At 45.3% G+C, this 72,089-nt stretch overlaps 1 protein-coding gene across 2 annotated transcripts; it reads right to left on the minus strand.

The window, feature by feature from the left end:
• Window positions 1-5,156: 5,156 nt before the first annotated feature.
• ESRP1 (epithelial splicing regulatory protein 1) lies at window positions 5,157-59,697 on the minus strand. 2 transcript variants are annotated; one of them, XM_040432585.1, is made up of 16 exons: window positions 59,364-59,697; window positions 59,091-59,219; window positions 48,791-48,904; window positions 40,025-40,139; window positions 27,618-27,716; window positions 26,282-26,336; window positions 25,550-25,660; window positions 24,824-24,956; window positions 24,689-24,731; window positions 23,866-24,167; window positions 21,856-22,074; window positions 15,762-15,948; window positions 14,274-14,442; window positions 10,819-10,972; window positions 9,679-9,790; window positions 5,157-6,938 (listed from the first exon to the last, which is right to left on the minus strand). In XM_040432585.1, the coding sequence occupies exons 1-15, from the start codon at window positions 59,496-59,498 to the stop codon at window positions 9,707-9,709; spliced, it is 2,049 nt and encodes a 682-aa protein (XP_040288519.1). In that variant the 5' UTR covers window positions 59,499-59,697; the 3' UTR covers window positions 5,157-6,938; window positions 9,679-9,706. The 2 variants fall into 2 exon arrangements, with proteins under 2 accessions (XP_040288519.1, XP_040288518.1); XM_040432584.1 differs by having other exon boundaries at window positions 15,750-15,948.
• Window positions 59,698-72,089: the final 12,392 nt, after the last annotated feature.

The raw sequence follows: 72,089 nt of genomic DNA on the forward strand, positions 1-72,089 counted from the left end.
TTTCTGGAACACTTTGGTGCTTCTCATTGGGGTTAAATTTGACTAGTCTAGCTTGGTCCACTTTCCAGTGAACCATATTAGACCGCTCTAGTCACTATTTCTTATTCCGGAAGGGAAGAGCCTGCTAGATCTCACTGCATTTCGACATTGCCAGAACCTAAAGCGTCGCTGCCTGGCCCCATTAACTAAAAATTGGGACCAGCGGAGATCCACAAGAACAAATGCTGAGGAAACCTAGAGTGATACATAACAAATGTCTGGGTTACAAGATCCCATGTTGAAGTCAATGATCATGCTTTGCAGACAACAGATATTTTCCCTGCATAGAACGCAAACTATGACATGTGCCATTATGTGAATAATGGGGCATGAATATAGTAGAGCTTTAAAGGAACACTCTCCTCTCCCTCATATGTCTAATGCAGAATATGAGGGAGAGGAGCTTGACAGGGAATCTGGCTTTGGTGTTCTGTGAATCTCTGTGCCATGCTCTGCCCCCCTTAGGCATGCAAAAGGTGCAAGTACCCCAGTACAGGGTGTGTCTGGAAATATTTGCATTTTACCCCAGCAGATCAGGCCTGGCTGGCATTAGGACTAGAGGATAACCACTCCTTTCCTCCCCTCTTGGTGGGAGTGGGCAGGTCCTATTTCCTGCCAAGGGAGGGAGGGAGTGTTGGCCAAGACTGTGTGCCTTAGGGACCAGAGAACCAATGTATCTGAAAAAAAAGACCATAACTCCAGAGAGACTTCAAAGACAAAACTACAGATATTCTGCCAAGCTACAGCATTACAGCCAGCAGAGTGACCACCAACCATAGTTCCAGACTTTGCTACAGGTGAGGGACTACAGCTCAGACACCCATTACCTTAGATCATAGCCAGGCCAGGCCAGGCCAACTTAAAAATAAGGCCACCTGCTCATGGATTTGAACACGTACGTGTTAATGAGGCTTTACACAGTGGACACCTACAGGCACAAGTGCCAGCTTTCAGCTGTTAACCAGAAGTTCAGGAGAGAGGGGAAAAAAATTATTAAAAAAAAAATAAAAATCAAGATAACATACCAGAGGTGCCATCACTTTGCCAGCTTCTCATTACCTGGGAAGAAAAACTGCACTGTGTACAAACTACTGCTGCTGGATGTACTACAACTTCTATTTTGCACTTAAAAGGGGGTTATTATTCAATAATATATAAATGATGACCTATCCTCAGTCCCAGCACCCCCGCTGATCAGCTGTTACAGGGAGCCACTGCACTCACCAGCGCTCCAGTGAACGCAGCGAGCTCCCGGCATCTCCAAGCCCAGCACCATACATAGTAGTGGCTATGCTTGGTATCGCGCTCAGCCCTATTCACTTCAATAGAGGTGAGCTGCAGCTAGGCTATGTGACTGATGTACGGTGACGTCAGATGGCCTAGGAAGAGGCTGCAGCACTGACGGAGCGCCGGCCGCCTCTAACAGCTGATCAGTGGGGGTCCCAGGTGTCGAACTTTCGCAGATATGATATTGATGACCTTCCCCAAGAATAGGTCATCAATATTTATTACTGGCTAACCTCATTAAGGCCCCTTTACACTGCTCATCAGTGAAGGGGGAAAGCTGTATTTACATGTAACAATCTCCTCCACAGCATGGTGAGGAGCGATCACTAATGCCATCGTTCGTTCCCATACAGAATTGTTTGCCTGAGGAGAGGCTGTTTAGACCCCTGATGGGACATCATTCTACTCTATGGGATCCATTGGTTCTATTCAGTTATATGCCAAGCCAGGCACTTCTGTTATTCCTATTGCCCTAATGGAACAGAACAAGGGAAATTGCTAACACTTATATACTGACGGCAGTCCATCAGATGCTCTGTTACATGACCACCAGCAGCATATTGTACTTGCCTACTCTCCAGTAGTCTCCAGGGGAAATCAAAGTGGGCGAGTGTCCCTCGAAAGGTTGCTAGCAGTCACCACTAGGGACCCCAGCTGCATCCATACTTATAGCTCATTTACCTAGTTAAGGCTACTTTCACACTTGCGTTCGGGGTTCCGCTTGTGAGCTCCGTTTGAAGGCTCTCACAAACGGCCCCGAATGCATTCTGAGTGGATGCGGATCCGCTCAGAATGCATCAGGATGGCTCCACTTGGCCTCCGTTCCGCTCAGCAGGCGGACACCCGAATGCAGCTTGCAGCGTTCGGGTGTCCGTCTGGCCGTGCGGAGCCAAACGGATCCGTCCAGACTTACAATGTAAGTCAATGGGGACGGATCCATTTGAAGATGACACAATATGGTGCAATTTAAAACGAATCCGTCCCCCATTGACTTTTAATGCAAAGTCTGGACGGATCCGTCTGACTAACTTTCACACTTAGTTTTTTTTCTGAAAGATAATGCAGACGGATCCGTTCTGAACGGATACCATCGTCTGCATTATAGGAGCGGATCCGTCTGTGCAGACACCAGACGGATCCGCTCCGAATGCAAGTGTGAAAGTAGCCTTATTTGTATTCTTTGAACCATATACACTCACCTAAAGAATTATTAGGAACACCTGCTCTATTTCTCATTAATGCAATTATCTAGTCAACCAATCACATGGCAGTTTCTTCAATGCATTTAGGGGGGTGGTCCTGGTCAAGACAATCTCCTGAACTCCAAACTGAATGTCAGAATGGGAAAGAAAGGTGATTTAAGCAATTTTGAGCGTGGCATGGTTGTTGGTGCCAGACGGGCCGGTCTGAGTATTTCACAATCTGCTCAGTTACTGGGATTTTCACGCACAACCATTTCTAGGGTTTACAAAGAATGGTGTGAAAAGGGAAAAACATCCAGTATGCGGCAGTCCTGTAGGCAAAAATGCCTTGTGGATGCTAGAGGTCCGAGGAGAATGGGCCGACTGATTCAAGCTGATAGAAGAGCAACGTTGACTGAAATAACCACTCGTTCCAACCGAGGTATGCAGCAAAGCATTTGTGAAGCCACAACACGCACAACCTTGAGGCGGATGGGCTACAACAGCAGAAGACCCCACCGGGTACCACTCATCTCCACTACAAATAGGAAAAAGAGGCTACAATTTGTACGAGCTCACCAAAATTGGACTGTTGAAGACTGGAAAAATGTTGCCTGGTCTGATGAGTCTCGATTTCTGTTGAGACATTCAAATGGTAGAGTCCGAATTTGGCGTAAACAGAATGAGAACATGTGGGGGATTGAGTCAGCACAACCTGTATGTAGGTGCACATCACTATGGCGAAATACATATACAAACGGAAAATACAAATGTGATCGCACTCTGCATCCAGCATTCTGCCCTGCCTCCATGCTGGATGAGGCATTGGTGTACATTTTGGCCAAAGCGTAATAAGCCACTCACCACGTCAAGGTCGCCTCTATTGAGTGGTCCCTAACACTAGTTCCTACCTGTTTATGGGCCATGACAGCCACACAAAGTCCAGGGAATGCAGGTCAGCGTGCACGCCAAGCACACTGTGCTTTTAACCCCGTCCGGTGCCATTACAGCTTTCATCGGATCCAGGGATGCAAGTACCAACATGCACGCTGAGCCCACCATATACTTCTCCTGGAGCCAAATGGCTACTGGTAGGTGCTATATAAGCAGACTCAGTTTTATACTGACTTTGAAACCAGCCTCGAGGACAGATTGACAGGTCAGGTGTGCATGACTCCAAGGAGATCGCCACGCCTCCAATATATACTACAAAGAAAAAATGTGGGGGATTGAGTCAGCACAACCTGTATGTAGGTGCACATCACTATGGCGAAATACATATACAAACGGAAAATACAAATGTGATCGCACTCTGCATCCAGCATTCTGCCCTGCCTCCATGCTGGATGAGGCATTGGTGTACATTTTGGCCAAAGCGTAATAAGCCACTCACCACGTCAAGGTCGCCTCTATTGAGTGGTCCCTAACACTAGTTCCTACCTGTTTATGGGCCATGACAGCCACACAAAGTCCAGGGAATGCAGGTCAGCATGCAAGCCAAGCACACTCTGCTTTTAACCCCGTCCGGTGCCATTACAGCTTTCATCGGATCCAGGGATGCAAGTACCAACATGCACGCTGAGCCCACCATATACTTATTTACTTATTACGCTTTGGCCAAAATGTACACCAATGCCTCATCCAGCATGGAGGCAGGGCAGAATGCTGGATGCAGAGTGCGATCACATTTGTATTTTCCGTTTGTATATGTATTTCGCCATAGTGATGTGCACCTACATACAGGTTGTGCTGACTCAATCCCCCACATTTTTTCTTTGTAGTATATATTGGAGGCGTGGCGATCTCCTTGGAGTCATGCACACCTGACCAGTCAATCTGTCCTGGAGGCTGGTTTTAAAGTCAGTATAAAACTGAGTCTGCTTATATAGCACCTACCAGTAGCCATTTGGCTCCAGGAGAAGTATATGGTGGGCTCAGCGTGCATGTTGGTACTTGCATCCCTGGATCCGATGAAAGCTGTAATGGCACCGGACGGGGTTAAAAGCACAGTGTGCTTGGCGTGCACGCTGACCTGCATTCCCTGGACTTTGTGTAGCTGTCATGGCCCATAAACAGGTAGGAACTAGTGTTAGGGACCACTCAATAGAGGCGACCTTGACGTGGTGAGTGGCTTATTACGCTTTGGCCAAAATGTACACCAATGCCTCATCCAGCATGGAGGCAGGGCAGAATGCTGGATGCAGAGTGCGATCACATTTGTATTTTCCGTTTGTAGAATGAGAACATGTATCCATCCTCTGATGGCTACTTCTAGCAGGATAATGCACCATGTCACAAAGCTCGAATCATTTCAAATTGGTTTCTTGAACATGACAATCAGTTCACTGTACTAAAATGGCCCCCACAGTCACCAGATCTCAACCCAATAGAGCATCTTTGGGATGTGGTGGAACGGGAGCTTCGTGCCCTGGATGTGCATCCCTCAAATCTCCATCAACTGCAAGATGCTATCCTATCAATATGGGCCAACATTTCTAAAGAATGCTATCAGCACCTCGTGGAATCAATGCCACGTAGAATTAAGGCAGTTCTGAAGGCAAAAGGGGGTCCAACACCGTATTAGTATGGTGTTCCTAATAATTCTTTAGGTGAGTGTATCTACGAAGACTCATCGACAGTATTCAGACAAGCAGAGAAAAGCATTTTTATTATTATCTGCACATGTAAACAGTTTATTCACAGACATTTTTTTCAGATTTTTTTGCAGTTTGTTTGTGCAATGCAGCATTAATAAAACAGTCCTGTAATCGGTACACAGCTTAAACAGAAACAAACCACTTTTTTATAGCACAAACTATGATAAACCAGTGTTTAGACATGCAAAGACACACAAACAATATATATATATTTATATAGTGACTTACAATAGTTCACATTGTATGCTAAGAAACCATCCGATGGTGGAACACGATGTGTTCTCGCTGATAGTTCAGCAACGTGGTGTAAATGTGACAAGAACAGTGAAGAAGCCTCTTGGTCTACAAACCAGGAGTCGACACCATTAGGTTCCATAGGCTTCAGTTCACACCTATTAAAACAGGTTGCCATGCTTGGATCAGAGAGAAGTGGGGATACACCACAAAAGCCAGTTTCCTAGGTCTTGCGTTATATGGATATGAACAAACCAAATCTCAGCATCAACTAAATCATTGCTCCATGCAAACCCAAAGAGCTCAGGTAGTGTCCTGCTTAGGGAAACATCCGTACAACATTTTAATTTACAAAATTGTATATATACACACACATTAGCCGCTTACTAATATTGCTGGACTGAAAGTAGCTTTTCGCCGAGAACATGCACGGAGCACCGACCATGAAAATGTAGAACTGAATGGAAGCACAATGTTTGCTCCATGGACAGGGCTCCAAGCGTAGAAGGAACAAGACATCAATGCACATGGCCATTAATGGTTGGGGTGGGGAGGTTCTATTGACAGAACCCAGAAAAGATTAGTTTAGAAACAATTATATAAAAAAAAAATAATAAGTGTATAATTAAAGCGCTAATGCATACTCAAGCAACTTTACTATAATATAACGTTCATAAGAGGTTCTGAAAATATATACAAATATTTTATATATAAATGTAACAAATAGTGTTTGACTAGAGCAAAATAAAATAAAAATAAACGTTGGGAGTGCACCATGCGAGGGCATTTGCATTCACAGGTAGAAATCTGCTTCATGTTGCCAGCACACAAATCCTTAATTTTTCTTTGTATTTCTTGTTTTTTGTTTTTTTTACTTTTTTCCACCTTTATTTTTTATCATAAACTAAAAAGGGTTACATAGAATATCTGAAAGCTTTAGAAATTTTAAATGTTGATGTAAAAAAAAGAAAAAAAAGTTGCATCCTATACAACACAGATAACGTATGCATGTATGAAACAGCCAGCCAGTCTTCTCTGAGCGTGGCAAATGGTGTCATTCCGTAGAGAGCGAACCTCTGGTCTCAAAAATCTAACAAATAAAATATACATAAAAAAATATCACCCGCTGTATTAACACTTCTGGTGCAGCAGTGGGAAAGATAAACAGGAAGTTCAAAAAGAAAAAAAAAGTGTTTTTTTTTTTTCTAGGCGTGGAAATTCCTTATGTTTTGCCGGTTAGTGCTACTTCAACATGTCGAAAAAGGTCAGTAGAGAAGTCATTCCCCTTTAAATGGCCATCAATAACTGGCTGATCTCATTGCGGGGGTTTTACTAATTTAGCACATTGGTAGATTTATCTATCCACTTGGTCTATTCTCATGTTTTTGAAGTCTTGGGAGGGTAGACTGCAATTTCCACAGCTTCATTTTGCCCAAAATTCCTTCCTGGCCATGGTCAGAAATAAAAAATAAAAATAAAATGGCCAGGAGCTTCCTGTTTAGCAAAGTGACAATGTACAGTTTAACTGGTCGAGGAAAACCTGAAAGCAGAGAAATAAAGATGAAGACACACAGATATAGAGGTGTATGTATATACACAATATATAAATATTTGTATACATTTTTGTATATTTATTTTGCTCACTTATATAGTGGTGACATATTCCACAGCACTTTACAGACATTTGCTGTCTACAGTGGACCTCACAATGGTAGGAAACCGGAGAATCCAGAGGAAACCCAGGAAAACACTGGGAGAACATACAAACTCCGTGTGGATGTTGTCCTTGTTGGGATTCAAACCCAAGACCCCAGCGCTAACCACTGAGCCACTTCTAGTTCATGGAAAAAAAATAAAAAATAAAAATGTGCGGCTTCACCAAAGCCTGCATTACACAAGCCGATTGAGCAAGCGATTGTCGGGAAGGAAGCATTGCCTCCTGGCTATAGCCTGCTTGTTAGCTAAAATCAGCAGATGTAATACAGCCTTAATACATTGCTATATTTGCTGAACTGATCCCAAGTCGAGGCCCTGTTCCCTGAGTAGGGATGAGCGAACTTGATGTTTTCAAGTTCGGAGCGAATTCCGTTATCACAAAATATAATGGGATTCTATGACGGAATGCCAAATGGAAGCCTTTAAGAGGCATTCCTTTTCGCATGCAGTCATAATAGAAGTCTATGGGCAGCATAACCGATCCGGACAGGACTCCTGCATAACAGAAACCAGCTGGATCCGTTATGCTGCCTATAGACTTCTATTATGATGGCATGTAAAACGGAATGCCTCTTAACCCCTTCCCGACCAGAGCCATAATAGTACGGCACTGTGGGAAGTGACTACTTAGGGAAGTACTACGGCTGCGACCGCCTGATCAGCTCCAGGCGACCGGCTGTTCCTGTTCAGATGCCGGCGCATTAACGCTCACTATGCCGCAGTTAGCCCTGACCGCGGGGTGTGTGGAGGGAGGGAGCTACCTTCCCCATCGGGTTCCCGCGCTGCTGTGACAGGGAACCGATGGCAGGTAAGGCAGCCCGATGCCTTACTTGATCTCACAGGCAGGAAGGTTGTAAGTGTATTACAGTGTGTAATACACTTACAGCCAATGCATTACAATACTTCTGTATTGTAATGCATTGTACAGGGGATCAAACCCCCAAAAGTTTTGCATAATAAAATTTAAAAAAAAGTTTCAAGTGAAAAAGAAAAAGCGTTCTTTTCCCATAATTAAGTAATAAAAAAATTAGAAAAAAGGAAAAAAGTATACAAATTAGGGATTGCCGCATCCGTATCGACGGGCTCCATAAAAATATCACATGATCCACCCTATCAGGTGAATGTAGTAAAAAAAAAAATATAAAAAAATTCCATTTTTGGTCACCTTCCCTCACAAAAAGTGTAATACCAAGCGATCAAAAAGGCGTATTTAGCCCAAAATGCTACCAATAAAACAGTCATCTCATCCTGCAAGAAATGAGACCCTATCTAAGACAATCGGCCAAAAAATAAAAAATATATGGCTTTCAGAAAATGGCAACACAAAAACAAGAATTTAGGCTCCATTCACACATCCGCGGTGTGTTCAGGACCCGCAAATTGCGGATCCGCAACACACCCGCCCGGCACCCCTATAGAAATGCCTATTCTTGTCCGCAAGCTGCGGACAAGAATAGGACATGTTCTATCTTTTGCGGAGCTGCGGACCTGAAGATCGGGGCCGCGCTCCGCAAATGCGGATGCTGACAGCACACTGTGTGCTGTCCGCATCCATTCCGTCCCCATATAAATTATGGAACAAATGCGGACCCATTTGCGGACGTGTGAATGGAGCCTAAATCTGTATAAAAATGCATTTACTGTGCAAAACCTAAAAATAAAAATGAGACATATTACGTATCGTCCGTAACAAGCTGCTCTATAAAAAATATATGAGAAGCCCCCTCAGGTGAATGCTGTAAAAAAAAAAAAATTAAAAAAACTATGCCAAAACAGCAATTTTGTCACCTTGGCTCACAAAAAGTGTAATACCAAGTAATTAAAAAGTCTTATGCACCCCAAAATGGTACCAATCCAACTGACATCTCATCCCACAAAAAATGAGCCCCTACCTTGGACAATCGCCAGAAAAATACAAAAAAATAAGGCAGTCAGAAAATGGCAACACAAAAACAAGATTTTATTTTGCTCAAAGACACATTGGGTATCGCTGCGTCCGTAACAACCTGCTCTAGAAAAATATCACATTATATGCCCCCTCAGATGAATACTGTAAAAAAAAATTTTTTTTTTAAACTCCGCCAAAACAGCCTCTTTTAACCTTGCCTCACAAAAAGCGTAATACCAAACGATCAAAAAGTCTTATGTACCCTAAAATGGTACCAATGAAAAGGTCACCTCATCCCGGAAAAAAATGAGCCCCCACATAAGACAATCACTCAAAAAATAAAAACCAATGGCGCCCATAAACCAATCCATCAAAATCTGCGCTGCAAAAGCCATATGGCGCTCCTTCCGTTCTGAGTCCTGCCATGTGCCCCCACAGCAGTTTACCACCACATATGGGGTGTTGGCGTTTTCAGGAGAAAATGGGTAACAAATTATGGGGTGCTTTTTCTCCTGTGACCCCTTATGAAAATAAAAAATTTGGGGCTAAAGCAACATTTTATTGGAAGAAATGAAACTTTTTGGGGAAGTTTTTTTGGAAACCCCTTTATCGAAGCAATTGCACATATCTGCAATTCAGGGTAAGGGGAAAAAAAGAAATAAGATTTTATACATACCTCTTCTACATAAGTGCTGGGAAGACTTTTATATACACACCCATTCCTTTGGGTGGGTGAGCAAGGTCCTGCCCTGGTCAGTTACTGGGAGCATACCGTCTTCTGGGGCATACTAAGGTAAAGGAATAAACACAGAAGAACATACTGTATGATTAGCATCACTTCCCTTGTGTGTTCTATACAATACTATTATATTAAAAGGGAACCTGTCACGTTGAACATGATGCCTCAGCTGCAGGTTATAGAGCAGGAGGAGCTGAGCAGACTGATATATAGTTTTAGTTTTATGGGAAAATGCATTTCATTCATTTAAATTCCTGCTCATTCTGAGCCCTATCAGTGATTGTCTACATAGTCAGAATGAAGGCTGTCAATCACTGACAGGACCTCCTCCTCATAGAGGGAAGGCTGTCAATCACTGATAGGACCTCCTCCTCATAGAGGGAAGGCTGTCAGTCACTGATAGGACCTCCTCCTCATAGAGGGAAGGCTGTCAATCACTGATAGGACCATCTCCTCATAGAGGGAAGGCTGTCAGTCACTGATAGGACCTCCTCCTCATAGAGGGAAGGCTGTCAGTCACTGATAAGACCGCCTCCTCATAGAGGGAAGGCTGTCAGTCACTGATAGGACCTCCTCCTCATAGAGGGAAGGCTGTCAATCACTGATAGGACCTCCTCCTCATAGAGGGAAGGCTGTCGGTCACTGATAGGACCTCCTCCTCATAGAGGAAAGGCTGTCGGTCACTGATAGGACCTCCTCCTCATAGAGGGAAGGCTGTCAGTCACTGATAGGACCTCCTCCTCAGAGGGAAGGCTGTCAATCACTGATAGGACCTCCTCATAGAGGGAAGGCTGTCAGTCACTGACAGGACCTCCTCCTCATAGAGGGAAGGCTGTCAATCACTGATAGGACCGCCTCCTCATAGAGGGAAGGCTGTCAATCACTGATAGGACCGCCTCCTGGACTTCAAGGCCATTATGAGCAGGAATATAAATGTATAAATGCCATGATTTACAGAATCATTTCCCATAAATCTTTATATCAATCTGCTCTGTAACCTGCTGCCTGCAGATCAAACACCATGTTTAATGTGACAGGTTCTCTTTAAAAAGACCTGAGCTTTGAAAGATTGCCTACCTGGTAACCTTGGAAGAAATTCAGAATCTCTTTTACACCAGAGTTGTAGGCCAGTCCTTGCATGCGCAGCAATGTGGCTCCATTGTGAGGGGGGATACTGCTGGCAGCCGCTGTGGCTGGGAAGAACCCAAGATTGCTTGGAGAACCTGGGGGACTGTAGAAAAAAAAAAAAGAGAACATAGGACTCAGCTGAATGGAAAAGAAAAAAGCTCCCCCTAGTGGTGGATGTAGCCAGAGAGAATTGTATCATGTAATTATCTAGCAACCCCTATCTATTTTGTACCCTTTTCAATTCAATAGGATTGAAATAAAGGAATAATTTTCTTATCCTAAACTGTTAAGCCTTTCACCAAGCTCAGAAAACTATCAAGAATATTAAGCAGTGGTGTAACTAGAAATGACTAGGCCCCATAGCAAATTTTTGAACGCCTCATCCCCCCCCCCCAGCAACTTTTACGCAAACCCCGTCTGTGGCTAGTCAAGATCATTCGATCAGACCCGGCTTCATCCGTGTCCTATGCATATATACTGTATGCCGTGTCACTGTATATAATATTGTATAATATTGTTGAGTGGGCCCTGACAAAATCTTTCAGACTTCTTCCTGGGTGGGCCCCTTCAGAGTTCAGGCCCCGTAGCAGACGCTTTCCCCGCTTTCACTATAGCTACGCCCCTGATATTAAGTATTAGTAGTTGAAAAAGGTTCCGAACAGTCTGTATAAAGAGTGTGGCATTTTGCATGCTCTACTGTGGGCACTGATTAACTTGGTTGTGCCCACTGCTGTAATACAACATGCAACTCATTGGCATACCCATCATAAAGGCAGACCATACGACCACTGTGGAATCAGGGTGAACTGCTTCTCCAGTTCTTGACAGACCCTCTGCATTTTCCATCAGCTGCCATTAGGGGGAGCTCAATGCAAAGAAATTATTTGCAGCTTCCTTTAAAGGGCATCTGTCAGCAGGTTTGTCCCTATGACACTGGCTGACCTGTTACATGGGCGCTTGGCAGCTGAAGGCATCTGTGTTGGTTCCATGTTCATATGTGCCCGCATTACTGAGAAAAATGATGTTTCTTTATATGCAAATGAGCCTCTAGGAGCAACAGGGGCGTTGCCATTACACCTAGACGCTCTGCTCTCTCTGCAACTGCTGCAACCTCTCCACTTTGATTGACAGGATCAAGAGTCTTCAATGCCAAGCCCTGTCAAAGTGCAGAGGGCGCAGCTATTACAGAGAGAGCAGAGCCTCTAGGTATAATGGTAACGCCCCCGTTGCTCCTAGAGTCTCATTTGCATATATTAAAACATCATTTTTCTCAGCAATGCGGACACATATTAACATAGAACCAACACAGATGCCTTCAGCTGCCAAGTGCACATGTAACAGGTCAGCCAGTGTAATAGGGATCTGCTGACAGATGCCCGTTAAAACCAAGGATAATTGAATACATTCCTATGCACTGAGCTCCCCCTAGTGGAGACTTAAGGTATTTATGGCAGTTGTCTGGTGTACATATTTATGAAATTGGATAAAACGGGTGAGGTACAGGACAACCTTTTATTGCAAGTTTTTTCTTTTAAAATTTCTTCCACTTAATAAAAAGAATTTAAATTAATCAAAATGAGTGGAGTGCTTTGCATTCTGTGTTGCCTGGCATTGTGTGACGCATGTATACTGGGAAAGTAGGTGGGACGGGTGGCCCTTACTAACTTCTGCTATGGAGCCCTACGTACGCCCCTGACGTTACGTTCTTTTTATACGCTTTTACTCTCATGGGGCATACAGACGTAAAATAGGGCCTTAAAAACCTAAAACAAAAAAAAGCAAGCTTCACTAGGAAATACACATACAACTAATATGAACACACTAAAGAAAACCCCTTAGGACCACTTCAAAAACATCTACAACTATTCACAGACCCTTCCACAGCTTACAAAGCACGTAGTGACTGCAAGAAAAATATTCTGCCTCCAGTCGAAAGACAAAAGGTTCATAAAAAGAATAAAACGCTAACATGAAAATCTTAATCTATTGGTTATAGCAGACAGTGTAGAGCTGAACTTGTCATTTATAGTACGTGTCATTTATAGTACGTGTCATTTATAGTACGTGTCATCAGAAAGTGGCCTATTGTTTACGACACATTTTTATGCTAAACATTTTAATGGAGTTTTCTTTCATTATCTATAATTTTGCAAAAATGTATATAGTCCTGCAATTTTCACAGTGGCCACTAGGCCTATAACAGGTCAAGACTTGGGCCAGATGGGCCATAGACCCAATGGACCTTAATGACTACTATGGGAGAGTTTTCTAAGCATGCTCTGCCAAAGGTCAGGGATTTCTTTAAATATATATGGTGACATTGGGGGGGGACGCCGACTAACCAACAATTCTATTTAAAAAAAAAAAAAAAAAACACAATAGATTTAAACAATTGATCGTTTTCTGATGACTCAGATCGGATTAAAATAAAATAAATGAAGAAGGTAACCATCGCCTGCTACATCAGTGTTATCTATTTCCACCAATCTCCAACCTAAAACACCCACGGTTACATGCCTATGCCAAAAGAGACGACCCCAAACGTCCAAATTGTCAAACCGTGACCCATTATGTACTCAGATTGTGAAGTATGAAGTTAAAGCAAATAAAAGCTGTTGTATAAGGAAAAGTTGTACAACTTTCCAGTATGCTTTCTGTACCGATTCTTCACAGGTTTTCTAGATCTCTGCTTACAGTCATTCAGTGGGCGCCTCCATTGCTTACTTCTAGGGGAAAGAAAAGCCGTCCTGGTCGTCAGCACACAGGTGCAGGACTGGTTGTAGCACAGTTACCTGAACTGTGTCTTGAAAACCAGCCTGGAAGCAGAGATCTAGATTCTAGAAAACCGTAGTCTACCGAACACATATCGGTAAATTTTTGCTGAATTGTTACCTCCAGGGTGCATCAAACTCGAAGGTCTACCGTGCGCCAATAGCTTAGAAAAGCAGCAGAATTCAGGCCTTCTACACAGCTGGCATTCTTCAAGCTCTACAGAAGCTGCACCCAAGAAACAAAGCCTGACCTTGCACACAACTATTTTAACTCCAGGGCAACAATTTGGCAGGTTGAAAGATTTCTACTCATTACAGAAGCGTTTACTGCAAGAGATTTATTGCCGCCTGCTCATCCATTAACCGGACTCCCTGCCGCCTCATACCCTCGAATTTAAATCTACAGCGTTCCTCCCCTTATACATTCGCCGGGAGCCCTCAGCTACTGTAGGTTCATGCACTGCCACTCACTTGGCACAACAAAAATTGGACACCGAGACGGTGAAATGGATTAGCGCTCTCTACGACGCAGTGTTGTACACCGCAGCTTGTGCACAATGCGGTATCAGGACACCTGGACCGAGGCCAGTGGTTGAATCCCACAATTGGTCCATTGTTCCTGGTCATTCGTACCTTGGGTAGTATGCAGTGTAGTTCATGAAGAGCTGTGCGCCCGCTGGGTAATACGCAGCAGATGGCTGCATGGCACGGGGATTGAGGAGTAAGGAGGGCTGGTAGATGGCTGCTTCTGTGGGAATAACGGCCGTTGGTGCTGGGAAGGTGTATGACGGGGGAGACAAACCTGGAGAAAGACGTAAAGACAAATGAGAAAGGAATCTCTATAACATCTTAGGTTCTACGGAGGAGAAATCTGAGAAGTCCTAGTTCAACCTAATCGAGGGGTGAGAAAAATGTAAATTGTCCATGTCCTATTCCTATTCATTCCTTAGGGCTCATGTACACACCATTCTTAAAAAAAACTCCCATTTGGTAAATAAAGAGGACACTTTTCTGCAGAACAGACATGAAGAGGACACTTTTTTTTTGCCGGACGTGGAAAGGACATACGGATGCGGACAGCCCACGGTGCGCGGTCTGCATTTTTTGCGGTGAATGATTACACTGCGGCAGGAGGGGATCAGGCAATACCGTTCTCTATTATAATAGTACTGCACACTATCTGTCGAGTCGTCATTTACCTTCTGTTTTCTCTGGCTGATTTGCAAATCAGCAGCAATCATATAAATATCTATATTTTATTTTTTTAACTAGAGTCCTTTTAATGCTTTCAATCGCATTGTGCACGCAATTAAATGACAAATATAATTAAAATAAAATAAATGTGCTTATTTTGGTGGCGCAGCACAACTGTTCACTCCCAAGATCAGCAACGAAAACAGGTAGGAAAAAAGTAATTTAATAAAGGGGGAGGAAAAAATAAATAAAAAAATAAATAAAATCAGGGATGCAGTTTGACTCTGCTCCAGATAAAAGATTCTAGTCTAATAAAGTGACTTAAAGGGGAACTAAATCGAAGGGAATTAAAAGCTCGTTACAGTCCGGTTACCAGGGTTCTGTTTCGTCATGAGCCGTGCATTCGGGTGTCTACAGATTTTAAAACCAGACGTGAACAATGAAGGTTTCTACTGAATGACAGCAAGCAGAAATCTTAAATGCCAAAGCTCCGGTAATCAAAATCTCTTATAGGATCTACTACAGGTCAAGGCCTCAATAGTATGATTTGTACTTATTTAATGGACCTGACATCACACAGACGGAGTGGTAATAAGTGAAGGAGAGGTGACCAATAAAATGAGAGCATGCAGCAGGTTCTATAGGTTCCATTATTATATTATAGAAGCTTCCTACTTAGGTCGCTTTAGCTTTAGTTCCCCTTTAAAATAAAAAATAGAGGGCAGCATAAACATCCCACTAACGCCCCAAAATCTCATTCACCACCAAGGAATTGAAGCTGTTGATTTGATGTCTCCCCTTTCATGAACAGTTACACCCGACCAAACCCCAAATCTCCACAAAAAGAAGAAAGCAGTTCCAGCACCTACCAGCTCAAAGCGCAGAGAAGCGGCAAGACCCTCAGCCCAAACTTACATGGTAACTTACATGGCGGTGGGGACAAGCCATTGCGATTTAAAGTTCCCCCCATTAAGACAAAGTTCATCTCCTCTGCAGAACACTGAAACACCTCCACATATCTGTCCTTCATGGTCTTCTTGTGACACTTCTGAGCCGCCAGAAAAGCCCTCTCTGATGACTTCATCTGAATGAACGAGTCTCCCGATGGCCGACCCTGGAAGAGGAGGACATTTTGCAAAATGGTATCAAGTTTTATTAAAGTCCTTTATTTTTCGAACAAAAATATGCAAAGAATGAAGACTGGCTTTGGACGACTAGGATCATTTTTAAGTTCTGACTCAATGGTGGCAGCAACATCTGCAGAACCGTCTTCATTTGTCTTGGCTCTAATAACTGATTTGAGTCAGATGGTGAAGTGTTAAGTCTGAGAGTTTGTGGAGGCAATCACTAAAGCACTTGTCATTAAGTAAATGGGAGTTGCCCGCTGCTAACAGCCTGGGCACATATTTGCATGGTGACCTTGAATAAGGTGGCATCGTTACACAGTGGCTGCAGCATGTCCACACTCCCTATATAGCAGCACAGGCCGCCATTAGGGTGTGCAATATGCTAAAGGTACGACCACATGGCGCAGACATGAAAAAAGTGTTGTGATGCGGTCGAGTACTGCGAAGCTGGACATGACACTAAGGTTTAGTCAGTCTGCATTGTTAAAGGGGTTGTGTGCAGTGCAAAGATATTGATAACTTAACCTCAGGATAGGTCCCCGATATCAGATCGGTGGGCGTCCGACTCCCAGCACCACCATCGATCAGCTGTTTGAAGGGATAGCGGCACTTGTGCAAGCACGGCTTTTGTTACAAAATCACCTGTGTGCAGTTTCATTTGCTGCGGCCGTGGATTCATTACAATTCCTCGTCCCAGCGCAGGTAGTGCCGCTACCCTTTCAAACAGCTGATGGGTGGCGGTGCTGGGAGTCGGACCCTCGCCAATCTGATATTGATGACCTATCCTGCAATGTCGATGGCAGGTAGGTTAAAAAAAAGAGAAGAGACCACTGCCCTTGGACGAGCGCTGCCTTCTCTTCAAACAGCTGATCGGCGGGGGTGCCGGGTGTCGGACCCCTACTGATCAGATATTGATGACCTATCCTGAGCAGAGGTCATCAATATAAAAAAAGCGGAAAACTCTTTAATACCACCCATTGCCCATGAAAATGTGATGAAGTCCTAAAGTCAGCAGTGCTTAAAATTTTCGCCCAATAGTCGGACAAAAAGTTGTACTTTCAAAGAAATACAATTCATTTTTTGCCCGATATCACAGAACAAGCCTCAACGACTTTAACGACCATTACGGACTAAAATGTGCACGGCTGCGTCTGCTAAACCATCATTCAACAGAAAATTGTTCTCATTGATTGTGCGGCCAACAACCTTCTATCTAATATGTATATCCATCCAGTATATTCCCAAACCTCTCTCTGTACCAGTGCCACCAATCCGTTCTCCTCCGCAGATTATTTTTTTTTTTACTGCAGCAGTGACGCGCGGTGTATGAGCAATTATGGCTGCGGTGGCGGAGAGAAGCTGTGGAGGGGATCAGAATGTGGAAATATATATATATATTTTTTTTTTTTTTTTTTTATTATTAACTCTGGCAACCAAGAATGGTTTTGCTAATTTGGAGGGAAAGCAGTGTTAGGCTGGGTTCACACGGGCGTTGCGGGAACACCCGCGATTTTTCCACGCGAGTGCAAAACATTGTAATGCGTTTTGCACTCGCGTGAGAAAAATCGTGCATGTTTGGGCTTGGGATCGGTGTTCTGTAGATTGCTATTATTTTCCCTTATAACTATGTTATAAGGGGAAATAATACATTCTGAATACAGAATGCATAGTAAACTAGCACTGGAGGGGTTAAAAAAATAAATAAATAATAATTTAACTCACCTTAGTCCACTTGATCGCGTAGCCCGGCATCTCCTTCTGTCTCCTTTGTTGAACAGGACCTGTGGTGAGCATTAATTACAGGAACAGGACCTTTGATGACGTCACTCCGGTCATCACATGATCCATCACCATAGTAAAAGATCATGTGACGTACCATGTGAGGACCGGAGTGACGCCATCAAAGGTCCTGTTCCTGTAATTAATGCTCACCACAGGTCCTGTTCAACAAAGGAGACAGAAGGAGATGCCGGCTACGCGATCAAGTAGACTAAGGTGAGTTAAATAATAATTTTTTTTAACCCCTCCAGCGCTGTTTTACTATGCATTCTGTATTCAGAATGGTATTTTCCCTTATAACCATGTTATAAGGGAAAATAATAATGATCGGGTCTCCATCCCGATCGTCTCCTAGCAACCGTGCGTGAAAATCGCACCGCATCCGCACTTTCTTGCGATTTTCACTCAACCCCATTCACTTCTATGGGGACTGCGTTGCGTGAAAAATGCAGAATAAAGAGCATGCTGCGATTTTCACGCAACGCACAAGTGATGTGTGACAATCACCGCTCATGTGAACAGCCCCATAGAAATGAATGGGTCGGTATTCAGTGTGGGTGCAATGTGTTCACCTCACGCATCGCATCCGCGCGGAATACTCGCCCGTGTGAAAGGGGCCTTAAAGTGGTTGTCCTGCGAAAAATATTCTACAGTTTTCAAACCAGCACCTAGATCTGAATACTGTTGTAATTGCACGTAATAAAAAATTTGGCATAGTCACCAAGTTATCCAATAAACTGTATCTGTATAGCGCCACCTGCTGTTTTTTCTTATTATTATTTCTTTGACCTGAGAAAGCCGTACATGGACACGTCTCCTGAGCTGTGATATGGAGAGTAAGGACACGCCACCTGAGCTGCAGCAGAAAGGACGCTCCCCTTGAGCTGCCAGCTTGATATAAATCTAGCAGAGAAGTTAATGGGGAGATCTCTGGATCCATGTGAGGTGCAGGGCTGGTTCTAGCTTTGTTAGAAAGGGATCGTCATGGACTATATGTCGTCTGATTTTCATTATTTTACATTAGTTATAGGATAACCCCTTTAAAAGTAGTAGAACCACGCCCGTCACTCACTGCAGATAATCTATAGATAATGCCTATAGCTGGCTACGATACAAAAACTAGATATTACAAGTTTTAGCATTTAGACCACGTGAGCGGATTTCCACTGGTTAGGACCACTCGGCATTAGTACCGTAGATTTCATTTAAAAAACACTTTTTCCCTTTTATCTTTTTAGATCTCTGACCAGCTGTACCCAGTCTTCCTCTGTACGCCTACACTTCCGGCTTCTTTATATCCAAGCACTGCATGCTACTGCCACATATTCAGTGCTGACCCCTCATGCAGATCTGCCCGTCTCAAAGCTCTGTTGGCTACTCACTGGTGCCCCCTATAGCACCCATTGCACATGCCCCGCCAGCCCGCACCTGAACATTCACATTCTTGACCTGCCACAGACATTACTACAACTATACAGGAACGGATGCATCCACGTGGATTCTTCCTTACAAGTTGGTGACGGGTACAATGCGAGGGCTGAATATAAAAACGCACAAACAGGAAACAATGGAGCGGCTTTTCTCGTAAATCCACGCCTCACATTTGACATGTATAAACGACAATTGCAAAGTGGCGTGTGGGAGCCCTCGGGTTCATGCTGCCTGAACCCCAACAGGATCCCTCGTGACGCGGAGCTTTTGTTTTACTCTGAAGCTCTGCGGCGCTTTAGAGAAATGGGGAGAACAGCTGGCTGCACGACGTCGGGATGGGATGGGATGCTGCCCATGCCACGCAGGAGGAGGAGTGGTGGCTGAGGCAATGAAGGTGGTTGTAGTCCTCACAGTGGCTAATCCTGAGCAGTGAAGAGAGGGAAATCGCCCTTTGTTCCCCTTGGGGCGCAGCCTGGGCTTGGAGCTCCTGCCTTGGTGGCAGCTGGGGTTCTCTGGATGGTTGCAGGGTGCAAGGCAGGAGGACGGGTGCAGGGGCTGGAGGAGGCATTGACCAGGCCCCGTCTCCCAGCAAATGCACTAAGAACTGCCAGTTTTACCACTTTCTCCAATTCACAGCCTTGCAGGATCGGATAGCACATAAATCAGCATAATAGTAAACCTGGATATAATAGCATTGACCGGTCACTGCACCCACAGTTCGGACAGCATGCACCCGATAACATGCTCGCAACCTGTAGCTGCCACTAGAGGGAGCTTACCGTGCACTGCGTTACCGCTGAGTACTGCTTTACAGTATGTAGTAAACTCCCATGATCCCTCCAGCACGTTCCTGCTTAAGGAGGTGCTGTAACAGGTTTTAGTAAGTACTTGCAGTCTCGATGTTGTAACAATTATGTAACATCTTTCCTTATAACTATATTGTGTTGCTCCTATGTTTATTGCTACTAGAAGTTTATGAATAAAAGGTGCAACAGGGTGTTACCAGTAGGTATAATAGAGGAATGGCAACATCAAATCATAGGTATAGATGCTCCAGAATTGTCGATGTGCAATACAATTATTTACTAGGGCAGACATGTCAGGAATGGCGACAGGTCCTCATTAAACCTATGCTTGTGCACTGCAATAGAAACGCATTGCTCCAACAGTTTAACAATATCTTAAGAAATTAACCAGCGCGGAATATTCGATTATAGGTTAGAAAATGAGGATATTAAAAGGGTGGAAATTCACTTAAAGTTACTCAAGGTTAATACAAGAACAACATTACACAAGTATGGACATCTCGGTGGTATTTCGTGAGGTCACGCAGAAATCGGTGAGCTAGGACACTCCCTAAAATTGCCAGATTTAGGCCCCTTTCACATGACCGTATGTCTTTTTCAGTGTTTTGCAGGCCGTTTTACCCGGATCCGTTGTTCCTTTTTTTGTTTCCGTATGGCATATACAGTAATTACATAGAAAAAAATTTAGCTGGGCATAACATTTTCAATGGATGGTTCTGCAAAAACAGATACGGAAGACATACGGCGTACATTCCGTATGTGTTCTGTGTTTTTTTTTGCGGACCCATTGACTTGAATGGAGCCACGGAACATGATTTGCGGGCAATAATAGGACATGTTCTATCTTTCAACGGAACGGAAATACAGAAACGGAATGCATTCCTTTTTTTTTCGGAACCATTGAAATGAATGGTTCCGTCTACGGAACGCGAAAAACGGCCCGCAAATGGAAAAAAACAAACAAAAAAAAAAACGGTCGTGTGAAAGAGGCCTTAGCAAGCCCCCACAAATTTTAGCTCAATTATTTTAGATTACGGAAATGGCATGGAAACAAATGAAGCAGGAAAGCACTAGCCAGCCTCTTCATATTAGTTGATGGAAGAGGTGTTTTAGCCCAAGGACTCTCCACAAAGATGTCCTCTGAGCAGTCTCAAAGGGGTGGTCTCCCCTCAGCCAATGGCATCTAGCATGTAGACAGAGTTAATACAAGGCACTTACTGATGTATCGTGATTCTCCATATTGGATTCATTTTTCCACCACATTATACACTGCTCGTTTCCAGGTGAGGCTGGGACAGGAGTTATTGTGCATGCGTGTCTATGTGCATTCCCGCGGTCCCAGCCACAAGAGAGACCGGCGCTTTTTCTTATAGTGTGCAAGCACGACCACTGATTCTGGACTACAAGGTGGTCATAACCCCTGGAAACGAGCAGTGTATAATGCGATGCCCACCATTACCAGCTTGATTGTTTTCAATTGCATTATACACTGCTCGTTCCCAGGGGTTATGACCACCCTGCAATCCAGGCACACATGCGCAGCAGCTCTCATCCACCTCGTATCTGCGTTGCAGCGGTGGCCATAACCCCTGGAAACGAGCAGCGTATAATGCAAATGGAAAAAAAAAAAAAGAATGAAGCCAGCAAAGGAGGCAATATGGACAATCACAATACATTAGTAAGTGCCTTGTAGTAACTCAGACTACATGGTAAATGCCATTTGCTGAGATGAGACACCCCCTATAACGTACGCCCCAAGATATACACAGCTGAGCTTTCCAGTTTACATGTCCAGTCTTTGGTTAAAAATCGGCACTGAAAACTGCACCAATATTGCTGGTGTGAACCCAGATTGTAATTCAGGTTCGGGGAACATACCTGGTGGTTTAGCACCATGTGTACTCCATGTGTCCGGATATCAGCTGAGAATTCACCCAGAAACTCCAAAATGTCCTCAATAGTGGCAGCGTATGGAAGCCCTCGAAGACGTATACAGTCTCTGATGTTGACCGGAGGAATGAACGGCTGAGGTAGTACAGGAATGATTGGGGGCGTCGGGAGTTGGATAAGAGGAGCAGAAGAGTATCTGTTCAGCACCTGCGGGGACACAGGATATACTTTACCAAAAAACATATACTTACTGCTAATTTGAGGACACTGAGAACTAGGGCACGATGAGCACGCCGACAGATCTGCTCCAGTATAGAAACGATTACATAAGATGGTTTTATTTTATAATCCATTAAAGAAAGGAGGACACGTCCCTGGTCCATGGCTTTAGTGTATACACCTCACATATTACCCTTGAAAACAATAGTTGGGTTTGGCTAAAGGGCGTGAAAAGTTTCACAAAGTCGTCAGTGTGACAGGTGGTTTTGCTCTGGAGGATGTTGCATTCCCACAGCTGGATGGCCCCATGGCTTTGTAGGCCATAGGACACAGAAAAGGATAAATGGAGGGGGGGGGGGGAGGAGGGCTGAGGCAGAAGCCACACGTGGGCCCTGTTAACTAAAGGGTCCCCATGGCCTTGGTCATAAGATGCCAGTATTATAAATGCCACATAGTAGACGGAGGCCCTGTTAATTCTGCATTGTTACACCTGTGATGGTATATAGTTTAGCTTGGCTGTGGGCATCAGATCAGGTGGTCAATGAATGGGACTGGCATCTTTACTATGAGGAAGCAGTCACATAAGAGCTCATGATGTTAGGATATCTAAAGGATGACCTGTACCCTCTCCAGACATGTCTATTTTAATAAAAACTTTCACTGCCCATGTAATCATTCTGGGGCATCTAATCTGTTAGGATATCCCTTTTGTGGGACTGTCCCCAAAAAAAAAAAAAAAATAATGTGCAGTTTTCAAACCACCATATGGATCTGAATACTTTTGTAATTGCATGTGATTATAAATTTAGCATAGCCAGTCAGTTATTCAATAAAATGCATCTGTACAGCGCCACCTGCTGTTTGTTTATTTTCTTATTTCTTTGTCCTGCTCACTCAGATGGCCGCACATGCTCAGTTTCATCCTATAACTGCCTCCTGAGCTGTGATAGGGAGAGCTGAGACACGCCCCCTGAGCTGCAGCATAAAAGACACGCCCCCTGAGCTGTCAGCTTGATATAAATCTAGCAGAGCAATGAATGGGGAGATCTCTGGATCCATGTGAGGTACAGGGCTGGTTCTAGCTTTGCTAGAAAGAGGTTGTCATGCACTATAAGATGTATGATTTTAGTTTTTTACTTTAATCATGGGATAACCCCTTTAAGTGCCTCTAACACAAAGTGATGTCCTCTAAGTGCCCCCTCACACAGTATGAGGTCCCCTTAAATGCCCGTCTCACAGAGAGATGCTCCCTCAAGTGGCTCCAAACAGTGTAATGCCCCCTCCCCACACACACACACGATCCCCCCCCCCCCCCATTAGTTTTGCTCCCTTTATTGGCTCCCACAGAGTTTTGCCCCCTTAAGCAGCACCCCCCAACAGAGTGATGCCCCCCTCATAGCTACACCCCATTTACAGAGTTATGCCCCTTAAGTGCCTCCAGTTTAAATATTTAGCAACCCCACATTCCCCCGACAAACAGAACAGAGCAAATATTTGCCGTTTGTGGCTCAGTGCAGCCGGTGAGATGATGTCACTTCATCGTGCCTGCCAGCGCTGACAGCTCCCTGCTTTACCACTGCAGTCACTTGTATCCGAGTCCTGAGGAGCGGGATATGCAGGGTTCCAGACAGCTGGCAACCGCGTCCTGACTTGGACCATGGTCCGCCAGCTGAGTACCCCTGCCCTATACCACCCTAATAGACTCTACACACATTATGATTTAATGCATTTGCAAGCTGTCAAGTGCTAGTGGTTACAGAGATGAAAGAGCCGACAAACCTGTTGCACCTCCGCGGCTGTGCTCCTAAACAGCTCAATATATCGCTTGCCCAGCAAGTCCTTGTGCTTCTTTAATGCGTTCTGCGCATATTCCTCACAGGCAAATAACACAAATGCGTCTCCTGTCGGCCTGCCGTCAGGGTATGTAACAAACAAAATTCCTTCTTTGCCTCCAGTTACGGGGCAATGTTGGCCAAAGAACGTCAGCACCTCCTCAGCAGTGGCAGTAAAGGGCAGCCCTCTCATGCGTACGATCACCTGGTTCTCTTTGGACAAAAAGTGAGCAACTTCATTGGATGTACCTAAAAAGAAAGATACTATATCAATGGCATATTAGAAACTGGTGGCTGTAGTCAAAATGGTTGGCCCAGCATGACAATCCCATGTCCTCGCTGAATGTTGTGGTAGTCATGCGTACGTTCTTCCACTACTTTCAAGATGAATGGAGCGGTGGACCGACATGTGCACTACAACTCCATTCAGAGAGGAGGACTATAGGGCCCCATGTTCTCAGGGAGATCTCAGCAGTCGGACCCCCTGTCATTCATTATTTGTCGCCTATCCTGTGGATAGGTGATAAATAAGTTTCATGGGTTGCTTTAAAAATGGGCGACCTTCAACACCCCCTACACCCCAGTAATGGCATCACTCTTCTTGATGGGTCATATCTGGCTCTGAAGCTCCACTAAGGGGTTATCACATTTAGACAACTTATTCCCTCTCCACAGTTACGTTTTCTTCATGGGATCACCCCTTGGAAAACAGTGGCACAGAGTGTGGGAGACCCTTTTTCTAATCTCAGCCCTTGTAAAGGTCTCCATACCTCCAGCTATTTTCAGGAAATCTTCCCCAGTTGCTTTGTACACCTAAAGTCAGAAAAAAAATTAGTCAATTTCAGTTTAATTTGTAGAGAAAAAAAAAAAAAGTTACAGGGAAAATTACATTTTGGGAAGCGTACCTCAATGTATCTGTTGCCCATGTGATGCTTGTGTCTCTGCAGTGCCAAATCTCTGTGCTCCTCACTGACAAATCTGACCAAAGCTTCACCATTTCTTCGTCCCTGGGCATTGAGACAGAGGGCAGCTCCACCCCTATACATGCATTACATAGGACAACATTGGTTATAAGAACTGAGCAAATACGTCAACCCGTATCAGCAGTGGACGAGGACATGGAACAATGAGCTCAATTTGAAGACCACGTGACATTGTCATTAAAGGTAAATAGGCAACCCTCTAAAAATCAAAGATCCAACCAGCAAACAAAATAGGTTCACAGCAAACTAAAAACAAACAAAATAAAAAAAGTTATCCCATGCAGAGATCTAATAGATCATAGTACCGTCAACTAAATTACGCCAAAAGGAATAAGAACAGAATTTAGAACCATACTAAACACAGCGACCAGAAAAAGTGGAGAAGGGGGTGGAAAACGCACACACGCCGCTGAAAAACCATCTCGTTTAGCAGAGACCAGAACCTGCCTCGTAACCTGCACTAATCTTACCTTCGGTAATGCAGGGTGTATACAAACCACCCCGTTAAGATATGGCAATTTCCCAACTGGGAAAAACAAAAAACACAAAATAACTAAATCACATACACACAGCATAAAAAAACAAGGGAAATTAGGTCAGAAAGAACAAGGGGCGGAATAAGAGGGAAGGTGGGAGGACGGGACTCACTTTGCGATATTTAAGCCCTTGAAGAATCGGGCGATATCCTGGTCTGATGACTGCCATGGTAAACCTCTGGCACGGATTATGGTGTTATCATCAATTATCTCCAGTTTGCTGCTGCAAAAGTAAATAAAAAAAGCTAAATTAAAAGGCGTCCAGAATGAAAAGGTGCAAGAAGCCAATTTTAGAACTGGCGACGGACTCCAGAGCAACTTTATCACACCTATTCACCGGATAGGCGATGGATGTATGATCGGTTGGGGTCTGACCGATGTGACCCCCGGAGGTATGGAGAATGGTGCTCAAGGCTGGTAGCGCGCACCTTGGTGCACCGTTGCATTCACTTTTATTGCACTGATGGTATGCAGTCAATATCAGGCCCGCAGCAGTGGACCAACATGTGCACTCCCACTCCATTCAAATGGGGAATTCTGGGGCCCCATTTCAAGATCAGGGTCTCAGCAGTCAGATCCCCAGTGATCACACATTTACCACCCATCCTGTGGCTAATTGATAAACCTCATCTAAGGATCCACATAAAATCCTGTTCACATGGGGCAAATGCACAATCACATTAATAAAAGGAAATTTTTTAAAATCCTATAATGATGCTGACACAGTATCGCCCCATGTGATTGACATTATAATGAAGCTATCCAAACCATCTGGTATTTGAGGTAAAATGAAAATAAAATCAGCAATAATGGTAATTACAACAGAAAAACACTGCGGACTCACCAAGTACCAGACTCAAATTTGTAGTTTACTCTTTCAGGGTCTGAAAATTTGTGATCTAAAAAAAAAAAACACAACACATAAATTAGGAGTTCAGAACACTTCAGTTCTAGCAAATGTAGCCAATTTTTTTTTTTTATATACGGTAAATTTTAGAATACATTTCTAGATCTTTTTCATTTGCCGTTGAGTATGGTATTGCCGAATATCCAAGACCTTTTAAAAGAAATGGGGTTTTCTGGTTTAAAAGCCCTATTCGCAAATACGCTATATGGGAATTCTCAGTTAATAGTCGGAGATCTCCTCTTCAGGACCCTCATCTCTTAGAGAGAGTGAAGATCTGCTATAAAGAACGTTACTTGGGCAGGAGGACCCGGCATGTCCATGCCTGTGCCGGAGCTAGAGGAAAGCTGAACACAGGCTTCTGGGTTTCCCTATAAATGACATCTTCCAGCAGTCGACATCTAGTGATCACCTTAAAGGGGTTGTATCATCTCCTACATCGGGGAGGGTGAAGTCGTTGCTCCTTTGCCACTAGAGCATTCACACTGCTAATGACTAATTTCTGATTACACGAGGGGATGCCGAAAATCTATCCGATCCATGGAAGACAAACGATCTTATGCTCTGCATGCTATTACTTGTGGCAATAATTTCTCATACCATGGAGCACTTCCAGTAAGTCTCCATACAGGACTGGCAGAGGATTTGACACCTTGCCCAAGCCCTATTCAAGGCATTGCAGAATCCTACTCCGTACTGACGAGGGGCAAGCATCCCTGAAACAGCCGTCTACAGATTGAGCATGTCAAATCCCAAGGCTTGTTGGAAAGTCAGATTTTGACTCGTAGAGGGCCACTTCAAAGAGGTGATGCTGGCGAGAAGGTCCTCTTCCTTAACGAGATACCACCATCTCTCTAGGTTTTAAGTAAAAGCGGGGCTTTACTTACAAAACATGAGATCCTCAAGATTAGGGGAGCTAAGGGTAATGTTGCTGACATACTGTAGGCTATGGTTGGTTTGCCCACTATATATAAAACTTAGAGCTTTTGATGAACAAAGATGTCTTAGTTAAAATTAAGAAGTCTCTCTCTCGTAACATGAGAACAAACCCTCTACAGACATGCCGCGGGGAAAGCAACTTCTGTCATTCAAGCTCGTTGAGGCTATAAACAAGAAGGTATTTTGGCTGACAATAATAAGGAGAGGTTCACACGCGACCTCTTTGATGCAGGATTTTCTGCCACTGGGGTTTGTAGAAAACCATGTGTGCGCTGCAGAAAACAACCCCATTCCTACACATTAGAAATTGAGAAATCCGTGGAGGTAACAGACTTACTGTAGGGTTTTGAAATCAGCGTCACAATAATGTCTCCCATTGCGTCCACCTCTGAAGCTCCATGAGGGACCTCCATGTCCTGTTGTTCCAGACCCAAGTCTGAAGAGATCGGGTTAAGGAGAACTAGGTGTCAATTACAGGAATAACTTTTTATTGTATAATCAGGTAGGTAATAAAAAGTGTTAAAATCTGGAGCAAAAGGCATGAAAATGAACATGAATGCATCCAAACAAAAGGGAAGATAACAAAGTCAGCAAACAGGCCTAGAGGTGGAACGTGAAGTCCCAATGCAAACTCCATTACAAGCCCCTGACCTATCATGCTCCATATTATTGGGGTCTTCTTATGTGGCAAAGGGAAGCTGTACTCCTTAGACACATCAGCTGAACCCCGATGTCTGGGGTTAGGGTGTTTGCGATCAGATACACCATAATATAACAATACTACAGGAGGCATAACCGTTCGGAGGCTGCCCCCAGGACTTTCAGCATCGTCTAGTCACAGAATGCAGTGGCCATAAATCTGCTGATCAGGAGAGGAGCAGCAGCAAGGAATTTTACCCACCTTTAACCCACATCACACGTACAATTAGTGAGAGCAACCTGTTAAAGGGGTTGTTCGAGTTTTTTAAAAAAACTGGGGCACAGGCAAGAGATGGTGTAAAACAACAAAGCATCTTACCCATTGAATCGCCCGCCAGTCTGCTTACAAGGCTTCAGTGTTGAGGTCATGCCTGCAACATATGGCTGTCGCGGCCAATCGTTAGTCTCAAAAATTCTACTGTTGAGTCTAGTGATTGGCTGCAGCAGCAGGGGCGTAGCTATAGGGGATGCAGAGGTAGCAGTCGCTGACGGACCCAGGAGCCTGAGGGGGCCCAACGACCCTTGTGCTGCATATGAAGACTCCAGTATTAAAGAAAGTGCATGCTGGTCAAGTTAGATCTCTGGCTGGAGGGAAGGGGTTAGGTCAAGTATTTGGCATGGGGCGGAGGTGCCGGTTCAATTTCTGCCTTAGGCAGCACAAAGGCTATGTGCTTCCCTGCCCCTGGCCACAAAGCACTGAGGGAACGGGGGCCCAATCTGAACTCTTGCACGAGGGCCCATGAACCTTTAGCTTCGCCCCTGTGTTGCAGACACTACGTCAACGCTGCAGCCCTGTAAATAAAGGCTGGCGGGTAATTCAACAATAAAGTAATGCTTCAGCAAATGTCACTTATGTAGACAAGGTTAATACAAGGAACTTACTAATGTATTGCGATTGTCCATATTGCTTCCTTTGCTGGATGGATTCATTTTTCCATCATAGTCTACACTGCTCGTTGCCATGGTTATGGCCATCCTGCAATCCAACAGTGGTGGTCGTGCTTGCACACTATAGGAAAAGGTGCCGGTCTCTCTGGTGGCCGGCATCGGGGGGAGCTCACATAGGCTGGTGCTCTTTCCTATAGCGTGCAAGCACGGCCACCGCTGCTGGATTGCAGGGTGGTCGTAACCATGGAAACGAGGAGTGTATAATGTGATGGAAAAAATGAACACAGCCAGCAAAGGAAGCAATATGGACAATCACAATACATTAGTAAGTGCCTTGTATTAACTTTCTCTGCATAACAAATGCAATTTGCTGAAGTGAGACAACCCCTTTAAGGCAGGGTCATGGCAACCTTATCATACAGCCATAACCATTTGGCCAGATGCAGTCGATTCAGGTGTCCATCCTTCTTCTGGTATTTCTGAGGACTATTATACCCCAGCGACGCTGTAGTGGTTTACACGCTTCACAGATACAGCAGATTGAGTTTGTCATTTTGTGCAAAACACACTGCATTAACATAGGACTGCAAGTAAACCGTAAACATACGAGGTAACTTTAATTCAGGCACAAATGACAAATCCAACACTGCTACATCGGCAACTAAAACTCAGCAATTATAAAACCCTAATTAAAATGTGTTGCAAGGCAGGAATGCAAGTTATGAATTTCTAATTGATATTTTTTTTAAATTATTATTTCTTTAGTGTATGTCCTGATTTATCGTTCAGTTTGCTAATCGGGAGGGGGGTGAAGCGCCCAGGACGTGCCAGGTATGTTCTCTGCATAGCTCATTAGCATGTACAGAGACCCAGCCCTTCCTATTGTTATTACCAGGTATCTTGTCGCTGCTTGTACAACATCAAATGTGGTTTTCAGGACATTTATTGTGCAATGATGCAGATAAACGAGTTATTTTTCTTCTTCATCGTCATCGGGCAGATTAACCAAGGGATAGATGTTAATCTTGGCTGTGGGAATATAGACCAAGTGCACCTTGACATGCAACAGAGTCACTAACTGCACCCTGGAATCTAGGTCTTGTCGGCGGAAGTATCACCCAAATAAAAGTACAACCCGGCCGTGCCAGTAGCTGGGTACGTTCACATGCGGCAGATTTGTTTGACATTTCGGTTCCGTTCGCCTGGATGGAGTTTTAGTGGCAAGCACATGGATTTCTGCAAGACACACTGGAATGAAAGGGACAGCAGCAACAAATCTGCTGTAGATGTGAATATAACAAGTCGATTAGTATTCGTTTAAAAAGCTTTTACATGAGACTATGGGTAGAACCAGACGCGGACAAGCAGCCAAAATCCATGCTGCAAAGTGGCCACAGCCGTAAAGAGGTTGCAAATAATATAATATAGAAGCAAAGTCCGGCCCCGGGAAATAGTAAGTGTATAAAATAAATAATAATACTAATAATAATAAACCTATTTTTATGGATTGTCCAGAAATTTCTGAACGGTTGGCAACCCTGCATACAAGCTTTCGGATGCGTATCCATCGCCACATCTGGTTTTAGCTTACTGGGGGATTAACAATCGTTACGATCATTGATCCCCCATACACTTTACATTATGTCGTCAACACATCCCCATTTACGCAGGGTGACATGCTGCTCGCCACCAATCTTTTTTTTTTATATAAAACATACAAGATCCCATCAGCCAACAAATGATTTCTGCCCTGAGCAGTGATCAGGATCAATCATTCTACAAACCCCTTTTCATCAGTATCATCCATTGTCCTTCTAAATGGGGAAATAAGACAGATGCTCCAAAGTTTGTCATTGATCCTCCCCTGCTGTAGTAAAACTGCTACTCCCAGCATCCCCTGGCAGCCTGCAGGACTTAAATAATGGTCCTTATGACCCACTGCCAGGACCAAATTGCTGCATACAGCTATGTTCACACCTGCAGCAGAGGTTCTGTTAGGAGCCTCAATCACAGATTCCATCAAAAACCCTTGATACCTTAAAGGAAACCAAATGGGCCCCATTACAGTCAACGCATCAGGCGCCATTTCTGTCCATCATTGGACGGATCCAGCACTGCGGTCATGTTCCCATCATGCATTCAGTGAGCTATGTGCTACTCAATCAATATCAGATCGTTCAACTAATAATTTTTTTTGCAATTAGATCGGAGCTCAATTTATTAGCGTATTGCCTCCCTCAGGGGTGTAGCTAAAGACGACGGAGAAGTAGCAGCCGCACACTGTCCCTGAAGCTTGAGGGCACTCAAAGGCTCCTCTATTCTATACCCCAGTATCATAAATGGGACATGGAAGGTGGGCTTAAAGACAAACGGGACACAAGTCTTTATGATCTGCCATTGCCATCACACTTTCTTAGCATAATATGTATATTGTATTTGTTCCAATTTTTGCTATTGGGCCTTCAAAGCCACAAGAATAGGTCAGAGTTGCAATCTCCTATGTAAGGAGCCTCAATAAGAAGAAGCCTTAAATGTGACACCAAAAGGAGAGAAACTACTGCTCGCATCTGCTGATGCCGTGAATATATTGGGTGGATCACAGGGATCAAATTACGCCCTTAAATAACATTTTTCTCTTCAGGGAAAGGCGGATGCAAGCTAGGCGGAGTGACTCCGCTCAACCCGCCACAAGGCATCCATAAACACACCAAACTTGTTCAACAGGCTTGACATATATAAGACCTGTCATGTTGCTTGCAGTCCCTACCCAGGTGTCACAATTGTTAACCCATTTGACAAAACTAGAGCACCGGCGGAGGAGGAAGAAGGTGTTCAGCCGCCATCACATGGACTATAACAGTGCAGGCCTCTACTAGAGTTGACAGCCAGTCTGGGCTAGTTTTATATCAAAGCATATGTACTCTGTACATCTCCTTGTCAACCACTCCCAAAAAAAATGCAATCTACCTGCTCCTATAATGTGTCATCCTACAAGACAAATATATGTATCTGCTCCACTGTTAAACTGGGATGGTTGGAGCCATGTACAATTGCCCAGTTTGCATCTCCTTTGAACCAGCCCTAGAGTAATGGTGGATTTACAGGAAACTTTTCGTGAATGAGCGTTTGTATGTTCATCGGCTCATGTAAAGGCGCTGCCAATCCTCCTATGAACGGCTTTGGGTGAAGTCATCATTCATGCAGCACATGTTACTGGGCAGCAGATCATGTGGTGTGAGGGCTCATTCCCACCAAAGTACGGGCTCCAAGCCCAGACCACAAACTGCACTGGCACTCCGTGCTGAGGATGCGGACCCATTAGCTTGAATGGGTCCGCGTTCCGCAAGATATGGCAAAAGATAGGACATGTCTTATCTTTTGTGGTGTGGAAGCACAGACCCGAAAGCCCACGGAAGCGCTTTGTAGGGTTTCAGATTTGTGACTTGGCTCCGCAAAAGATAGGACCTCCTATTATTAGCCATATCTTGCTGACTGCGAACCCATTCAAGTAAATGGGTCCACATCCATAGCATGTGGTGCCACATGACCAGTGCTCAAGTATTGCAGACCCGCCGTTTGTGGTTCGAAATACGGACCCGGAGCCCTTATGTTCTTGGGCATGAGCTCTAAAAAGCAATCTAGTGCCCAGAAACAGTAAGTCAGCCATTGCTCATCCCCCATACAGTGGAGATGAAAGCTGCCTTCACATGCAGCTCTCATCTCCACTGATGAGCAGGCAGTTATCGGGAAGGAACAAAATCTTCCCGATCATGGACTGCTCAGTCAGCACTTGAAAATGCGCCTTAAAACATTGGGTTAGATTTACTAAGCCTGTCTAATAGACAGTATAAACATGGACCAGGCGGTCTAAAGATGCATGAAATTGATCAAAAGCTCACAATGGATGACAACTTTACACCACCAAAAATTTGCTGCAAAATTTTGGCACACATTGGTGCTCCTTAAGCTTTGCCTCCTTTCTCATTAGGCCATCCCCCTTGTCAGACATGGCCCCAACGTTGTCTAGAAGCAGCAATGGTACAGTGCAAGTACACCAGGTTTTTTTTTGTCACAAATTAAAGAGGCTTTCCTGGAGTTTGATCCTGATGACCTATCCTAAGGGTAGCTGATCAGCAATCTTATCAATATGAGATTGTGGGGGTCAGACTTCCAGTACCCCTGCTGATCATCCTCTTCAGGAGCTGCCGTAGCCAGAACAAGGTAAGGCCTGAAACATTTGTCTATCTATTCCCATAAGATGGCATGACCTTGTAGATCTACCTGTCTAACCCTCCATAATACCAGGGGGAAACGACTAAACACTAGATAAACATTACCATTAGCTCTATATCCATATTACCTACCATTAGTGGCAGATTTAAAAGGGCTGTAATACTGATGAACTATACTCAGTATAGATCAAGGATGCCAAAACTGCGGCCCTTCAGCTGTTGCAAAACTACAACTCCCAGCATGCTCAGACAGCCTACAGCAGGGTATGGTAGGAGTTGTAGTTTTGCAACCGCTGGAGAGCTGCAGGTTGGCCATCTCTGGTATAGATCCTCAGTATGTGATTGCTAGGGGTCTGACTCCCGACACCTCTGCTGATCAGCTGTTTGAAGAGGCTGCGGCACTCCGGTGAGCACCATGGCTAAATGCAGTGCAGTCCATTGGATAGCGGCTGTTCTTGGTATTGCAGCTCAGCCTCACTCCCTGGAATGGGGCTGTGCAGCGCCTAGATGACCGATGAATGTGACGTCATATAGCCTATGAGGCAGTGGAGCTGACCAGGGGGCCGTGGTCTCTTCAAGCAGCTAAATTGGCAGATGTGTCGGGATTTGGACCCCTGCGATCAGGTACTAATATTCAAGTGTATAGGAACGAGCCATTGCATAGAAGTGAATGGGACGGCTTGTAATTACACTGCTCACCGCTGCCGTGTTGACGGCGAGCTGGTAAACAATGAAAAGCGTTGCCTTCTCTTCAACAAGCTGATTGGCAGGGGGGGCCAGACCAATGCAGATCTTCTATTGATGACAGGTTGTCAATATTAAAATCTCGGAAACCCCTTTAAAGGGTCCATTCACACGTCCGTAGTGTATTTGCAGATCCGCAACACACCCGGCCGGCACCCCCCCCCCCCCCCCCCCTCCCCTTATAGAGCTGCCTATTCTTGTTCGCAATTGCGGACAAGAATAGGACAGGTTCTATTTTTTTGCAGAGCTGCTGCCCGGAAGTGCGGATGCGGAGAGCACATAGTGTGCTCTCCGCATCCATTCCTGCCCCATTGAGAATGAATAGGTCCGCACCCGTTCCCGATATTGCGGAACGGATGCGGACCCATTTGCGGATGCGTGAATGGACCCTGACTGAAATTTCCTTCCAGCTGCCAGCAATAATTTGCCATGCAATGGCATTTTAGTCTAGAAGAGGAGACCTATTTCAGAGTAGGAGTAATATTCTCCTTCGGGGAGAGAGGTTCTAATATGTTGGATTGACTTATAAGTAGCAATAATCTTTGTTCTTGAGGGAATCAAGCTTTTCTCTGGAGTTTTTAAACAGTTTAAAAAAAAAAAAAAACACTAGCTAAACTATGGATGGAAACTCAAACTGGAAAGCAAGGTGATCAAACACGGAAAAACGAGAGAGTTACCCGGAGGTGAAATTCAAGGATCCAACAATCAGCAGAGAGACGGCAGCTCTTTTTCTAGAGGAAGCCACCCGGAACATTTCTCAGCAGAAAACTCACCGAGCAAACAAAGAACCAACACATCCAGGATGTGTGAACTTCGAGCAAGTTAAACAGAAAGACAAGTTATTTGTGTAAACCCTAGAATTCTAGGCAAAAAGAGCATCCATTAACCAGCAAGAATATCCACTTCTCACTAGCCCAATGGACAGAACTGAATATTTTTATCTAATAAACCAACCCAGTATTATGGTGTAATTAGGGGGCCCAAAGAATCTATCCAGGGGTTACGACCACCCTGCAGTGGTGGCCGTGCTTGCACACTATAGGAAATGGCATCAGTCTCTCTGGTGGCTGGTACTGCGGGAGTGCACATAGACTGATCATTTCTATAGTGGGCAAGCGCTGCCACCACTGACTTCTCCTAAAATCAACAAAATGCAGAGGGGGCGGCAGTTGCAGAGAGAGCAACGCCTTTAGGAGTAATGACAACACCCCCGTTGCTCCTAAAGGCTCATTTGCATACATTAAAACATCAGCAATGCGGACACATATGAACATGGGACCAACACAGCTGCCAAGTGCACATGTAACAGGTCAGACAGTGTCATAGGTACAAAACTGCTGACAGATGCCCTTTAACTTTGTATACATAATAAATGCCATTTACTGAGGTGAAACAACCCCTCCAATAACCAGCAAAAAATTTTTTGTTTGTCTCCGCATTTCAGCAGCTATAACATGTTTATTTTTTCATTGATGTGGGCTGCTGTCTGAAGGTTTTTTTTTTTTTTATTAATTATTTTTTTATGCGGGAGAAGTTTTTATTATTTGATTGTTTGTTTTTCAGGGGTACATATAAAATAATGGTGTTCGGTAAGTCATATAATTCTTCCGCTGTAGAAATATACAAAAAAAAGTGACTTTTTTTTAATCAAAGGAAAGATTGGATGTCTGCACAAGGGAAAAACAAACATTCGCTAACTTTTTATTCCCTTTCCTCATTGCCCCGGAGATCCAACAATACTTTTGATTGTTAAAAAAAAAAAAAGAAGACGACGACTTAAGGAAGAACCAATGACAGATGTGGCTGATCAGCAATGATTTTATCTTAATTCACTTTAAAAAATTTCTGACCGTAGTTTTTTCCAGGTGTGGATAAAAAAAAAAAAAAAAAAAAAAAAAAAAAAAAAAAAAGCAAAAAAGGACTTCTGATATTTTAGGATCTAAGGTTTGTTTTCCCGTTTAAATTTCTTTTCTTTTTTTAAAAAAAGGTTAACCACTTTTTTAAAGAAAGAAGAAAAACAACAATAAAATACTTGCAACAGAGAAACGGGGAGAAACACACGCGCTTCGCTCCATAACAACCCCATTCAGATGAATGGAACTGATTTTGGGTCGGAAATTCCTACAACAAAATCTGCAGCATGTGAAGGCGCCCTTAGGATGTCACGATTCATCAAGCATGCCGTCAAGACGACTTTGCGGAGAGAAGTATCTGAGCTGTTGTACTCGGGCTTTGGATGGAGACAATGGGTATAAACCTACCTGGAGCAGGTGTGTGGCCGCCATATGAACGTATTAGGATTATCTGAAACTGGCCTTTACTTTCCAGGATCTAAACCAGCAACTAAGGGAAGCATGGTGCCACGGCGTGCTACTTATCTTACTTGGCAAGTCATTAACAGCTTGGAGAGCACAGGGACATTGTGTGAATGCTTGACGGATTCTGTTCTTGAGATACGGCCATGAAGAAACCTTCTGGTGGCTGCAGGTCACAGTAAAAGCGCGGGAATGTGGAGCGCCAGGACAAGGTTTTCTCTTATTTTGACAATGGATTTCTAAGGCACGAATCCCACAGGCGAGTTTTGATGCAGTTTTTTGGAAGCAATTTAAAAAGTGGATGACAGGCATTAGGCATTTAATTAGTATAAACCAGGAGGTTACCTACCATATTACACCCCCCCCCCCCCCCCCGACAGTCACATAAAATAAAAAAATTCAATAGGATTTTTAAATATATGGGGAACAATTCGGCTGCCTCAAGTTCATTTTAACCCCTTAGCAACATTACTAATTTTAGCCTTAAGGATCAGGGCCGAGAAGCAGGTAAGCAAGCTTCCCTTTGCAGGTGCTGCCAAGTAGCTTGAATATTGAGGGGTGCATATAATGTATTAAACATTTTGTATTTTTTTTTTTTTTTTTTGGGGGGGGGGGGGGGGAGATAATAAAACAGCAATTTCAACATTGTTATTTGGGATTTATTATTACAGCGCTTACTGTGTGGAACTTCACATGAAAAGTTTATTCCATGGGTCAGTACGATTATGACGATTCCAAATCCAAACATGTTCCACTACTCTAAAAAAAAAAAAAAAGTTTTTATTTTGCAACTGTTTTTTATGACCCAATTTTTTTTTCATTAAGAAAACATTGTAAATGGCATACTACTGCATTGACAATAGTATCTTAATGTGCTACACATCTGATTAGATGAGCAATTGCTTATATTTTTTCGCCATTAAAAAAACAAAAACCGAACAAGAGCATGCAAGCTCTGATCGATATGGGGTGAAATAACATGAAGGGTTAATAAGCCTTTCCCTAGGATGATTTAATCCAGGGATGCCCAACCCAACTCCCAGCATGCCCCAATAGCCGCAGGTTGGGCATACCTGATCTAATCCAATACAGGCTGACGTGAGAGCTGCAGATACAGTCTGCTCTAATTCAGGCTAGATCATGACTAGAGCCACGTTCTGAGACTTATTCTAGAGCCGAGATACTTTGGCTGTAGCCAGAGCAGTGGCTCTAGCTGCATTCTGTCCTGGGAAAGAGCCCTCAAAAACGGAACCCATTCTGCAGCCACACAACCCAACTTGGAGTCGTGCAAAACAATACTGTTCTCTTCTGCTTGAACAAACCCAGCTTGAGCTAATCAGTGAGGGGGACAAGGCTGCAATGAGGCTATTAGCGAGTGGGCCCAGCCCTAGTTGGGCTAAGCCCTTTGACTGTGCAGTCCCCCCACCAAATTGTCTCAGGGGTCATGGAAAAGTGCAAGAAATGCATGGTTCTGGGAAGGATGGCAAAACTACTGTGGAGGCCCATTTTTAAATATTTCTATTCATAAACCTACACAAATTAGGGAACTATCCATTAAGCAATTCACATATTAGAACTAAGCTGCAAAAAACAGTGTCAGGCAGCTGCTGCCAAGGCCAATAGGATAATGGGTTGCATCAAAAGGGGCATAGATGCCCGTGATGAGAACATATTCCTACTACTTTACAAATCGCTAGTCAGACCACACATGGAGTACTGTGTACAGTTCTGGGCTCCAGTGAACAAGGCAGATATAGCAGAGATGGAGAGGGTCCAGAGGAGGGCAACTAAAGTAATAACTGGAATGGGGCAACTACAGTACCCTGAAAGATTATCAAAATTAGGGTTATCCACTTTAGAAAAAAGACGACTGAGGGGAGATCTAATTAATATGTATAAATATATCAGGGGTCAGTACAGAGATCTCTCCCATCAGCTATTTATCCCCAGGACTGTGACTGTGACGAGGGGACATCCTCTGCGTCTGGAGGAAAGAAGGTTTGTACACAAACATAGAAGAGGATTCTTTACGGTAAGAGCAGTGAGACTATGGAACTCTCTGCCTGAGGAGGTGGTGATGGTGAGTACAATAAAGGAATTCAAGAGGGGCCTGGATGTATTTCTGGAGTGTAATAATATTACAGGCTATAGCTACTAGAGAGGTCGTTGATCCAGGGAGTTATTCTGATTGCTTGATTGGAGTCGGGAAGGAATTTTTTATTCCCCTAAAGTGAGGAAAATTGGCTTCTACCTCACAGGTTTTTTTTTGCCTTCCTCTGGATCAACTTGTAGGATGACAGGCCGAACTGGATGGACAAATGTCTTTTTTCGGCCTTATGTACTATGTTACTATGTTATATAAATGTTGCTGCAGAAAAAAAACAAAAAAAAACAAAAACAAAACTGTTAAAATATACAGAATTGCTGAAACTGTTTTTTGGGCTTCATAACCACCTGTTGCGAGCCCAATTAACATACCACTGCTTGCTGTAAGCTAGCACCTGGTTATGGATATGCAGGCCAGCACTGTGTTTTATGCCGAGAATTCCTGCTCCTAAAATGTATTCATTGCAATGACAGCATTTAATTGTCATATATGCAATTCACCAATATATTTCTGTATGTGTGTCGGCTTACCAGAGTGAACAATTTCATGGGAATTTTTTTTTTTTTAAAAAAGCACCACCTTTGCAGAACAAAGAACACGGATACAGCACATGACAAGAATCAACAGAGGAGTGTCAGGAGAAGTCCTATTACAGGCTGTGAGCGCGGCAACAACACTTTCCAGATATTCACTGAACTGTAGATTATAAGTGCAAATAGAATACTTGATAGAGCAATTTGGCTACCTTTCCATCAGATCAGAAGACAAGATTTCCTTTTTGCACATACAAAGTGTAAAAAAATCGTAATGTTTATTGACAGAGACGTGGCTTGAAGCTCGTGGGGCATAGTGCAAATCCTGGACCAGGGCCCCCGATGTCACATGCTATAGCATACAGCGCAATGACTTCACACTGTATAGGACATCTCTATAATGTACTCATTTGTTTAATACAAATCTAAATCTAAAGTTATTATACAATTGCCATATACTGGTATGCCATTATTACCCTTTACTGTCTGGCAAAAAACAGATTGCGCCAAAAGATGCAGCCACTTCAGGGGAGAAGAAGAATTGTATGGCAGCCACTCGTATAAATGGCCGTCCATGTTATAAGTTAATGGCTCAAGTTTGCCAGAGCAAGAAGTACTGTGTGTCCTGGTTAAAACAAGGGTAGTCCTGATGGAACAAGCCTTTTAAAAGTGGTTATCCCATGAATAATGTAAAACATTGAGAATCCAACATCATACATTACATGACAACCTCTTTCTAACAAGCTAGAACCAGCCCTGTACCTCACATGGATCCAGAGATCTCCCCATTCATTGCTCTGCTAGATTTATACCAAGCTGGCAGCTCGGGGGAGTGTCTTTTCTGCTGCAGCTAAGGGGGCGTGTCCATGCTCTGCCTATCACAGCTTAGGAGGCAGTTGAATGATAAAACGGAGCATGTGCGGCCATCTCAGTGAGCAGGTCAAAGAAATAAGAAAAAGAAGAAAGAGAAGGTGGCGCTGTACAGATTCATGCTGAGTTACTTCATGTAATGTATTACATGCAATTACAAAAGTATTCAGATGCAGGAGCTGGTTTTAAAACCGTTGAATATTTTTTCGTGGGACAACCCCTTTAAGCCCAAAGATCCTACAAGTGGCCGCAACCTCTGCCCACCCTAGAGCTACACCACTGCTGTGGGTCACCTTGCTCAGCCATTACCATAGTGGTCCACGATCAGATTTTTAGCCCATGTATGAAAAGGATACAATCTGCCATTGTGGCGACGTCAGGTTCACTCGTCTCACTGGATCCTGGGCAACATTTCTTGAATTCTTTCCTCAAGTCAAAGAAGGAGTAAAAACATTCAGGAAGGAAGATGTTCTGTCAATAAAAGAGAAAAAAGAAGAAAAAAAAAAAAAAAAAAAACACTGAGAAAATGTTTATAACAATGATAGGTATAATTTACATCTTGCATTCCTTATTTCAGGGTATGCCATCTCTCCTTGTGTAGAGCACCTAGAAGGTGTAAGGAGTCTTACAGGCCATGCACTGCTCCTCTGGGAAAAATGTATGCATATCAGATCAGTTACCAAAAGGAAACGAAAGTTGCGTTTCTGATGCCATCAGATATAAGGTAGATATCCTAGAAGTCAATGTGCGACCTTTTAAACAGGCCTTGAGACATAAGTTAGGATTATAGCTAAGCCAGTATCTCATCTGCAGACAGCTGTTTCGGGGCCCCTCATCAATGCAAAACAGAGAATTGGCTTAACTGGGTAAGATGCCTTTGTTGGAAAAGAGGGGGTACGGATGAGGGGCAATCACCCCGAAACTGCTGTCTGCAGATGAGGTACTGGCTTGGCTACAATCCTAGGTCATGTCTCAAGGCTTGATTAAAAAGATCAAACATTGACTTGTTGGAATAAAATTTACTCTTTTTCCAAAAAGAAAACTGAGCCTCTGATGCCGCCAGCTGTAAGGTAGCTATCCTGTAAGTCAATGTTTGACCTTTTTAAAAACATGCCTTGAGGCATAAGGAGGATCCATTTCAGGGCGATTTTTACTTTATCAGTATCCCTCTGATCCCGACAAAGGTAAATTAAGCCAGTTCTCTCTACTCCTTCACCAGTGGGGTGCAATCACCTTACACCAGTCATCTGCACTCCTATGTCTTAAAGCCTGTTTAAAAAGGTTAAACATAAAATTATAGGAGATCTACATTATATCTGGTGGCATCAGAGGCTCAAAGTTCTTTACAAAAAAAGTGATAATTTATTCCAAAAAGTTGTGTGCCATTAGGTAAAAATGTTTAAGGTGTTGTCGGGCAGGATTAAAAGTTTTAGATAAATTGCAGAATGAAAACAAATATTACTCACTGATCCCCGTCTCTTCTGTTCCATCACTTACTGGGTCCTCACGGACCTCCACTTCCACACACAAAACACAAGGAGATGCCTGGCCATCCAGTCAATGCAGTCATTTCATTCAATTTACTGCGTCTTTACCCAGGACCAGGAAGCAGAGACCAGAGGGGACCCGGTAAGCATCGGAGCAGCCGTGGCAGGGAAAATAGGCGAGTAATGTTTCTTTTGTTTTCTTTAACCCATTTTGCCCTTGCCGGTCTCATTCATCATTTTCTACGCCTGTTTTAGGCATAGAAAGTGGTCTAAATGTAAGACAGCTAGGAAGTGGTCTTACATGTAGACTGGCGCTGGATACGCTGAAGTTATATAGATGCGGTCGCCTCTTCATAACTTCGGCGGATCCACCACCAGCTATAGGGGTTATTAAGACTAGTGTCTAAAACACCGGTCTAAATAAATGACCCCCATAGTTTTTATCTCAAATTGCTGAGATTTTATTCTCTTTTACATGTTTCTAAAAAAGAAAAAGAAGTGGCATGCTCACAGTTGCCAATAGTCTTGAGAAAGTGGTGGTACAGACCCGTAAAAGGGTGGGGTTTGTGAAAATATACCCAAAAATGAGCCATTTATGGAAGTTTACTGAAGTGTCACAGGGATGAGGCTTAAATGTCCCTGAACATGTTGCCAGCTATGCATGAGTCATCAGAATCCCCATTCTCTCCCAGATATACTGCTAATGGAGAATATCTCCCTACACCAAGATATGGCAGTACAGGTCACTATTCACACTGCTGTCACGATTTCCATTCTTATCAGAACTATGACAGACATGACAGATCTGTTTTCAAATGGAGGATCCCACTGCCTTCTACTAGGGTTTGTATGTTTCCGACGGCAAGAGATGGGAAACCTGAGTGAATAAAACCCAGCACAGGTGTAAACACAGCCCAGGAACCACTTCTGTTTCTGCAACTGGTCGGAACACATTCAACCAGTAAATCCTAGTACACACATGGTAACAATAAACCATGTTTCGCCGACTGAACTTGGCTTCGGTTTACACAAGCGTCAGACAAACAAAGGTACGGTTACGTGATAGGAATATAGCGAACTGGAGTCATTGGACACGGGGGACCTCATGAGAATAAACTGGGCAGACAAGGACTGGAGCAAGCAGGTCACAGGTTTCTTCTCCCAAACTTCAAATACAAAATGGCACTGTGTAATGGAGATTTTTGCCCAATGTTTCTAGGACAGAATACCTGCGTAATACTGGAGCCAATGGAACATGCCGCAGAAGAACCTCCATAATAAAATAGACTACGTACGGAGGCACGCTACGGCCCCGCAGACTGCTACGAGTGCCCTATGACGACTCTAGAGCCGTAATGTGCTTGTGCAGATCACACACACACACACACGGGCTGACATTATGAGGGTGGACAATCAGGATTTACTACCCCTCACATAGGACTTTGTAAAATCCTTTTTTGTGCCCGAGCTCGGTCTATCTGGGTTTGAACTTACAGGTTATTTTTGCCTCCCCCCATTTACTGTACGCTGGTTCACTTATAAACTTAGGTTGGTATTGGAGAAAGAGTTTTGCTCTTTTAGGGTACATCCACAGGGGGTGTTATCTGCGGCAGAAAAGTCCACAGCGGATGTTGCCATAAGGTGAAATCCACAGCTTTAGACCTCATGCATATGACCGTAAATATATTTAATTCCGCAAGCAACGGATCTGCAAAATACGTGTGCATTCCGCATTTCTCCCACTCCCATCAACAGATGGAATAGGGCATGTTCTATAATATGCAGAACAGCCACACAGCTCTGCAAAAAGATATGGAGGTGTGCATTACCCCACAGAAATGAATAGGTCAGTGTGCAATCTGAAAAAAGCAGCCATAAACAATAAACAGAAAAATGTAATTTATAATGATTTCAGCGAACACCTTCATGGTTTGCATGATTAAAGTCACACGTCAGGCTGCGTCTCAGCCTCTGCACAGCCGCGCCATGTGGCTGTACCCCAACAGCTTGCAATATATTCATGCAATTAAAATTCATGGACAGATCACTGAATTTGACTCATTATTTCACCACACCCTCGAGAGTCTCGTAAAACTAGATAAAAGCTCTACCGCACCTTAAGTGCAGACAGAAAAAAAAAAAACTGCAATAAAATAACCCAGTATATAATAAGTCAAAGAGCTTAATATAAAGCAAACAAAATAAAATGCTCCGACAGTAAACAAGTGGCCTCTCCATGAGGGACGAGGTAGGTATAGGGCGCCTTTCAGAACACTTTGTAAGGTACTTTACAAAATAGTGCAATACCAAGTACAAAAGGAAATAGGATATATAAAAAAAAAAAAAAATTCTATCCTTTTTTTAAATAATAAAAAAAATGTACAGAAATAAAAATGGTGTGAAATAGGATATAGCATGTCTGGTATGACAGGGGGAGGTTCTGCTACAGTAAGCAGCTTCGCAGCCAAAGTCAGCTCTATGCCCCAAACTTGTTCCACTTGCACAACAGTTTGAGAAAGAGGATGAAACCAGATAGATTGCAAAGACTCCACCCTGTTTGAGTTGATGAACAGGCAGGTCTTTCAGGTTGCCACTTGGAGTATATTCCAGCAAGTCTAAAAAATTGTAAAAAGTTTAAACTTTTAAAATATTCTGCTTTCCGGTCCACATCCTGACCATAAAGCCTCTATTCCAGGTAATCTGAATAATCACCAAAACACAGATCTGCTGGAGAGTCTCCTCCGCATCACGCTTGCATCAGCTGCAGATAAAGAACAATCGGCCATTGTTCTAGTGGCGTTTTCAGGGCGTTAAGCTCGTTCTAACACTACCCCAAGCAGAGGAACCAGTCATGCTTGTCAAACTTCACTGTGACCATCTCGCTTCCTGATGCACCTGCACAGCCAGAACCAGGGAGACACAATGATGGTTCACTTCTCCACGTGTACGTTTCTGATTACGTCTAATACTATTTCCACTGGTATGCGACTTTTACCAGGTCAGCAAATAGAGGGGAGAGGTAAGGGCGCCGGTATGAGGGTAGTGCAGAGAAAGCAGTCACTTCTAGGCCCTGGTGTCTGGTGGAAGGGAGGGGGGGGGAGCCCAAGAGCAAACAAGTATGATAAATGGTACATGGTAGGTGGGGGCCACAGATATTGCACTGGAGTCCAGAAGCTTCAAGTTATTCCTTTGGGGGAGGAGGAGGAACGAGCAATGGAATCAAGAATGCCAAAAACCACAAAGTGATTAAATGGACAGAGATCTAGTTTTATGAATCTAAGAATCTTCCATTTTTTTTTTTACTCAAAATGCACATCATTTACAGTACATTTAAGTGAAACTAATATAAAAGGGGTCGTCCAAGTTATCCTAAAATCCCACTAAATGCAGGAAATACGTCATGTTAATGGGAAAACTTCTATAAAGTACAACACTTGGCCATCTGTAGTGGTGTTCACACATGCACACCACAGCGCCATTCTCATAGGGACTCATGAACGTTGGGTTTCTCAATCCACAGTGTTAAGACCCTTATCCCCTATCCTGTGTGCCACTATTTTAAGAAAAAGGACCTGTTTTTCTCCCCCAATAGCCACTAGATTCCATGAAACTTACAGGGGTTGTTTAATCTTTACGTAGTTGTCCTCAGGATAGGCCATCAGTAGCCAACTGTCAACCTTGAAGCTTGAAGACAATAGGAGCAACACTGTAGACGCTCCCTCCTCTTTATTGACAGTTCCTTTAAGCGCTGGCGGCGATTTCCAGCGATTGAGCTGCACCCCAACAGCGCATAGCCAAGGGAACGTGTTTGTGGACCTCCACTCAGGCTCGGACTAGACCACAGGGGAACCCCCCTGAGCAAGGTGGGCCCCTAGTCTCTCACCCCCTGTACAAGTGGCACATAACACATTAGATTTACTGCACTACGTACACATATTCAACGTACAGCACCTCAACCAGCCGATGTTCATAGAAAAACTTGTTAAATTATTTATTATATTTGAATGTATCTGTATGGTGGGCCCCCAAAATAAATTTTTACTGGTGGGCCCTAGGTACCCCAGTCAGACACTGCTTCCACTGATAAACTAGTGATGGCGTATCCTGAGCATAGGCCAACATTTAGTAAAAGATGGACAACCCAGTTAACCTCCTATCAGTGTGCTCTATCATGCATCATAGAATCAGACCTTGCCCTCGCATTGGGGCTGTGTGACCCCCAGGGGATCAGCTGGAATTAGCAACGGCTGCAGTACACGGCCACGTAATACATAGGTCAGCCATAGCAGAAGCTGCTCTATAAGGGCAGCTCTTTGTTGTGAATAACAGAGGAAGATCATCATGGGGGGGGGGGGGGGGTCTTGACCTATGGACTGCCCGTTAAATTCTGGGTGACTTCTCATGCAGACGCATGACTTTAGGATGTGGGATGCCACTCAACCTCTAAAGAAGTCAAACTACAGGAAATATAGGCTCAGAATAAATGCACAAAACACTTTTAGAGGTCATAATGGCCACAGCGTTACTTAAATCACAGGAGTCATCAGGTAAAGTGTTAGGCCATTGGGATTCCCAAATACAGAGAGATCCCCATGTCTGACAAACAGCACCTGGCCAGACATCAATAAAAAGGCCGTTCTGGTACAGCCAGTACACTAAGCCTTACTGAAGATCCTTACTCCTGTGCTCCTGGATGATGTTACATTAGGACATCCACCACAACTTGCCTGCAACTTCCACCCGACTCCTCAACCACAAAATCAAAACTTTGATAGTTTATAAAATATGCCATGTTATACTCTTATGTAAAATGAACTCCCTTTTTGTAACTTTATTAAAAATATTTTTCTGTACTGTTTATTCAACACCATGAACGTGTAATTTAAAATGAGATGTTCAGTCGAAATATATGAAAAATGGAGTGAACTCCTGACTCAGAGAGGAAAACCCCTATGGAGGAAACCTCTAGGGAACTACGGCTGAAGGACTGCCCTTCCCTTGGGCTTAGAAGGTTAATTCTAATCTATAGACACAACTACTGTTATCAGTCCTCCTCCCAAAGTCATGTTTCCCACATCCCGATTTCCCCGAGGTAGAACTTTAATCTATCACACCTTAGCATCATATCCTGTGGCTGGAATACCCAGTTAGAGTTAGAATCTAATAGTTTTGCAAGGAATGCGTAAAAGCCCATAAAGTATATATAATGTGTGTGTGTTCAGACATGAAATGCAACCGCCATCAGTTCTTCAGGTTACATACATTACAGATCAGAAAGAACCTTGAGGGTGAATTCTGAAGCATGAAGAGAGTGGAAGTAATTGATTAGGTGCAATGTAACGTTAAAGGGGTTGTCCAGTTCTCCAATATTGAGGCCTGTCCTCAGGATAGGTCATCAAAATCAAATCGGCGAGGGGATCCAACTCCCCGCACCGCCACCGATCAACTGTATGAAGAGACCATATTGCTCATGCAAGAGCTTCATTCTCTTCGGTGCTTAGCGGCACCCTGTTGACAATGCAGCGGCGTGCAGCGTAACTACAACTGCTGCGTCCCATTCAAGGGAGCGCCAGGGTCTCTTCAAACAGCTGATCGGTGGGGGTGTCGGGAGTTGGACCCCTGCTGATCAGATATTGATGACCTATCCTGTATGTAGGTGATAAATATGGGAAAACTGGACAACCCCCTTTAAAACCAACCTAAAAAATAAATAAATCAAAAGGATGTGGCAAGTTTGGAGGTCAGAACGACTAATACGATCTGTGTCAATATAATAAAAAATAAATAAATAAAACCTCTGTCCTTATGTAAACCAATGCGGCTAGCAAAGAGTGTGTCACTGACCATAGCACTAACGGCTTCATGGCATTAGTGTTTTTTTGCTTAACCCATCCATGGGTTCAGAGATAGCAGTCATGCCCATCCCTAAAACAGCAGGACAATTTTTTTGTAGTTTTCCCCCCTAAGATACAAAGAAAAAAAGGCTAAAAACTGCTCAGGTCTAAAACTAAAAAACACTTCCTATTTTCAGAAATGTCCGTTAATTTTACATTGACAAATTATATTTTATTATATATTTTTGTTGTCATGCATTAAAGACCCTTTGGCTTCTAATAAACTGGTCAGATACTGCTACAAACCCGCCAACCAGTCAAGATCTGGAGATATATTACTTACTCCAATATAAATAAAAAATAGAATAAAATAATCACCAATCGATGTAAAACCATTCAGCGACTGTAAACAAAGCTCATCTACCGGCTCCCCGTCCGCGGGGACTCTGCCTCCGTGATAAATTATAATTAGAGGTTCTATTCTAAGCATTTGATGTTGTCAAACACACAAAAGATGCCAGACTGATCCAGCGCACCACTTCTCCAATTAAACTAAACTGCAGTTCTTAACGAGGAGAAGAAAAAAAAAAAAAATGATGAAAAGAATTAAGTGACAAATAGAGTTATGTCCTGGATAATTGCAGGGCCCCTGGAGAGTGTCAAATTCCAGTCATTATCTCTATGAAGACTGAGGGGGTAAATCCCACCTGGTCAATATTAGTCATATTTACCAAGATTCCAGATCTGAAGCTTCTGTCGTACCAAATGAGAATTTAGGATGTGATTAAGGCATCAAAAACCCAAAGGGTCTGCAACCATAATATGGAAAATGGTCTGAACGAGGCCTCAGACCACTTGATTTAAAAACATACTCATTGTATTATACCGGGTATGCTACCTCTGGGGTGTTTGGATCTGGGACACAAGCTGAATATAGTGAGCTTCTCCTATGATCAACTCTTGTTGCAAGAGCAGAAGTCAGTCATACCCAGACCCTGGTGCCTGAGGAGGCCCAAAAGCCACCCCACCATGTACGACAACATCAGAGTTATAAATGCAGGTAGGTGGGCGACACAAATTTTACATTGGGGCCAGCAGCTTTAAACGGGTATTTAGGTTACTCGAAGCTATTCCTTAGTCACAGGATAGAGAATAACTATTAAATCGGTGGGGGTCCTACTGCTGGGACCCCCGCCGACCACAAGACGTTGTACCCTGTGGACACCACCAAAATGAACGGAGCAGCCAGTTAGCCATGTATGCAGCACTCCACTGTCTCTGGAACTCCCATAGAAATTAATTGAGCAGTCACACTACTGCCCTAATGGCCACTTCATTTATTTCGGAGGAAAAGTCCCCGTTCTTGTAGGGGTCCCAGTGGTGGTACCCTAAACCAGAATGGGAGTTCCAGAGATAGCAGAGTGCTGCACTCATTGCTGACCAGCTGCTCGGGGACTCTACTGGGTACAGAGTCCCCGTTCTCGGTGGGGTTCCCAACTGATCTAATAGTTAGGGGATAACTTCAAATAACAAGAATACCCCCTTTAAGTTACATAAGTGCTCGTTTTGCAGAAAGTCCATTGATATATGGTTGCCCATTGTCTCCAATGGACCTGTGCAGCTTTCTAAAGTCAAGATATATGCTGTACGTGGATCTTGGCTTTAGAAAATCAAGATGGAATTTTCCTGAATATTAACCTCGGCATACCACGGTGGAGAAATCGGGATGTCTAAAAACAGGCAATACGTAGATATAAGATACATAGAAATTCATAACATGTAAAGTAATGGTGCACAATACCTTTTTGGAGGCCTCGGGGTGTAACACTTGTCTGATGTGAAGCTGCCCATCAGTGCACAAGCAGAAAGAAGTGCCCACACCAATGTTTATCTCGTTTCCGACTGACTGGTTGAACTGTAATGCAAGAAGAGTATATGTTAAATCCAGTAATTAAGAGTAATACACAGTATTATAGTAAAGTACCTACACAATCTAATCAACATATAGTCAAAGTACCACAAGTTCAAGGAATTCACACACTGAGAAAATAAATAAATAAAAACTTAGATAGCACATATGTAGGTATGTAACAAGGTGTGCGGTAAGTCGTTGCCTACAAAAAACAATGAAGTGTACTATGTGTACACAGATGACCTCCAACAGGTCGTATCGGTAAATTCTTCCAGCAGAGGAACAGCTTGTCGGAAGACATTATATCCAGCATAGGCTGGACCACCACCAGACCCCACTGACTACAACTGGACTCTGCGAGGATCCAACCTTTTGCAGCAATAGTGCTGGGATTGGGCTGGAGAAATACTACTGCAAGCGGATCCCCACAGAGTCCCATTAGTCAATTAGGCCTGGCAGCGCTCTGGCCTTTTCTGGCTATGCCGGATACTATGTTTTCCTCTGCCCGAACAGCCTGACAGGAGATTTTACGGTTAGTGTAAAACTAGCCTTAGTCCCGAGTGTATAGTCGACTGCAGAAGTTGCTGAATGAGGCTTTCAGAAATCCACACGCTTGTAGTAGAAAGCCCATTCTCGTGTTCAGAACCCAGTTTCCATTGCCAAAAGTTCCTTCGAGAAATTTGCCGGGTGTGACTATATTCTTAAACATTAGGTAAATGTCCGCCGCACCCACCGATTCTGGCGGGAGAGTGTCCAACCATCTAATGTGTATGAGGGGCCTTCCGATGGTGGAGATAAGGATTAGGCAATTGGGTTTCAACTGTCCTTTGGTTCTTGGGGAGATAAGCTGCTGCTAGGTGGTGTCTGGTAGCGGCTTCCTCTCCCGGTTCAGGACACGTGCATGCTTTGAAAGTGTGCATAATATATGGAGTCAGGAAAGTGCTCATAGCTGCCGGCCCAACGAGCATTCAGCTGATAGCTATGTAATATGTAGGGGCCAGCATTATACTGAAGAATAATCTTATTGGTCGCTGCATCTAATCACATCCTCAGCCATCATAGCCCTAACTCACTGGAAACCGACAAGAGCTCCTTAATTATGGTACTCTGCTGGTCACAGGAATGGGGAACGAACAAACTTAGGGTTGGGGGTCATGAACATAACGTGCATATTTTGAGCACAAAGAAAAAGAAAAAAAAAAATTTTAGGACCCCCAACCCAATTGTAATAGGATTATCAGAATGTTATGTTCTAAATATGCGCACTGCGGTATGTACTCAACGTGTATGTTCACCACCATGGTCTTTTAAAAGGCAGTCTAGACACCTGTACCTTGCATCTGAATACCAGCAATGTGATTATCCAGTCTAACCACTTCATTAGACAAGGAAGATCGATCATGCACATCCAAGCAAAAGCGTAAAAGACTAGAAGTCTCTTAAAGTGGAAGAGGAGCTAAAACACATTTTATGGTAAAATTAGGTGGCCATGTGCAGTGAGGAAGGGGGGGTGCTGTGAGGACAACGGGATAGTAGCGACCAGGATGGGTGCAGTAAATGCTCACTGTGGAGTTTCCCATTCTAGCGCCTCATGGGGCCATTCAGTGGTTGGAGGGAGTACCCTTTCTTCCCACGGGGCACAGTCTTGACCTTTTGGGGCCTTCTGTCTGGTGGTAGTTGCGGTGCTCTTGATGGTGGATAGTTGGCTGGGAGGAAGGCAGGATGAATTAATGGAGTCAATGACCAGGCCTGTTGTTACCATAAATAAAGACAGTAGCAACAGAAACAGTTCTGAGGTACATTAAAGAGTACGCACTTCCCAATAGCGGTGTCAACAATGGGAGCAACAATGATGGTAGTAGTCCTCTCAGTCGCACTTTGCAATCTTCACAAAAATCCACAGGCGCACAATTCCGTTCTCATCAACTCTTTCTGCAATTCCTAGACTGTGTGGCGCAGACTTCAGATCTGGATGTTTCAAAGAACATGTGGTGGGCGCCGAAGCAATGTACCCTTCCCACTAGTCTTATTGCCAAAAATATGCGGTACCTTACTGTCCGAATCAGCACGGCCTTGACAATGTGGTTCTCAACCATCTAAGAACCTCTGTTCTCTCTCTCTGAGGTAGTCTCAGTTAAGTCCTTCCCTGGCAGCTTACAGTCTCAGGAATAGTGTCTTATGGGACCAGACTTCTCTTCTGGTCTACGCACATGGTGTCTCTAGTCCTGTTCAGCTAACAGTCCACTAACCAGGCGGTGGGACCATCCCATTACCCTGGAAACAGGGCTAAAGCTGCCGGTGTTAACTATTTGTTGCCCATGCATAACCATTAGGTAGAGACAGTGTGTAAGAAAATAAGGGTTTTAACAATAAATTACAGTATCTAACTCTTTAGCATTAAATTAACCCTTTGCAGTGATCCTTCACTAGCTGTCCAGCAGTTATTCCTCCAAACTCCCCAATGCATATACATGATCGATTCGGACAAGCATGCATGTGTTCTCAGAGGGGAGATGGGATTTCTCTGGCAGCAGCTTACCTGCCTGCAAAACAAAAAGGATCAGGTGTGTTCAGATATTCCCGATCCATCCATCCTCCGAAATCCGTCGGGGAGAGCCTAAACACTCCCATACATGAGAAAGTCAGCAATATTGGAGGACTTTGCATGTGCATCTTTAGGCCTTGTGCACAATAGCGTACATTTTTGGTCAGCAATATTAAGGCATATTTTACACAGTATTGCCGTTACTGGATGCCATGCCTTGCTGAAACTATTTTATGGGAAAGGCAGCGGAAAGTTTTGCACCATGGTCTAGTATTTTCAGGCTGGTAAGCTGCTGCCTGTCCTTAGAAACTTGATCCCTTAACCTTTTGACCAAGCGTTCTTGAGTCCGACACTGCGGTTTGCTTGTACAGCGTCTGTGTGATGTCTTTTAAAGATTGTGTGTGGAAAACTGTTCTGCACCTGAACCGCTCCAAGGTATGATATATACTAACCAGAAAACTCCTTCCCACTACGTCTCTCCATCCTTCAGGATTGGGGATAAACTATCAGATCAGTGGGAGTCCTCTGGCTGGGACCCCCACTGGTTATGAGAATGGGTACCCTCTACAGCAGTTCCGAAGACAGACGGGCACAGCCCTCTGCCATTTGCAGAACTCCCATAGAGAAGATTTGAGTAGCAGTTCACATGCCCGACCTGCCACCCCGTTCACTTGGGGGCGCTCCGAGGCACCCAGTCTCATGATTGATGGGGGTCCTGGCAGTAGGACTCCCACCTATCTAATAGTTATCCTCTATCCTGCGGAAAGGGGATAAATTTTAACAGCCCCTTTAATGATAGATCAACATGTCTGGACTTTAAACGTATACATAACACACAGTGACATCCGTCACCACAGGGTGCTATTGTAAAATAACGTATACGTTTTTTTTGCTGGACTATGCCAGTTGGAAAAGTGTAGTATACTACGCTTTTGCATTCTTCTCTCCAACGTATATGTAAAAGGTGATGTGAGGAGCACTTTATGCTTGATCCTAGGTAGATACTTCACTGTACTAGAAAAGCGCTGCCTGCTTGGAAAAGGAAGAGCAATGAGCTCAAAATATACTGGGGCAGATTTCCTACTGGATTGTGCCCAAATTCTGGTGTAAACTGGTCAAATCTGGTGCAAACAATTTTAGCCAAGTTTATGTACGAAACTTGCCAAAAAGAACAGATGTTTGCACCGTGTCTAGAAAAGTGCGCATGGTTTGATCACATGGCTAAATGCACAAGGTTTTTTTGTTGCAAAAGGTGGTAGAAAAAGAAGGTAAATTAAGAGTGTAACATTTGTCAAGATGATACAGTCGGTGCATCTTCTGACTGTGTATCCTGTGCAACTTATGGGTAGCACTAGTAAACCCGTCCCCCCCTTGTCCTCTCCTCACCAATATACCGGTAGATGCTTTTTCTAACTAGGTCATTAAAAGCAAAAACAGTTGACATTTTTCCGACCTCTAACCCCACTAATAGTTAATACACTACCGGTACTGAATACAATGAGGCCGGGTAGAGTTACGTGTCAGGTGCCAAGCAGTTGTTCAGCACAACGTACACTATACCAAACAAACCCCTGAGCACGTGCCCACAGCCGTTCACTATGGCTGCCATGTAACCCTGTATACATGACATTAATCACAATCACCAATGCATACTGGATTCTGCCGATGGCACCAGCCTGTGCATGCTACATCCCTGCAGATGCCTCCCTCATCCCTTCTGTTCCTGAAGCCCAATAATGAGGTACTGGGAAATTGTCATACATGCATTTATTAAAGAGGTGGTCTGGGATTAAAAAAAAAAAAAAAAAACACCACATGGCTGCTTTCTTCCAAAAACATTACCTCCCCTGCCCACAGGTTGTGTGTGGTATTGCTGCTGTGCCCTATTGAAGTAAAGGGCACATGCACACGGGTAGTAAAATACAGAAGAAAAAATCGGACAAAAAAAAAACCTGCATGAATTATGTTGTGTATTTTTTTGTTGTTGTAGAAACGTCTTCATTGCAAAAGGAGAACTCTGCTGTATAACTTGACATGCTGCAGATTTAAAATCCGCACCGCAGGTCAATGTACGCTACAGATTTTGACGCGGTGTAGGGTTCGAAAATCTTAATATCCCATCCACTTTGTTTATAGTGTACAATGCTACAAAATCAAAAATATAAAAATTAAAAATATTAAAATCAGCGACGTATTTGCCACATGTGAACGTTCCCCTAATTATGGAAGTCACTGTAATCCAGCTTCTAAGATCCCCAGCAAACGTGCGATTTTGCGTGGGGTACACTCAGCTGCCAATGCAATTTATTACATAACGGCAGTCCATGTAATACATGGATGACTCACATCCTCCAGAGCGGCTCTACGTTGTCCATCACAATCAGCAGAGCTCTGAGCATACTACAGCACCGCACTGTCATCAAAAAAAAGTCAGAACCGCTATACTCAAAGCTATGGACAGCTGAATACACAGCAAGTGTGCGCTAGCAGGCGAAGAAGAGGAGTGAAGACTGTGGCGATGAGGGTGGTCGTAGTCATCAAAATGATGAATCCTTCTCCAACTCCCCCCTAGGCCCTGGATAAAGGGGTTGGAGGGGCACACCCTTTCTTCCCTTCCAGGCACACCCTGGGCTTGTGAGAGAGGGGGTCCTGCCTGATGGTGGCTGGGGTGCCCTTGATGGCAAATGGATGGTTAGCAGAGTGAAAGGCTAGAGGGCCGTGTAAGAGTCGGTGGATGCTGGGATGGTAATGACAAGGCCAAGTCTTCTTACTTGAAGGTGGTAGATGGCACAGCACAAATACAGGTAGTAGGCACAATTTCTAAGTAGATAACAATGCAGGTTTCTTTTACATAGACTGTAAATAGAGGGGATCATCATTCTGCCTATTCCCCCCCCCCCCCCCCCCCAAGTCTCCCGCTATACGCACAAGCAATCTTCCCAAATCACCAAAGGCATGCAAGTCCATTCTCAACATATCTGGGTGCAGTCCTAGATCGGATCTCAATAGTGTGGTGGGCCCCTGAAGCAATATAACCCAAATCACATGCAGTAAAGTCTAAAGCCGTATGCAAGCGTTACCTTTACTGGCTTTAATGTTCACACACTTTGTAATGGTCCTCAACCTTCTATAAAAGGTCTGCTCTTTCTCTAAGCACAGTCGCTTTTCTGACAGCTTGATTTCTCACAGGGATGGTGTCTCCCCGGACAAGGCTTCTGTCCTAGCCTACTTGGCAGCAGCACAAACAAAACAGGCCTTCTCTCTGGCTTGCTGGGGGTGGGGCCAGCCCACAACCCGGCAACTAACACCAAAAACTGGCAGTTAACCATTTCCTTCTCATAAACAACCTGTTAGAATACATAGGCATAATAAGGCTACATTAACCATTTGTTGCACAGTAATTGCAGTTAGCATACATTAACTCTTAGCAGTGAACCACTTTAGGTTCTAGCATTACGGGGGTATTCCCATCTCAGACAATGGAGGCATATTGCTAGGGTGGACCTGCACCTACCTCGTAAACTGAGCCAGCAAAGTGAAGGAGGAAGCTGTGGCCATGCAAGCGTGGTGATCTCCCATTCATTTTTATTGGGCCATTCATTTCTATGGGGGCGCTTGGCTATTTTCAGCAGCTCCATAGAAATTAATGGAGGGTGGCCGAGTATGCCCAGCGCGCCCTCCTTCACCTAGCCGGCTCAGTTTATGAGATAGATGCGGGTCCCAGAGGTGGGACCTGCACCTATCAGACAATGGGAGCAAATCCTAGCGATATGCTCCCATTGTCTGAGATGGGAATACCCCTCCTTTAACGCTACAGCAGTGATTCACTGGGTCGCTGCGTATTAGGCCATCAGGGCTTTATAAAGAATACGCTTTAATTTCAGTTTTGTTTTAACTACATTGAAGAAGGTGGTTTAAAGAGTGAGCGTTAAGCGGGTAGTATATATTATACAGTATGTACGCCTGTTCATCCGTTGATACAGTGCCCTGGGCTGTAGACATGTTGGGAGTTGCAGTTTCAAAACCCCTGGAGACAACTGACAGACCAGCAGTCCAAAACTCAGTGGTCAAACGTAGTGGCGAATCTGATTTAGGGCTCATGCACTCAAACGTATTTTTTGTCCGTGTCCCTTTTTTTTTTTTTAGGCATTACCCGGACACATTCAACAGAGCTTCAAAACAGAAATCACTCCATGTGCATTCCGTCTCACGAAAAAATAGAACCTGTCCTACTATTGTCCGCTTTACAGACAAGGATAGGACTGTTCTATTAGGGGCCGGTCCTTCCATTCCGCAAAATGCGGAATGCACGCGGCCAGTATCCGCAATAATTCCGGAGCGCAAAACAACGGTCATGTGCATAAGCCCTTATAGAGGAAGTCCAGTCAAAGTGATACCCTTTTAAACAGGCCAGACATATTAGATAAACGTCAGCTGAACCTGCCGATTTTGGACTAACAGTCCGACCACCTAAAGTGTGTGGGGGGGGGTCCGCTGGCCTTCTCCTGACGGACGATTTCAGAGGAGATAAGGATCAGGCAGGTTGATTTCAACTGCCCAACCCTTTTGTTCTTGGGTCTTTTTCACAACACAAGCACGGTAAGCGGAGCGATCACGTGGATGGATCGGGAAAGATGGCCGTTACCCGAACCAGTGTGTATGGCCAGCCTAGATTCCTACTAAATTCGAAGATCTGCAGGATCCTGAGGCTACCCGTACATGTTGCGGATCATGCGCAGAAATCCTCAGTACAAAAAGGTCAACGCTGATGATGATTTTTTAATTTTTTTTTGCAATGTGTGGATGAGGCCTGCGACTTTTTGATTTTAACCATCGAGTGACAGCTGCAGTCCACAAGATTGCGTTCATTTAGACCGCGCCTATAGTTCGATAGTTAAAATCAAACAGTTGCATTACAAAGTCGCAGTGTAGCCAAAGCCTAAAATCTCATCCACTTTGCTAGTACCATAAAATATTGCACATTTACCCTGCATGAGAGTGGATCGGGAGGTTTATGCATATAATTATTATTTTTTTTTTTATGTACATTTTTATTTTAATAGATTTATTTTGGCACATGATTATAAAGAACATATTAAAAGGCCCAACAAACTCTATAGACAGGGACAGACTGGCCCACCAGAGGATCCTCCGGTGGGCCCAGGCTATGATGCAGCAGTGGGTACCCAAGGTCCAGGAAAAAAAAAAAAAAAAAAATAAAAAGCCCATTTGAAGCAGTTTTTGTCTATTAGACATTATGATCTAGTGGTTGGGACCCAAGTTCCTCTGATGGGGCCCAAGGAACCCCAGTCCAACACGGTCTATAGACTAAGAGACTAAACTCAGGGGCACATTTACAAAGACTGGATTATTACACCTCCCCCTTGCGCTGCTGTAAGATTCGCCCCTGGCTGGCGTAGTTTTCCGCTAACATTTAGTAAGGGCTCATGCACACGGACATGTTCTTTGTGAGCATCCAATCTGCATTTTGTGTGGGTCGGATGCGGACCCGTTCCCTTCAATGGGGCTGCAAAAGATGCGGACCGCACATGGTGTCATCTACATCCGCATGTCTGTTCCGTGGCCCCGCAAAAACAAAAATATATCAAAATGTCCTATCATTGTCTGCATTACAGACACGGACAGGACTGTTCGGCAGAGGGCAGGAAGTTCCATTCCGCAAAATGTGGAAAGCCGGCATCCATGTTTTGCGGATCCCCTATTTGTAGATCTCAAAACAGGCTATGGTCGTGCGCACGAGCTCTAAGGGCTCATGCAACGAACCATATGTATTTTGCAGTCTGCAAAACACGGATCCGCAAAAAAATACGTATGATGTCCGCGTGCATTCGTATGCATTCGGAAAGGAACAGCTAGCCCCTAAAAGAACAGTCCTATCCTGGTCTGTAGTCAGTCTTCAGTGAAAAATGGACGCACCACCACGGTGCGTCACTGATTTTCAAGGGCCCTTAAACTTCTATGGGCGTGCCTAGTCCACCTTATGGATCAAAGTAGTGCATGTCGCCGTGATTTTTAATTTTTTTTTACTGACCCACGGTCGTTAAAAAAAAAAAAAAAAAAAATAATAGACTGAACTGTGAACAGACACTTAAATCAATGGGTACGTGTGCTGTCCGTGGAAAATGCGGACAACGCACGTCAGTTAAAAAACGGAAATGTGGATGAGGCCTAATGTGGGGTTTTGTCCATTAATAGGTCACGTGCATTGATTTCAATAAAAATAGATATTTTATACATAGAGTAGGCGATGTTTGATGGGGGTTATTAGCAACTCTGGTCGGTTTATAGCGTTTTTTGCTTCGGCCAGAATATAGCACTGAGAAAACACCTAGATGCAGATACCTGAACCGCAGAGAAAACGTGACAAAAGGGGCAAACGCCTCCGAAAAGTCTTAAGAAATGGGAAGGAAAAAAAATTAAAAAATATATAGATTTAATAGCAGTGGTAACTAAAGGGTAAAGCTTCCCTTCCTAAAGGTGTCCTACAGTGATCCAGAATAACGTGTCCCACCTCCAGAGGAGGCACCACCCGGATCTCTGCAGACGGATTATGGGCGGACAACGCTGCAGCTGGAGTGCCGCACACCCAAGCCACCTGTTTAGTTAATGACTCATACACACAAGAAAAAAAAAAAAAAAAAAAAGACGCCAAATTACGTGTGAAACTAAAAAAACGGGGCACTGCCGAGCACTTCCTGAGGTAAAGTCTACAGCTGGGGGCGGCCATTGTGCCTAACCATGCCGTATACGGTCCTAGCAGTGACAGGGTTAATCACAGCACACGAGCGGAAAAGCCAGCACCGATCACCGCCATGTTCACACACACACACTGCTCGACGATAACCCCCCTAAGATTACTCACGAAGGGTTAACGGGAGCTCACGCAATTTCAGTTACTAACCAGGAAGTCCTGGTGGCAACACCGCCATGATGATCAGGACTCCAGGATAAGCAGCAGAGGACGGTCTGTGAAGACCGGGGGGGTCCCTGCTGTCAAACTGGAGCACTGCTTAAAACGGCGTTTGTTTTTTTATTTTTATTTTTATGAAAACGTCGCTGGAGCTGACCGTTACTTTAAGACCGCGGACGCCGGGGGGAGGTTGGCATTAGAGACGAGGTGTGTGAAAAATTGAGCATCAGCGTCGCATCATAAATGGCGACATTCTGCATCTAGAATCACGACCGGGACGAACGCGAATATACAATGTGGAGCCGCCGGAACACACGAATTTCTACTTTGGCCAATACGTGAATTAATACAGGGCCGCTATATAACGTTTTACGCCATCCTACGAAGGGTCCGTCCTGCCATTCGCATATGTCACTGCGGCACCATAGATATGGGGGGGGGGGGGGGGGGGATCTTCCCTGACAAGAGGCGGGCGGCATTTTTGTCAGAGACGGAGACCAGCCCTGCCCTTCACACTTTTTCGAGGGGGGATTGCACTAGAAGCAGACCCCCTCACACTCTACGTTAATGTTATCCCCTCCCCCCATCTAAAAGCTAGGCCTTATGCAAAATGGCACGCTTCATAAATAAGGTGCAGGTGCGGATACATGCACCTAGAGCTGCAGCAGTGAAAGGGTTAACCAGTGTGGTGGGGGGGGGCCCTTTTGCCTCACCTGCTGCAGGGCTTGCTCGAGCTGTGGGGCCAGGTACAGGCTCTCGGCCTCGATCTTCGTGGCTTCCTTGCATTCTTCTGTCAGGTCCAGGTGGTCAGGTCGGACCTTCACGTCGTGCAGCTCCCCCACCTGCAACAGAAAGCAGCACAGAGGCGCTTCAGCACAATGCTTTGTGCAAGAGCCCAACTACATTTGCAAAGCCTCCATTTTGCAAGTTTAGGTGCCTCTCTCAGGTGTGTCTCCCCCAGGTAAGTGACCAGGGGCTCCACTTACCTCCTTGTTGGCCAGGTCGATCACTTTCCACAAGAGCTGGATGACCTCCTTCTCGTCGGAGCCCAGCTTGGCACAGTTTGCCCCCGCGGTGGTCGTGAACAGAATCACCAGGTAATCCGGGGAAGCCGCAGTCATGATGATTAACAGGTGGCAAAAAAATTATATACAAAAAATATATATAGATGTATAAAAAAAAATATAGAATAATAAACTTTCACCTTCCCCCCGGAAAAAGTGAAAGAAAAGCCCCCCAAATACAGCACCACCCTACACCTTGAAAATCACCTCCACCTATGGAAGAGGACACCCTGGGGACCTGCACTCACTCTGCAGGAGGATCCAGGTTGGGGGGAGGGGAGGGAGAGGCCGGTTTTGCCTCTTTTTTTTGTTTTGCACTCCTGTAAGGGAACCAATACAATGCAGGCTGCGCCCCTAGCAGTGGCTGGTGACTTGTCATTGGGATGGGTCGGACCCTCCCCCCACCTGCCCACGTGGTCTCCAGGTAAGCCATACCTGGCCAGGTCTCCTTTCGGCTCTTTCCGTACATCGCGTTCGGCTCTTCTCGGCGGGCGCTGCGGTCTCTCTGGCTCCCCCTGCAGGCGCTGAGGAGAAAAAGAAGGATTCCGCTACCAATCTGTAGGCAACACGTCGGTGTAATGTAGGAGAGGGATGAGGGGGAAACAAGGTATATTATAATCCTGGTAGGACCTGGTCACACAGCGCGGTGTGCTGCGGTCTGCGGTCAGTCACTACACCCCTGGAGATGTATCGTCACCTGTGCTGTCCGTCCGCTCTCTACGGACTTCTGGGAGGAAGAAAACTAGAAACATGTCTATGAAATTAGTTGCATTTGAGGAGAATTTATTACTGACCGGTAGGTTCTGGTGCCACCATGCCCTATCACAGTAACGGGCAATAAGAAAGAGGTGCCAATGTCAGAATTCGCCCTCTGGTATTAGGCAGCGCCACCATGCCCTTTCACGATAACTGGCAGTAAGAACAGGTGCCAATGTCAGTGTTGCCCTATGGTCCTGGGCAGTGCCACCATGCCCTTTCACGGTAACTGGCAGTAAGAACAGGTGCCAATGTCAATGTTGGCCCTATGGTCCTGGGCATTGCCACCAAGCCCTTTCACGATAACTGGCAGTAAGAACAGGTGCCAATGTCAGTGTTGGCCCTATGGTCCTGGGCAGTGCCACCATGCCCATTCATGGTAACTGGCAGTAAGAACAGGTGCCAATGTCAGTGTTGGCCCTATGGTCCTGGGCAGTGCCACCATGCCCATTTATGGTAACTGGCAGTAAGAACAGGTGCCAATGTCAGTGTTGGTCCTATGGTCCTGGGCAGTGCCACCGTGCCCTTTCACGATAACTGGCAGTAAGAACAGGTGCCAATGTCAGTGTTGGCCCTATGGTCCTGGGCAGTGCCACCATGCCCATTCACGGTAACTGGCAGTAAGAACAGGTGCCAATGTCAGTGTTGGCCCTATGGTCCTGGGCAGTGCCACCATGCCCATTCACGGTAACTGGCAGTAAGAACAGGTGCCAATGTCAGTGTTGGCCCTATGGTCCTGGGCAGTGCCACTGTGCCCATTCATGGTAACTGGTAGTAAAAACAGGTGCCAATGTCAGTGTTGGCCCTATGGTCCTGGGCAGTGCCACCATGCCCATTCATGGTAACTGGCAGTAAGAACAGGTGCCAATGTCAGTGTTGGCCCTATGGTCCTGGGCAGTGCCACCATGCCCTTTCACGATAACTGGCAGTAAGAACAGGTGCCAATATCAGTGTTGCCCTATGGTCCTGGGCAGTGCCACCATGCCCTTTCACGGTAACTGGCAGTAAGAACAGGTGCCAATGTCAATGTTGGCCCTATGGTCCTGGGCATTGCCACCAAGCCCTTTCACGATAACTGGCAGTAAGAACAGGTGTCAGTGTTGGCCCTATGGTCCTGGGCAGTGCCACCATGCCTATTCATGGTAACTGGCAGTAAGAACAGGTGCCAATGTCAGTGTTGGCCCTATGGTCCTGGGCAGTGCCACCATGCCCATTTATGGTAACTGGCAGTAAGAACAGGTGCCAATGTCAGTGTTGTTCCTATGGTCCTGGGCAGTGCCACCATGCCCATTCACGGTAACTGGCAGTAAGAACAGGTGCCAATGTCAATGTTGCCCTATGGTCCTGGGCAGTGCCACCATGCCCTTTCACGGTAACTGGCAGTAAGAACAGGTGCCAATGTCAATGTTGGCCCTATGGTCCTGGGCAGTGCCACCGTGCCCTTTCACGATAACTGGCAGTAAGAACAGGTGCCAATGTCAGTGTTGCCCTATGGTCCTGGGCAGTGCCACCATGCCCTTTCACGGTAACTGGCAGTAAGAACAGGTGCCAATGTCAATGTTGGCCCTATGGTCCTGGGCATTGCCACCAAGCCCTTTCACGATAACTGGCAGTAAGAACAGGTGCCAATGTCAGTGTTGGCCCTATGGTCCTGGGCAGTGCCACCATCCCCATTCATGGTAACTGGCAGTAAGAACAGGTGCCAATGTCAGTGTTGGCCCTATGGTCCTGGGCAGTGCCACCATGCCCATTTATGGTAACTGGCAGTAAGAACAGGTGCCAATGTCAGTGTTGGTCCTATGGTCCTGGGCAGTGCCACCGTGCCCTTTCACGATAACTGGCAGTAAGAACAGGTGCCAATGTCAGTGTTGCCCTATGGTCCTGGGCAGTGCCACCATGCCCTTTCACGATAACTGGCAGTAAGAACAGGTGCCAATGTCAGTGTTGCCCTATGGTCCTGGGCAGTGCCACCATGCCCTTTCACGGTAACTGGCAGTAAGAACAGGTGCCAATGTCAATGTTGGCCCTATGGTCCTGGGCATTGCCACCAAGCCCTTTCACGATAACTGGCAGTAAGAACAGGTGCCAATGTCAGTGTTGGCCCTATGGTCCTGGGCAGTGCCACCATGCCCATTCATGGTAACTGGCAGTAAGAACAGGTGCCAATGTCAGTGTTGGCCCTATGGTCCTGGGCAGTGCCACCATGCCCATTTATGGTAACTGGCAGTAAGAACAGGTGCCAATGTCAGTGTTGGTCCTATGGTCCTGGGCAGTGCCACCGTGCCCTTTCACGATAACTGGCAGTAAGAACAGGTGCCAATGTCAGTGTTGGCCCTATGGTCCTGGGCAGTGCCACCATGCCCATTCACGGTAACTGGCAGTAAGAACAGGTGCCAATGTCAGTGTTGGCCCTATGGTCCTGGGCAGTGCCACCATGCCCATTCACGGTAACTGGCAGTAAGAACAGGTGCCAATGTCAGTGTTGGCCCTATGGTCCTGGGCAGTGCCACCGTGCCCATTCATGGTAACTGGTAGTAAAAACAGGTGCCAATGTCAGTGTTGGCCCTATGGTCCTGGGCAGTGCCACCATGCCCATTCATGGTAACTGGCAGTAAGAACAGGTGCCAATGTCAGTGTTGGCCCTATGGTCCTGGGCAGTGCCACCATGCCCGTTCACGGTAACTGGCAGTAAGAACAGGTGCCAATGTCAGTGTTGGCCCTATGGTCCTGGGCAGTGCCACCATGCCCTTTCACGATAACTGGCAGTAAGAACAGGTGCCAATATCAGTGTTGCCCTATGGTCCTGGGCAGTGCCACCATGCCCTTTCACGGTAACTGGCAGTAAGAACAGGTGCCAATGTCAATGTTGGCCCTATGGTCCTGGGCATTGCCACCAAGCCCTTTCACGATAACTGGCAGTAAGAACAGGTGTCAGTGTTGGCCCTATGGTCCTGGGCAGTGCCACCATGCCCATTCATGGTAACTGGCAGTAAGAACAGGTGCCAATGTCAGTGTTGGCCCTATGGTCCTGGGCAGTGCCACCATGCCCATTTATGGTAACTGGCAGTAAGAACAGGTGCCAATGTCAGTGTTGTTCCTATGGTCCTGGGCAGTGCCACCATGCCCATTCACGGTAACTGGCAGTAAGAACAGGTGCCAATGTCAATGTTGGCCCTATGGTCCTGGGCATTGCCACCAAGCCCTTTCACGATAACTGGCAGTAAGAACAGGTGCCAATGTCAGTGTTGGCCCTATGGTCCTGGGCAGTGCCACCATGCCCATTCACAGTAACTGGCAGTAAGAACAGGTGCCAATGTCAGTGTTGGCCCTATGGTCCTGGGCAGTGCCACCATGCCCAGTTATGGTAACTGGCAGTAAGAACAGGTGCCAATGTCAGTGTTGGCCCTATGGTCCTGGGCAGTACCACCGTGCCCTTTCACGATAACTGGCAGTAAGAACAGGTGCCAATGTCAGTGTTGGCCCTATGGTCCTGGGCAGTGCCACCATGGCCATTCATGGTAACTGGCAGTAAGAACAGGTGCCAATGTCAGTGTTGGCCCTATGGTCCTGGGCAGTGCCACCATGCCCATTCATGGTAACTGGCAGTAAGAACAGGTGCAAATGTCAGTGTTGGCCCTATGGTCCTGGGCAGTGCCACCATGCCCTTTCACGGTAACAGGCAGTAAGAACAGGTGCTAATGTCAGTGTTGGCCCTATAGTCCTGGGCAGTGCCACCATGCCCATTCATGGTAACTGGCAGTAAGAACAGGTGCCAATGTCAGTGTTGGCCCTATGGTCCTGGGCAGTGCCACTATGCCCTTTCACGGTAACAGGCAGTAAGAACAGGTGCTAATGTCAGTGTTGGCCCTATAGTCCTGGGCAGTGCCACCATGCCCATTTATGGTAACTGGCAGTAAGAACAGGTGCCAATGTCGGTGTTGGCCCTGAGGTCCTGGGTAGTGCCACCGTGCCCTTTCACGATAACTGGCAGTAAGAACAGGTGCCAATGTCAGTGTTGGCCCTATGGTCCTGGGCAGTGCCACCCTGCCCTTTCATGATAACTGGCAGTAAGAACAGGTGCCAATGTCAGTGTTGGCCCTATGGTCCTGGGCAGTGCCACATGCCCTTTCACGATAACTGGCAGTAAGAACGGGTGCCAATGTCAGTGTTGGCCCTATGGTCCTGGGCAGTGCCACTGTGCCCTTTCATGGTAACTGGCAGTAAGAACAGGTGCCAATGTCAGTGTTGGCCCTATGGTCCTGGGCAGTGCCACCATGCCCATTCATGGTAACTGGCAGTAAGAACAGGTGCCAATGTCAGTGTTGGCCCTATGGTCCTGGGCAGTGCCACCATGCCCATTCATGGTAACTGGCAGTAAGAACAGGTGCCAATGTCAATGTTGGCCCTATGGTCCTGGGCAGCGCCACTATGCCCATTCACTGTAACTGACGGTAAAGAAGAGGTGCCAATATCAGCGTTAGCCCTGTGGTACTCAGCAGCACCTGTAACACCCCAGAGGTGCATTACCACTTCTGCGCCCTGCTATTACCGTGTTTCTCCGAAAATAAGACAGGGTCTTATATTATTTTTTTCTCCGAAAAAAGGGTCAGGGCTTATTATCGGGGTAGGGCTTATTATCGGGGTAGGGCTTGTTATCGGGGTAGGGCTTATTATCGGGGTAGGGCTTGTTATCGGGGTAGGGCTTATTATCGGGGTAGGGCTTATTATCTGGGTAGAAATTATTATCGGGGTAGGGCTTATTATCGGGGTAGGGCTTATTATCGGGGTAGGGCTTATTATCGGGGTAGGGCTTATTTTGGCTCCATGAACAACAATCACACATTTATGCTTGAACAAAAAATCTAGATTTATTCAAGTACAGTCTAATCAGGTCATCACATTCTGGAAAAACAGCAGAACTCCCCAAACTCTCCATTTCCTTCAAAAGCATTGGCCCCAACTTCTCATGTCCAGCTATAGCGCTTTCCTGAAATGAGCACCTCTTGTCCAAGTAGCCTGCTTGTAGCGCATTGGCAACGCAGCTGTCAGTAACCATAGTAACCATAACCCTACAGTAACTTACAATGGGTGGTGCACGGTAGTGTCAGTGGGTGGCACAGTACTATGATACCGGTACAGTACTGGCAATGCCACACTTCTTTCTGGTACGTACTCTGCCCCTGAGCCCCTAGGCAGCAATGTGTACGGTACGTTACCAGGGAGATCCGGCACAAGAGATGACAGGGTGCTGATTGGTGGAGGCGTGGGAGGGAGCAGGACGCGCTCACCACCAATCAGCACCGCCAGCTCCAGGCAGCAGAGAGGAGAAGGACACCCTCCTGCTGCTCATTCAGCTACGGTAGGGGTAAGTTAGAACGTGCGGGCTGGCGGCAGTACAGGGTAGAGAAGCCGCCCAGTCCGCCCAGCGATGTACCCGTATGGTAGATTGAAGCGCGGCTGCCGGCATAATTTAGCATTTAGTGAAGCCGCCAACCGCGATGTATGAGTGGGCTAGCGGCTTCACTGAAGGCAAAGTGCTGGCAGCCTGCGCTGCTGTAACTCCTGCCCGCCTCTGCCTCCGATCAGCTGGGAGAGCGGAGATTTCCAGCACCGAGGTTCTGCCCGTCCGCCCTGGCAGCTCAGGAGCCATTAGTGAGCGCTCCTGAGCTGCTGAATCACCCACACTTCCATAAATATGCAATTTATCTAGGGCTTATTTTTGGAGTAGGGCTTATATTTAAGCCCTACTCCCAAAACCCTGCAAAATAGGGCTAGGTCTTATTTTCGGGGTAGGGCTTAATTTCGGGGAAGTGTCATGTTATTTATGTATTTATTTCCAGGTCCTGTACAATGTGCATTCATAATCTTATGTAACTGTTCAATTGTAATATGCCTGGTTCACCAGCAGGTGGCAGCAAACACGGCAGAGCTATCTCACAGAGAATGGAGTTTTTCCTTCCATTCTAACAACCCACTCTGTGGTGTGGTGGGCATGTCCAGGGAGGGTGGAGTTCTAGTTAGAGTCAGTTCAGCATACCCCCTTCTAGGGTAAAGTCTAGCTTACCCCTTGCTTGGGGATGGCAGCAGGTGCAAGTCCTTGCTAGACGTGCCTTGTCTAGACCAGCTGGAGGCGGAGGCCACAGCTTGGAGGAGTTTTCCCTGGACAAATGTAGAGTCAGACTACAGAGAGAAATTACAGCACACAGCTAAAGTTAAGTCATACAGCTATCCTGACAGCACAGCAGAGCCAGAGAGCAACAGACGGCAGAGGAGTTTGCCTGCCACAGTTCATGCTAACGCCTGCTGGAACCAAGACAAAGTTTGGAGACTGTTTCTGATGAACGTTTATTCAAGTATAGCTAATGTTCAACTATATACAAGGTCTGGACTCAAATTTATTCTGCATCCCCTAATTCAACTACCCTTTTTTCTGCTTTCGGAAGGCAACGCCTGGGGTCCAGTGCATCTAGGTAGGAGCACAGTGACACGCATCCCCTAATTCGACTACCCTTTTTTCTGCTTTCGGAAGGCCACGCCTGGGGTCCAGTGCATCTAGGTAGGAGCACCGTGACACGTGCACCAACATTAAGGGACATTTAGGCCACCCTATACCACTCTGGCATTCCTACACCTGGGTACCATCTACTGCATCACTAAAAGGGGCCCTGTGCCCTTGTTGCTTCACTGCAACTGGCATCACGAAAAACATGTACTTTAAGGGACCCCTTACCGTGCGCTCAACCACTGCACACCGCCATGCCCATTCACGGTAACTGGCACTAAGAAAGAGGTGCCAATGTCAGTGTTGTCCCTGTGGTCGGTCCTGGCCACCACCGCCCTGCTAATTGATGGTAACTGGTGGTAAGGAAGAAGTGCCAATGTCAGCATTGGTCGTGTGGTACTCAGCAGTGCCACCATGCCCATTCACAGTAACTGATGGTAAAGAAGAAGTGTCAATGTAAGTGATGGTCCTGTGATACTCGGTAGCACCGCCATGCCCATTAATGGGAATGGATGGTAAGGAAGAGGTGCCAATGTCAGTATTGGTCCTGTGGTCCTGGGCAGTGCTGCCATGCCAAATCATAGAAACTGGTAGTAAGAAAGAGGTGCCAGTGTCAGGACTGGCCTTGGAGAAGGCTGATGGGGATGTGGTAGTCTGTTGTGACACGGGAACGCTGTGCCCCAATGGTAATTAGAGGGACATAAAGCAGCTGATAAAAGGGGAGTCGTGTGTATGTGGTCTGCATGTGCTAGGCCTCATGCACACGCCCGTGCCGTTTTTCGCGGTCCGCAAATTGCAGAACGGAACGGGCGGCCCATTGTAGAAATGCCTATTCTTGCCCGCAAAACGGACAAAAATAGGGCATGTTATATATTTTTTGCGGGGCTACGGAACGTAGCAACGAATGCGGACAGCACGCGGAGTGTCGTCTGCATCTTTTGCGGCCCCATTGAAGTGAATGGGTCCGCACCCGAGACGCAAAAACTGCGGCTCGGATGCGGACCAGAACTACGGTCGTGTGCATGAGGCCTAACTGTGAGACAACAACCTATAGAAAAACCATATAACTATACTTACCTACCCTTGTGTTATGTACATGTATTCCCATCTTTTGTGGGTGTTGGGATCCATACTCAGTACGGCCTTTGTAGACATTGTTCCTTATCTAGATGTTTTGTCCCCATTTTACATGATTTATGTCTCCACATTTATGTATATATGCTGCAATAAAGAATATAATACTTTTTATACACAAGGTTCTGAGTCCTGCTTATTTTTTCCCGTTATAGGGTTTTTGTATAGGTTGTTGTTTAGTTATAGTGGGCTGTGTAATATTGTTTTTTGAGACTTATTTGTTTAGTTTTTTTCTATGTAATTGTGAGGCCTGGGGCATTCCCCTCCATGGCGAGGCGGTGAGCTGCAGGTGACTTGTCCATTGTGGTCTGGAAACTGAAGATGCAAGATGGAGGTGGTGAGATCGAGGCCAGAGCAGGTGACATGGGACTTGTGCAGATGCTTTGTAATGGGTCGCTCGAATATCTCTCACAAGACCCATAAGGCAAGAGGTGCCATCGTGATTTTGCCTAACTAGGCCTGAAGAACGGCGCTGGAAACAGGTGAGAAACCTTTAACCACCACATTACAAACATGCCTGATAGCTAATGGCACAGGTATTTCCTGTCTATGGTCATACCTCCAGGGATATTCTGCCACCTAATCTGATATTGGGTGTGGACAACCACAACTACACGCTGGGCGGTACAGTCCTCCCTGCTTTCCTATATAATGGTATGTTGGCAAAGTGGTGGCCCAAGGGCCATTCTTTTGACCTCCGTTGGGAGAATGGGAGCTTTCCCAGCACATATACCAGACGGGTTCACAGAAAGTGACCCATAGCCTCAGTTATCTCGGCACATACACCAGACATGTTCACAGAATGTGACCCATAGCCTCAGCTATCCCAGAACATACACCAGATATGTTCACAGAATGTGACCCATAGCCTCAGCTATCCCAGAACATACGCCAGACATGTTCACAGAATGTGACCCATAGCCTCAGCTATCCCAGAACATACACCAGACATGTTCACAGAACGTGACCCATAGCCTCAGCTATCCCGACACATACACCAGACATGTTCACAGAACGTGACCCATAGCCTCAGCTATCCCAGAACATACACAAGACATGTTTACAGAACGTGACCCATAGCCTCAGCTATCCCAGCACATACACCAGACATGTTCACAGAACGTGACCCATAGCCTCAGCTATCCCGACACATACACCAGACATGTTCACAGAACATGACCCATAGCCTCAGCTATCCCAGAACATACACCAGACATGTTCACAGAACGTGACCCATAGCCTCAGCTATCCCAGAACATACACCAGACATGTTCACAGAACGTGACCCATAGCCTCAGCTATCCCAGAACATACACCAGACATGTTCACAGAACGTGACCCATAGCCTCTGCTATCCCAGAACATACACCAGACATGTTCACAGAACGTGACCCATAGCCTCAGCTATCCCAGAACATACACCAGACATGTTCACAGAACGTGACCCATAGCCTCAGCTATCCCAGAACATACACAAGACATGTTCACAGAACGTGACCCATAGCCTCAGCTATCCCGGCACATGCACCAGGCGTGTTCACAGAACGTGACCCATAGCCTCAGCTATCCCGGCACATACACCAGACATGTTCACAGAACGTGACACATAGCCTCAGCTATCCCAGAACATACACCAGGCGTGTTCACAGAACGTGACCCATAGCCTCAGCTATCCCGGCACATACACCAGACATGTTCACAGAACGTGACACATAGCCTCAGCTATCCCAGAACATACACCAGACATGTTCACAGAACGTGACCCATAGCCTCAGCTATCCCAGAACATACACCAGATATGTTCACAGAACGTGACCCATAGCCCCAGCTATCCCAGAACATACACCAGACATGTTCACAGAACGGGACCCATAGCCTCAGCTATCCCAGAACATACACCAGATATGTTCACAGAACGTGACCCATAGCCCCAGCTATCCCAGAACATACACCAGACATGTTCACAGAACGGGACCCATAGCCTCAGCTATCCCAGAACATACACCAGACATGTTCACAGAACGTGACCCATAGCCTCAGCTATCCCAGAACATACACAAGACATGTTCACAGAACGTGACCCATAGCCTCAGCTATCCCGGCACATGCACCAGGCGTGTTCACAGAACGTGACCCATAGCCTCAGCTATCCCGGCACATACACCAGACATGTTCACAGAACGTGACACATAGCCTCAGCTATCCCAGAACATACACCAGACATGTTCACAGAACGTGACCCATAGCCTCAGCTATCCCAGAACATACACCAGATATGTTCACAGAACGTGACCCATAGCCCCAGCTATCCCAGAACATACACCAGATATGTTCACAGAACGTGACCCATAGCCCCAGCTATCCCAGAACATACACCAGACATGTTCACAGAACGGGACCCATAGCCTCAGCTATCCCAGAACATACACCAGATATGTTCACAGAACGTGACCCATAGCCCCAGCTATCCCAGAACATACACCAGACATGTTCACAGAACGGGACCCATAGCCTCAGCTATCCCAGAACATACACCAGACATGTTCACAGAACGGGACCCATAGCCTCAGCTATCCCGGCACATACACCAGGTGGTCACCCTGACTCTCAAGCTCCATGACGCATCATTTCTAACTGCAGCTGTTAGTTTCACCTCTGTGGGAGGGGCTTAGCCATGTGCTCCGCCCACTGATGTGTGTTCTGACAGGTAATTGCTATACAGCACAATCACTTACTGGCCTTGGAGTGATGGAGATAGCATACTGACCAACATTTTGGCTGTGAAATATGGGGTATCCAAGCCCCACCCCTGGGACCTCTTCAAAACCTACTGGGGGCATTATAATTACAAGGGGTATTATAACTACTGAAGCACTAAAGGGGACATTATAACTATGGGGCAGTATAGGAGTTATTATAACGACTTGGGGCACTACAAGGGACAGTATAACTATGGGGGCACTATAGGGAGGCATTATTAATACTGGGGAACTATAGGGGGCATTATAAGTACTTGGGGCATTACTAATAAGGGCATTCTGAGAGAGGATTAGATACATCAGCTCAGCAGACAGCATCACACATAATGGGATTAGATACAGCAGCTCAGCAGACGGTATCACACATGATGGGATTAGATACCCAACGCACCTGCTTGCCAATTTTTGGAAGTCCCATAGCAGTGAATGGAGAGGACACTGTGCATGTGTAGGGTGCTCTCCGTTCACTTTAGGGCCTGTCCTAGAGGTGGGACCTGCACCTATCTGACAATTATGGCATATCCTAGTAGTATGCCATAAATGTCCCAGATGGGAATATCCCTTTAATTAATTTCTCCTCTGGAGTTCATTGGTTACCCATCCTTCCAGGATTCAGTCCTGCACCTATTCAGTACACCCCCTAGGATACCTATAGAAAATGGGCGCAGGAGAAATGGTGCAATTTAATATAAAAAACACAGCCGTATTTTTTTTTAAAGTAACACACACACAAAAACATTTATTATTGGATTTCTGAGGCTCTGGCCCTTTTTCTTCACTTTCTGGTGTGGCCTTTTTCTTCACTTTCTCCTGGGATTCTTCCTTGGAGGAGGTTGAGTGTCGCACCTCAGGCAGATTTTCGGGGGCCGGAGAGGGTCACACGCAGCTCTCCCATTGTATGGAAGAGAAAGAGAATAAAGATCCACAAAAGAATTCCCAAACACAAGAAGAAAAGCAGCCAAACTTACCTGATCTGGTCCTGGGCTGCTGATCAGAGGCCCTTTAATGGTGAGAGCCGGCCCGGGAGACTGAGGATGGGTCCTCCCCTGATTATTACATCATAAGTAAATGAGTCACGGCCCCCATTATGACATCACAAGTGAGTCATCTACCAGGATTCTAATGATGACATCACAAGCAGAAACCATATTGAATGTCATAAGGTACAGGCTACAGATAATGGGTTAGCACTTCGTCCTTGCAGTTCCCCAGAGCAGGGGGTATCTGCAAAGGGTTTGATCTTTAATGGTATTTAATATGATGTTATGCATTGCACCCAGCATAGCTATGTATGGATGGCACAGCCATGGATTTATAATTCTGGCTCAGCCCTTTGCAGAAGGTTGGGTGGGGATCCAATATCCGTCCCCAGCTCAGTTAGGAAGTGCTTAGTAAGAGTTCCCTCTTCTCAGGCCCAAAAAAGCTACAGAGGCTAAAAGATCTTTGCAAGATCCACGGAAAGAGAAAAGGAGAACTTAAAATCTGTATGGCCAAGCA

The sequence above is a fragment of the Bufo bufo genome, chromosome 5, assembly GCF_905171765.1.
Source record: "Bufo bufo chromosome 5, aBufBuf1.1, whole genome shotgun sequence".
NCBI lineage: Eukaryota > Metazoa > Chordata > Amphibia > Anura > Bufonidae > Bufo > Bufo bufo.

Coding starts and splice junctions, on each gene's coding strand:
- ESRP1 (XM_040432584.1), bottom strand. CDS start 59,498: ATGACTGCGGCTTCCCCGGATTACCTGGTGATTCTGTTCACGACCACC. Junction 15,949..21,855: donor ACATGGTGCTAAACCACCAG/GTATGTTCCCCG, acceptor CTCCTCTTCCAG/GGTCGGCCATCGGGAGACTC. Junction 9,791..10,818: donor ATTTCTTCCAAGGTTACCAG/GTAGGCAATCTT, acceptor CCTTTACCTTAG/TATGCCCCAGAAGACGGTAT.